The 72,089-nt window shown below is 39.9% G+C and overlaps 1 non-coding gene across 1 annotated transcript; it reads left to right on the forward strand.

The window, feature by feature from the left end:
• The first annotated feature begins 15,359 nt into the window (after positions 1-15,359).
• Positions 15,360-15,434, forward strand: Trnal-caa (transfer RNA leucine (anticodon CAA)). Its single transcript has one exon. It is a non-coding gene; the product is annotated as a tRNA-Leu (tRNA).
• Positions 15,435-72,089: the final 56,655 nt, after the last annotated feature.

Consider the following 72,089-nt stretch of genomic DNA (forward strand, 5'->3'; position numbering starts at 1 on the left):
ATACTGTCAAAGTCACAGTTTGGTTTCTAAAAGGTTCTGATATTGAGAAGGCTATCTACACTTACAGTGAAAATGTGCTTAATTCATTAAACAAAAAATTGCAGGCAACTGGTATATTTTGTGATCTGTCAAAGGCATTTGACTGTGTAAATCACAATATCCTTTTAAGTAAACTAGAATATTATAGTGTAACAGGAAATGCTGCAAAATGGTTCAAATCTTATATCTCTGGCAGGAAACAAAGGGTATTATTAGGAAAGAGACATGTATCAAGCTATCAGGCATCATCCAACTGGGAACTAATTACATGTGGGGTCCCACAAGGTTCCATTTTGGGGCCCTTACTTTTTCTTGTGTATATCAATGACCTTTCATCAGTAACATTACCAGATGCCAAGTTTGTTTTGTTTGCCGATGATACAAACATTGCAATAAATAGCAAATCAAGTGTAGTCTTAGAAAGATCAGTCAATAAAATATTTGTGGACATTAATCACTGGTTCCTAGCCAATTCTTTGTCACTAAACTTTGAAAAAACACACTACATGCAGTTCAGAACTTGTAAGGGGCGTCCCAAGAGTATATGTCTAACATACGATGACAAGAAGATAGAAGAAGTGGACAGTGTTAAATTCTTGGGATTACAGCTTGATAATAAATTCAACTGGGAGGAGCACACCACAGAAATGCTGAAGCATCTTAACAAATCTCTGTTTGCAATGCGAATTTTGTCAGACATAGGGGATATAAAATTGAAAAAGCTGGCATACAATGCTTACTTTCATTCCATAATGTCATATGGGATTATTTTTTGGGGTAATTCATCAAGCCAAGCTAAAGTTTTCCGGGCACAAAAACGTGCAGTAAGAGTTATATGTGGTGTGAACTCAAGAACATCCTGCAGAAGCCTGTTTAGGGAACTAGGGATACTAACTACTGCTTCCCAATATATTTATTCCTTAATGAAATTTGTCATTAAAAATATATCACTTTTTCAAACCAACAGTTCAATTCATGGAATCAATACTAGAAGTAAGAATAATCTTCACAGGGATTTAAAGTCACTTAGTCTTGTACAAAAAGGTGTGCATTATTCAGGAACACACATTTTCAATAACTTGCCAGCAGCCATAAAAAGCTTAAATTCAGTTTAAGAGAAGCCTAAAAGATTTATTGGTGGCCAACTCCTTCTACTCCATTGATGAATTTCTTAGTAAAACCAACTGATTTGTATATATGTACAACATAACTTCTGCACAATTTCAGTGCAGTAATGTGTTCATTAAAAATTTGTGTGTGTGTGTGTGTGTGTAAGTATAATATAACTTCTGCACCATTTCAGTGCAGTAATGTGTTCATTGTGAATAAGTATTACAGTAGTTGTATTACATGTTTATTACCTTATAAATAAATAAAAAACTTTTTTATTTTAAATTCAGTGCATTAGTATTTGTAAAATGACTCTTAGTGTTCATTAAAAAATGACGATCATTCCACTTGGGACCTGTGGAATGGTACATTAGCTTATTTGTTTTAGTTGTAAATATTTGTCATGTATTGTTGTTTTTCTTACATGTTCCACATCCTGGAGGACCTCCTCACTACGGATCAATTGGAATGAAAGTAAATCTAATCTAATCTAATCTACATCCTCTTCCATTTCCACAACATTGCCCTCAAGTACAATGACCTCGTACAAACCCTCTATATATTCCTTTCAACTTCCTGCTTTCCCTCCTTTGCTTAGAACTGGTTTTACATCTGAGCTCTTGATATTCATACAGGTGGTTCTCTTTCCTCCAAAGGATAAAAGGGCTAAAAATGTTTTCATACAAAATGACACTCACTCAGTCACTAACTCCGACCTTACTCACACTGACCCCCACAATCTCTCCATGTTACAAAACTTGAGAAAGCAGAGAAAGCATGAAAGGTGCTATGCCTGGGGTACAAAGAACACAATGACAAAGGAGCTAAAATAAATGCAAAGGAAATGTGACTGACTGACCACTTACCAAAAAACTAGGGTGAGCCACTCTGTAAAAACAAGCAATGACTGCATTAACCATGTGGCTAATATGGCTTAGACAATGCACATGTGAGTGTGTGAAGTGTGCCTGCTTGTGTGAAGGTGTGTGTGTTTTCCTCTCTTTTCTGAAAAAGGCTTTGGCGAAAAGATTAGTGTGTAACAGTCATTTTCATTGTGCCTGTCTGCAACTCAATGTGTCATCTATGTTGCGAGAGGCAATCTAACCTTTTGTAGTAATCTGTCTGAACTCTAGCCCCTTCAGACACCCCATTAAACTTGGAATATAAATTTTGAAATTTAGGATCCCCAGAACTATGTGGGACAGAATTATCTCACATATTTAAATCATTTCTTACTGGGGCATTGATGAAAGATTTTTATTTTTTTTATTTTATAAACAAGGTAAATACTACACTTCATACATATCGTTATTGAACCCTTATAGCAATTAGTTTGCCTGTAGCAATGAAAAGAGTGCAAATCATCAACAATATGATTGTGCTGACACCTGTGTAGCTCCTTCTCATAACATGGTATATTTGATAGTTTATATATTTTCTTTGATGGCCTTTCATCAGATCATCTTACATGTTCTCCACTAGAAGATGAAAAAATCAGCACTTCTCCAATCACCTGTTGAAAACCCACCAAAGTCTTCCACTCTGGATTCATCTAATAAAGCTAGTATTTCCCCATAATTCCAACATGCACAACTGTAAATAAAAAGAAGTTTGGTCATAGTAGCAAGAAAATATCTTGCATATGTAACAAATCTGTTATATACAAGGGTTGACTAAAAAATAATGCCTCCACCTTCATAACTCTTCAACAGTTGGCAGCATTGGTATGGGGCAGGTACTGGCTTGTTCCATGGCCCCTTCTCTACAGCTCCAGTTGGTGGGAAGCCTTAGCATTGAAGGGTTGTGATGTTACAGTGTAATGTATGGAACCCTGTGCAGACAGTCGATCAATGCAATTTAAGCAATGTGCAGACATTGAATTCTTGACAGCAGAAGGTGTCACCCCAAAGGAGATTCATCGGAGAATTTCCACTTTATGGTGATTTTGTTGATGCGAGTACTGTGCATCGTTGGGTGAGTAAGTTTATAGATTTTAAGGCAGGAACATTTGACCTGCATGACAAACAAAGAGTTGGACGTCCTGGACAGCAACCAGCGAGTTTCACAAGCAAAATGTTGACAGGACAATCGTCGTATCATTCAGAGAGAAATTGCAAGCACAATTGGCATTTCACCAGAACGTGTGGGTTACATTATTGCTTTGCGTGGAAGATCTGTGCATGATGGGTACCCCGGATGCTGACTACAGAAATGAAAGTGCACATACTTGAAATTTGCCAGGAACTCCTCTCGAGAATGAAGGTGAAGCCTTTCTCCATTAAATTGTGAAAGGAGATGAAATGTGGGTACACCATTATGACCTGGAGATGAAATGTCAGCCTATGGAATATTGACACAAAGACTCACCCCAGAAAAAGAAATTCAAGATGCAGCCCTCAGCTGGAAAAATCATGGCCACAGTGTTCTGGAATGCAGATGGTGTTATCCATGTTGTTTTCCTTGATCGTGTAACAACAATAAATTCAGTGTGTTACACCACAACACAGTGAACTCCGAAACAACAGCTAGCAAGGGTCCAAAAGAAAATGGAAATGTTTTCCTGCAGCATGGCAATACCAAACCACACACTTCACATGCCACCACAGCAGAACTTAAGAGACTGAATCTCACCACCATACGGCATCCTCAATACAGTCCAGATTTAGCACCAACTGACTTCAATCTGATCTCTATAATGAAAGATGATCTGCGGGGACATCATTATGATTCTGATGAAGACATTGAGAGAACTGTGAGACTGTGGTTGTGGAAACAGAGTGTCGATTTCTTCCATGACGGCTTCAGAAAACGTGTTCATCATTGGCAGAAATGTATTCAATTGGCTGTTGATTATGTGGAAAAGTAAATATCGGTAGTTACAGATCACATTCTAAGGATTATTTCTGCATTTGATTTATTAAAATATTCCCTTCCTAAACTAATTAACAAAGGTGGACGTAGCACAGAAATAGCAATCCTCCTGAGCATCTGCAATGTGGGGTTTATAACATTTTATGTCCAGTAGGAGTGGAGATTCAAGCAAAAACGTGTTTTTTTTTTCACCCCTAGCGTATAGGTGGCCCTGCACAACAGGCATGCTGCAAGGGCTTGCCAAATCAACAAGCTTTGCAGGGCAGCATACATATCAGGGGCACGAAAAGGATTTACTGGCCCCAACATTTAGCCTACCCTGCATTAAAGTTTGATGTTAGTTCTGTTACAGTTCGCTGCCTGTTCTGTCTCACCAGTCTGCCCATCCTACAATGTCTGACATCCGTAATGAGGAGTGGCTACCCTCCATGATATCTGGACATGGTTTCATCTTGGTTTTGTCACATGTTGAAGACACTCACCACAGCACTGCTCGAATGCCCAACAAGTCATGCAGCTTCCAAAATGCTCGTGCTGAGCCTCTGAGCCATCACAGTCGACCCTGGGTCAAACTTGAACAGATCACATGCCTTCCTATTCCACACACAGACAGCACACTCACTGATACTACCTGCCCCATGAATGTGTTTGATAAGCAGTCATTCCTCACCAGGTGACACTGCTGTTGCCTGGATGGGTTTGTATCAGTAGTATGTCAGTGTATGTGAAGCACCAATTCCTACACAATCATTTCACTCAGGGCTCAATAACATAGCACACTCATAAGATGCTACAATGCAAATAAACTACTTCCACACAATTGTGTGTGCCAGGTCCAAGCAGGCTAGATCAGAACAGGAACCATTCAAGGAAAGTAGTTGATAGTAATCACTGGTTACCCGAAGTTAAATCCGAATGAAATGTTGTGGACTATCACAAGTTCTATGTCACTTACTAATTCAAATTTTGAAGCAAATAATTTCGGAGTAAGGAGACCACTCTTTGAAAAGTATAAGTGTCGAGTCATTGGGGTGGAGGGAGGGGGGAAGGGGGAGGAGGGGGGGGGGGGAATACAGTAAAATAAAAATTTAAAAAATTGTTGTTAATGGTCTCCTTAACTCTTAAATTATTTCATTTACATTTTACCAAAACTTTCCATAATACATTTTGAAGCATATTAGTCCTCCTTTGATAACAGGGATATAATCAAGTCTGATACACATTTTGAACCCTTCAGTACCAATGTGAAATGGTAATTTCATTTATAAATAGAAAATTAACTGAAATCCATTATTTCATGCATAATTTTATGCTGTATGCGATTAGAAAAGTTTTGAAGTTTTAATATGAAAAGTAAATTTATTTCTACTAAGTTTTGCTAAACATGAATCAGTTGATTGAAACAATGTCTCTGATAATGATGTAAATCATTTAAACCTCTTTGCCTCAAATGAAATCTTTGCCCTCATTGTTCACACTTGTTGGGAAGTGTTATCTGTAACCAAGTCAAGTCATCTTTGTGATGCTGTAGAAAAGCGACACATTAAATTGAATTTATGGCTCAAGAGAGCCAATGGATATTAAAGTTTGTTGACCTGATATCTGAAGAGTTGAAAACACAAAATATTAAACCTGTAGACATTTTTTATTTCATTTTGCAGTCAGTGATGCATCAAACAGTAATAATCCATGAAGCAGTTCACTATCGTTGCACACTCAAGACCTATGACAATAGTCATATTCCTGATACAAAGACAATGAGACTAAATTCAAGGCAATCATCTAAATAAAATGTTATATTTTACTAAAGTGAATATTCCCTTTAATGATGCTCCCTTCAGAATAATGATGAAAGTCTGTTCAGCGGTCACATCATTGCATAGACATTATTGAAGTGGTGTGTTACATAATGCACTACTGTTCTCTTAACTTTTCCTTTTTTCTGTTTTCCTCTTTCTTCTGAGAATGACAATGATTATAAAAGTTCTATAAGCTAGAGGTTTGTTTTTATTTTATTTTATTTTATTGCTGATTAAATGACTGTTAATATTGTACTCATATTTCTTCACAAGTAATGTTAATGATAAATATGCAGGAACAGCATTTATCAGTGAAGGTTTACAATATAGTAATATAAATATTTTAGTAACTTACGCCACTTGCCTTGTATTTCACTGATCTGTTAATTTGTTTAAATGAGCACTGCTCATCCTGATGAGATACTGCAAAAATGACTCCTTTATTGTTAAATTTATATGAAAAAATGTTGCCATCTTCTCCACAAGAGAAAAGTAATAAATGGTCATTGCTGAAACACAGTCCTGTAACAGTCCCCTTGAAATTGTCATGCACAGGAAGAAACCATTTGCTTGAAGAGTCAGCAGTATAATTTTCTATGGATCTGACACAGAGCTTTCCATCAAATGTTCCAAATATCAGGTACCTCTCATCCACACTGAAATGCAAATTAATAATTGTGTTGTGTATAAAGTTCAAGAAAGTGAAATCAGACAAAAATACTAACAAACATACATAAAACAAAGGCGTAGGGAATAAGATATATTTGAGACACAATTGTTTTTGTTTCAAAGTATCTGAAGCAGACAAGCAATACCCACTTATCAGCATTAAGACTGACAGACACTTAGATAAAATAAAATAGAAGCTGAAATAGTTTTAGCATAATAAAAATGGAAATTCATGTGTGGAGCTGATGAGGTCGACACCAGCATCGATCTGAGTATCGTCTTTGAACTAAACTAAGATTATCTTTGGGTGAAACCACCATGTTAGTTCTTTGTAAGCCTTGCTTGTCTGAAGAGGTGAATAAACCAACTACTGCAAAATGGGAGTGTTGTTTGGTGTAACTGACCCAAACTTCCACCTCACTGGTGACCCTGAGTTGTAACGTCTTCCGTTTTTGCCGTTTTACTGTGTCCGCGGCCTCCGCGTCAGTTATTTTCGCGTGTATTAAATCGACACAGCATTCGAACAATGACTTTGGCGCAACACCTAATGCTGGATTTTGTGATCGACATGCATCGAGTTGCAGGCAATGTACACCCACCAGGACTGCAACACAATGCCTCTCACTCGACGATTACGCCGATTTCGCCGGACGTTTTCGAACCTGCAACAATAAGTGAAGTTAGGAGAGTGCATGGCTCCGGCTATGAAACGCCTTTGTTCCCACCACATGTGCCCTCCCTCATCAACTGTGCAGTGCGGAACCAATGCTGATTTCTGCAGATGCTTCGTTGGACAACCTACCACCACCAGGACAACGATTTGCTACGTCGCAATCCATGCAGTGCCACGTGGCCGAAACTGCTTTATTCACAGGTCAACCTCCTCAGCATCCGACCACGCCAGCACCTGCTTCGGTTCAGCATCAGCACATGCCTTGCTACTATGATACCTTGGCCTGCAACAGGAACAATAACTTGTTATCTGTGCCTGACCTCCACCTCCATCCCACTGCTACCACTCAGTGTTTTGTGCTACGACATTCACCTTATCTGCACAACATTTTGAGTGGAGTCACTATCAACAGTGAACATTCATACATTCCGTCCCACGTTCGACATCATTTCCCACACTATGCTTCCGGACAGCCCGCACCTCTGCAGCCTTCCTGCAACACAGGTGGTCCCGGCTCTGATCATACGTCGAGCTTTCCAAGGACTAACACGTGTTCTCAAACTTTGAACTTTTTCTCACCTGTCGCCCCGCGCTGGCTCCAGTCGAGCTTCCGCTACCATTCTCGGCACATCTCGGTGCCTGTTCCGTGTCGGTCTTCCGCGGTGCATCAATGCGGACACGCCCACAATGTGTTGAGCTCCCAAAACCGCAATCAACACATTATGGTGTCTCACCCGCCTCAGCCTTCGGCATCACGATGGATCGCACTCAACCACAATGTGTCACCTTCACGCTGCCACCCGAACAGCCGTCGTTGCCACATCCTCTGGAGGCACACTCTCCTGGAATACTACAGTAACAACAGCTCAATTCAGGCAGTGCCCCGACGAACTCAACTCAACCTGTTCTTCCAAACATTCTACAACGCTTACCGACACTGCCACCGTTTAATCCCAACAGAGCAATAACCTGGTTCAAAATTGTGGACAAAGTGTTCGACCATTACAAACTTGATGAGTCAATCAGGTTTCTGTGCCTCATCACCCACCTGCACGACCAGAAGGACTTGATTGCTGACCTGGTCGACGGCTCATCTACCCGGTACACTCTAGCCAAAGAGACAGTTCTACGTTGGCTTGCACGCTCAACTGAGGCAGCAATACGGCAAGTGCTCCACGTCGAGCAACTAGGCAACAACAAACCTTCCCAGCTCTGGAGACGGCTACATGCCCTGGTCAGCGCCGATCTATTCTCTGACACAGCTCTCCTCGCCATCTGGTCAGATAAACTATCTCCTCACATTCACTTTGTTCTGGCTCAAAGGCCTCCTGAACCCGTCGAGCAAAGAACTATGATTGCTGACAAGCTACATGATGCATCACTGCTCCATTTCGCTAGCCACTGCATACCTGTCAAGTCCAAGGTTCAGGCTCATCGCCCTGCGGCCGGACATGGCCGGGGCCGTACTGTGCTGACTGTTCCGCTCGCCCCGGGAAGCAGTAAACAAGCAACTGGGACATCACCAGCTCTTCCCGCGGTCACACCCCCTCCTGCAACTGAACCTGCTGTGGCCACCGAACCTTGGCCACCGCCACTGGCAACAAACTTTTCGCAGGAAATGCAACCGCACTACCAATACTGTTACTTCCACACACGGTTTGCTGAGGCGGCACGGAACTGCAGACCACCCTGCTACTTCCGAAATGCCAATCGCAGGTAGGTTCGAGTGCCACCTCCTGCACACAACGTGACAGGCATCCCCCAGTGCTCCATTCTGTCCGGGAACGACCAGATAATTGTGGATGACTTTACATTAAAGACATTTTGTTGGGATACCTTTTCCTAGTGGACACAGGCGCCAATGGTTCACTGCTGCCCACGTCCTTAGCGTTGTCGAACATCTGCCCTCATCATACTTCACTGCAAGCCGTGAATTCAACTAAACTGTAATGCTCGGGTTCAACCTCACTTCCCTTGTGCTCCGTCGAGCAACCTCCCCGTGACACATCGGTCCGGGCTCACCTCATCCGTACATGCTTGTCTCTGTCAACAATGTTACAAGAAACCATGCTTAAGTGCCTTGTCGAGCTTGAACACGTCGCTCGCCTATGCAAGGAAAACTTCGAGCTCTCCCTCCGGCTCCACGAAACACAGCTCCAGCTCTCCGATATAGCAAAGGAATTACAGACACTACAGCAAGGACAAAGCAAGGTTAGTAAGTGCACCGAATCTGCTTGCAATCACAGCAATCGAGCTTCTGTGTGTTTACCTACCGCTACCCCTCACAACTGTGCTATCAAGACTGCCATAACATGTACTGACAGTTCCGCAGGGCCACACCCTCCTAACATGGCACCGTTTGACACTCGACCGGACACATGTGTTGAAAACAGTTTGCAAACTAATTTTAATGTTTTGGATCAAAAAATTATAGCAGTTCAGGAAAATTATATTCACAAAAATCTGTATTCAAATAATCATATTGTGTGGTCCACCATTTCTATCAAAAGCTTTCCATCAGACAATTTACATCCAGTGGATATTCTACACCAGTGTTAATATAGTTTTGTGTCAGGCATGAGTGACAGTCAAAAAATTAAAATTGTTAAAAGATTTGTTGTGGGTGAAGTTCTGGCTTGGGTAAATCTAAATTTAGCTCAGTGGGAAACATATCAAAATTTAAAAAAAAGTTTTTCAAATAAATTTTGGTTGGATGCCGAACAGAGGAGAATTAAAAGTGAATTGCTGAATGGCCCTAATTATAGGAAGAGTTTTGTAAGAATCAGCTTAAGAAATTAACACACCTCGACAAACCATTTGAAGAAATGACATTAATTGATGCAGTCAAAAGGAGATTACCAGAAAAGTTGCAATGGGATTAAGTGCATTGACCTGATGATTGTCTTGAACAATTTTTATGATATGTTGACAGGCTGGATAGAGCAGTAGAAAGAAGCATGTACTATAATAATCAAAATTATAGAGATTACAATGCTAATAACTACAGAAAAAGAGATAATGTAATTTATATCAGGGTCAAAATGTTAATAGAGATAGAAATTTTGAATATCACCAGAATAGGAATAATGGGGATACCCATGGGCAATTTAATAGGAGAAACAATCATAGAGCTAACTACTCAAGAAACGGCAGCCCGCCTCAATGACGGTCCACAGTTTTGGGGCAAGGAAACACAACAAGTACAGGACCCCCAATTTACAGATGCAGTTAGACAATATTAACAATGTTAATGATGTGGCACAGGTATCTGAAGTTGAACAGAAGGAACATCAGATTTCTCTTTTTTCTTTTTTTGATCAGAAGTGATGTAGGTGCTAATCACAAGCCAGAATGTGAGTGCTAATGATTTCTTCTCTTGGTCAGAAAACAGTGTTATTGATGTATGTAAAACAAGTGATCACTATAATGGATCTGAATTAGATGGTATTTTTTATGTAGATATGAATGAGAGCTGTGAAATAACTGAAGTTAGTATGTCTGAGACTGGTAGCTTATTGCAAATGAATGTAGGTGAACTGTGTGACTTTGATGGTGATGAGACTTGTATTGTATATGATGTTGATGAGGAAATAATTTTGGAAGAATATGATAATGATCTGAGTATCAGGATTTTGTTGAGTTTAAGAATAACGAAGTTTCAGAGTTATTTGTGAATACAGATAAGATAAATGGTGTATGTGATGATGTAAGCGAGAGTCATGGAATACCAGTCCAGACAATGAAGTTTTTCATTAGCATCATACAGAGTAAAGATCCAAACAGTAAAGGTGAGTTATCTATAAGCCTAGAGGTAAAGGTGAAAACTTTTTGAAATTTGTTTGGGACCAGATTGATGATAACATAGATAAACGTGCATTCTAGAATGAGTTATCTGTGGTTGGTCAAAATTTGTATCCAAATCGGTGGAATGAAGTGAAAGAAGATCTAAGTAGGAAGTGTAATTTTAACAATAATATGTTCTCTGTTCCTTCTGTAATAAGTGATGTTCGTTCTGCTACAATATCCAGTCATCGTGTTCAATCTTTACCTGACCACATGAGTAACCAAAGTAATGCTATGATACCAGTACAGTTGATAGAACCCCAAGAACAGGGTGGATGTAGCATTTGATGAAATTGAAAGTGATCTTTTAAATGAAGTATCTAAACCAGAGACAATGATTCAGATTTTGGATGTCCTTACATTATGATTAAGATTGATCAGTGGGAAGGGAACTGTTTAATTGATACAGGGAGCCCGATTTGTGGTATAAGTGAACAATTTAGAGACATAATCCAGTATAGTAAGAATTTTGTGGAAATGTCCATTGTTTGTGTAAAGATAAGAGGAGCTGCAGGTAAGCAAAGAAAATTGGTAAAATCTCATGTACTTTTAAAGTTTAGTATAGATGGCAAAATCTTTGAACATGGGTGCTTAGTGATCCCAAGTATGGAAGAAAATATAATCCTTAGTATGTACTGGATAGTGAAAGTTGAGGCTTGTTTTGGATGGAATGCTAGAGAATTGTTTATTTTGGAACCTAAAGGTAATACTTATGTCAAAACTAATTTCTGTATTTAAACTGTGAAAAAAGTTGTAACTATTTGTGAAACATTGTGAACCAAGGTGAGTACGGCATGTTTGATAATGATATAGATTTTGATGAGTCTGAGGACCAGGATTTTGAAAGTGTAGTAAATTCTAAAGTAAGGGAAGCTACGACTCTTAATGCTCTACAAAAGGAACAACTTAGGAATTTGTTATTGGTATTTACAAATGTACTTAGTGAAAAACCAGGGAAAGTGAAAGGCTATCAGTGCATACTTTATCTTAGAGATCATCAACCTTTCCTTCTCATACCATATAATAGACCATTTTCAAAAAGGAAAGATGTAGATAAAGAAATTCAGAAAATGGAAACATGGGGTGTAATTGAGAGAAGTAGGAGTGCGTACAATAATTCTTTAGTTGTGGTAAGTAAGAGAAATGGTGGAGTGAGAATTGTTTTGGACTCTAGACTTCCTAATAAATTTCTTATCACAGAGAATGACCATCCTGAGAACATGGATGAGCTGTTACACAAATTTGATTATGTAAAATACATGTGTAGTTTGTATTTGACCTCTGGATTTCACCAGATCCCACTCACAATTAATTCTAGAAAGTATACACCATTTTTGTATGGAGGTTAGTGTTTTCAGTGCTGTGTGGTGCCATTTGGGCTAAATGTATCTGTAGCTGAATTCATAAGAGCTCTGGATTCTGTCTTGAGAAGTGAAGTGCATTCAAAATTAATTGTGTATGTTGATGACATTCTGGTTACAGAAAAGACTGAGAACAAGATTTGGATGTGAAACTTCCTGGCAGATTAAAACTGTGTGCCTGACCGAGACTCGAACTCGGGACCATTGCCTTTCGCGGGCAAGTGCTCTACCAACTGAGCTACTGAAGCACGACTCACGCCCGGTACTCACAGCTTTACTTCTGCCAGTACCTCGTCTCCTACCTTCCAAACTTTACAGAAGCTCTCCTGCGAATCGTGCAGAACTAGCACTCCTGAAAGAAAGGATATTGTGGAGACATGGCTTTGCCACAGCCTGGGGGATGTTTCCAGAATGAGATTTCCACTCTGCAGTGGAGTGGGTGCTGTTATGAAACTTCCTGGCAGATTAAAACTGTGTGCCCGACCGAAACTCGAACTCGGGACCTTTGCCTTTCGCGGGCAAGTGCTCTACCAACTGAGCTACCGAAGCACGACTCACGCACGGTACTCACAGCTTTACTTCTGCCAGTACCTCGTCTCCTACCTTCCAAACTTTACAGAAGCTCTCCTGCGAATCATGCAGAACTAGCACTCCTGAAAGAAAGGATATTGTGGAGACATGGCTTAGCCACAGCCTGGGGGATGTTTCCAGAATGAGATTTTCACTCTGCAGCGGAGTGGTCGCTGATATGAAACTTCCTGGCAGATTAAAACTGTGTGCCCGACTGAGACTCGAACTCGGGACCTTTGCCTCTCGCGGGCAAGTGCTCTACCAACTGAGCTACCGAAGCACGACTCACGCCCGGTACTCACAGCTTTAGTTCTGCCAGTACCTCGTCTCCTACCTTCCAAACTTTACAGAAGCTCTCCTGCGAATCATGCAGAACTAGCACTCCTGAAAGAAAGGATATTGCGGAGACATGGCTTAGCCACAGCCTGGGGGATGTTTCCAGAATGAGATTTTCACTCTGCAGCGGAGTGTGCGCTGATATGAAACTTCCTGGCAGATTAAAACTGTGTGCCAGACCGAGACTCGAACTCGGGACCTTTGCCTTTCACGGGCAAGTGCTCTACCAACTGAGCTACCGAAGCACGACTCACGCCCAGTACTCACAGCTTTACTTCTGCCAGTACCTCGTCTCCTACCTTCCAAACTTTACAGAAGCTCTCCTGCGAATCATGCAGAACTAGCACTCCTGAAAGAAAGGATATTGTGGAGACATGGCTTAGCCACAGCCTGGGGGATGTTTCCAGAGTGAAAATCTCATTCTGGAAACATCCCCCAGGCTGTGGCTAAGCCATGTCTCCGCAATATCCTTTCTTTCAGGAGTGCTAGTTCTGCATGATTCGCAGGAGAGCTTCTGTAAACTTTGGAAGGTAGGAGACGAGGTACTGGCAGAAGTAAAGCTGTGAGTACTGGGTGTGAGTCGTGCTTCGGTAGCTCAGTTGGTAGAGCACTTGCCCGCGAAAGGCAAAGGTCCCGAGTTCGAGTCTCGGTCGGGCACACAGTTTTAATCTGCCAGGAAGTTTCATATCAGCGCACACTCCGCTGCAGAGTGAAAATATCATTCTGGAAACATCCCCCAGGCTGTGGCTAAGCCATGTCTCCGCAATATCCTTTCTTTCAGGAGTGCTAGTTCTGCATGATTCGCAGGAGAGCTTCTGTAAAGTTTGGAAGGTAGGAGACGAGGTACCGGCAGAAGTAAAGCTGTGAGTACCGGGCCTGAGTTGTGCTTCGGTAGCTCAGTTGGTAGAGCACTTGCCCGCGAAAGGCAAAGGTCCAGAGTTCGAGTCTCGGTCGGGCACACAGTTTTAATCTGCCAGGAAGTTTCATATCAGCGCACACTCCGCTGCAGACTGAAAATCTCGTTCTGGAAACATCCCCCAGGCTGTGGCTAAGCCATGTCTCCGCAATATCCTTTCTTTCAGGAGTGCTAGTTCTGCATGATTCGCAGGAGAGCTTCTGTAAAGTTTGGAAGGTAGGAGACGAGGTACTGGCAGAAGTAAAGCTGTGAGTACTGGGTGTGAGTCGTGCTTCGGTAGCTCAGTTGGTAGAGCACTTGCCCGCGAAAGGCAAAGGTCCCGAGTTCGAGTCTCGGTCGGGCACACAGTTTTAATCTGCCAGGAAGTTTCATATCAGCGCACACTCCGCTGCAGAGTGAAAATATCATTCTGGAAACATCCCCCAGGCTGTGGCTAAGCCATGTCTCCACAATATCCTTTCTTTCAGGAGTGCTAGTTCTGCATGATTTGCAGGAGAGCTTCTGTAAAGTTTGGAAGGTAGGAGACGAGGTACTGGCAGAAGTAAAGCTGTGAGTACCGTACGTGAGTCGTGCTTCGGTAGCTCAGTTGGTAGAGCACTTGCCCGCGAAAGGCAAAGGTCCCGAGTTCGAGTCTCGGTCGGGCACACAGTTTTAATCTGCCAGGAAGTTTCATAACAGCACCCACTCCACTGCAGAGTGGAAATCTCATTCTGGCAACATCCCCCAGGCTGTGGCAAAGCCATGTCTCCACAATATCCTTTCTTTCAGGAGTGCTAGTTCTGCACGATTCGCAGGAGAGCTTCTGTAAAGTTTGGAAGGTAGGAGACGAGGTACTGGCAGAAGTAAAGCTGTGAGTACTGGGCGTGAGTCGTGCTTCAGTAGCTCAGTTGGTAGAGCACTTGCCCGCGAAAGGCAAAGGTCCCGATTTCGAGTCTCGGTCGGGCACACAGTTTTAATATGCCAGGAAGTTTCATATCCGCGCACACTCCGCTGCAGAGTGGAAATCTCATTCTGGAAACATCCCCCAGGCTGTGGCTAAGCCATGTCTCTGCAATATCCTTTCTTTCAGGAGTGCTAGTTCTGCATGATTTGCAGGAGAGCTTCTGTAAAGTTTGGAAGGTAGGAGACGATGTACTGGCAGAAGTAAAGCTGTGAGTACCGGGCGTGAGTTGTGCTTCGGTAGCTCAGTTGGTAGAGCACTTGCCCGCAAAAGGCAAAGGTCCCGAGTTCGAGTCTCGGTCGGGCACACAGTTTTAATCTGCCAGGAAGTTTCATATCAGCGCACACTCCGCTGCAGAGTGAAAATTTCATTCTGAAGATTTGGATGTGTTAAGAGGTGTGTTTTCAAAATTAGCATTAGGAGGTAGGACTCTGAAAATAGGTAGGTGTAAATTTGGTGTGGAAGAAGTTAAATTTTTAGGGCATGTTACATCTGAAAACCCTGATAAAGAGAAATTTGACGCTACTGCTAATTTTCCTACTCCTCACAACAAAAAACAGCTTAATACATTTTTCAGGTTAACTAGATTTTATAGAAAATTTTTCAGCAGTCAAGCTTTGAATGCTCCATGCTTTTGTAAACTTTTGAAGAAGAATACCATTTGGAATAGGAATCGGGAGTGTCATGATGCTTTTGATTAGATGAAAGGACAGTTGTGTCAAAGTCAGATATTGTTCAAGTCAGATTTTGCCTCTTCCTTTTTGTATTATGACAGACAGCAGGGATGTTGGTTTGGATTTCAGGAAGTTGAAGTTGATGGTGTTATTGAACATAGATCTCTTGTGTTTGTTAGTAGAGTATTGCAGAAATGTGAAAAGACATACACTGTAACTGAGAAAGAACTTTTGGCTGTACATAGGGCATTCAAGAAATTAAGAAATTATTTACTGGGCCACAAAGTCATCATCTATGCTGATCACAAAGCATTATGTTATCTTCACGTGTGTAAGCTGTACTGTAACAGAATTACTTGTTGGGCCTTGTTTTTACAGCACTTCAATTATGAACTCAGTTACATTAAGAGGACAGACAATGTAGGTACTGATGCTTTGTTTAGGATACATTTAGAGAGTGAATCATCTAACAGCTTTGGAGAAAAAGAGAAAGAGTTTAAAATTATTTGCTTGAGAGATGTGAATGAGGAAAAAGACATGTTGAAAATTTGCAGCAACATCTGCAGGTATCAAAATCATGAGGAGGAGAAAAGACAAAACAGTATTATAAGGTACACAAGGGTATTTTATTCAGGAGACATAAGACTGACTCAGAGGATTGGAACCTATGTTGGCCAGAACAATGTGCTGATACTTTAATCACTCTTACACATGAGAGTTTTGGTCATTTGGATCAACCAAATGCACACAAAATATTCAAGAAAAAACCTATTTTTATAACACAGGAATAAGAGTCAAGAAGAAGATTGCCAGCTCTGACAGATGTCAAAGAGTGAAGGTAAGTAACCAAACAAGCAGAGGTCAAATGCAAAACATACTGCCTAATAGTACCCTAGATCTTGTGTCTGTGGACGTTTATGGATCTTTACCTAAGTCTAAGACAGGATTTTGTTATGTTTTTGTGGTGGTTGATGTATTTTTGAAGTTCATAAAGCTGTTTGCTCCTAAGAAACCTACCAGTAAGCAAATCATCTCTACGTTAGAAAACATATATTTTCATCAGGTAGGTATCCCTTAAATAATTTTATCTGATAATGGTTCTCAGTTTACATTGCAAGCTTGAAAAATTTTGTTGATTGCACAAAAATAAGGCATATTTTAACTTCGGTGTACCACCCTTCAAGTAACCCTGCAGAAGACATATGAGAGAAATTGGAAGTCTGTTTAGAGCATATTGTAATAAGAATCATACCAGTTGGATAGATTATGTCAGTGATTCTGAGGATATTATGAACAGCTTACAACATTCTTCAACAGGCTTTTCACGTTTTGAAAGAATGTTTAATTGAAGACCAGCTACCTTTATTTCTGAAAATGTTGAGTTTCCACTAAGTAAAATTCTGTCACCACAAGAGAGGGAAGAGTATGTAAGGGAGATGACAAAAAAATAGGGGGATAGGAGAAACCAGAGATATGATGGTAAGGTAGATTTTCTAAGTTTGAGGTAGGAGATCTCGTGTTGGTGAAAGCCAAAGATAAATCTAAGTGTTGACATCTGAGATAAAGAAATGTTTTGATATTTTTATTGAACCATTCAAAATTCTTGAAAATCTACATCCTAATGCATAAAGACCTGTGTCTCCTAAATCTAAGAAGTTATTTGGATTACTCAGTATCGCTGAACTGAAAGCATGTAGACATGATCCATAAGTATGTAAATTTTGTTTGTTTGTTCTTTTTCCACTGTCATGAATTTAGTGTCTTATCCATTGACTGGGTATATGATATTCACTATATAAATATGTTCTGTAATAGCTTTGTGCTTTAGAATTTGAAACATATACTGTAAAAATTAGGAATAGTATCTTAGTATATCTGTGTGTATCACCTTGTTATTTCATTCTTTTTTTTTTCATTGCATTTAACTCTGTTTATCAATGTTTCATTTGTGAACACTTTCTAATCGCACCTCACGTAGGTCCCACATAATTGACTTTCAAAAATGAATAGGGAGAGCAAATCTCATGTGATGTGAAGAAGGTATTGAACAGCATATTTAGTGCACAAAGCAGTGTTTCAAGATTTGATGTGAATGCTAGGCAGGAAGTTACCTATCCGTTGGAATGTGTGATGAGAACTCCAGGGAGGAAGCTGAGAGATGTGGGTGGATCCATTCCCCACACTGCTGTATGGCTGTACCCCACTGGACCAGTCAATTTACAAGAGATCATAGGAGCTGGGTAATGTACTCAAGCATCTGTCAATTACATCAGTGTTCTGACTGATATTTATGAATTGTTAGCTAAGACTGCTAAAGACAAGCTACTCCATTATGTACTCATTAAAAGCTGTTTATGAATCTGTTTACCTGTATTTATCATGAGTACTGCAATATTGTATCTGATTGGAACTTGAGTTGTGGACAGATTCATGCCTAACTCTGTTTTGTGTACCCCTAGTCATTGAGATTCTGTGCTTGTATTCAAGGAGACCGTACCACTATTGATTGAGGCTAGATGCTTCTCACAATATTGAGAATATTCTTCTGATCTGTACCCATCAATGGAAGTTTTTCGAGTCAGCTCACTCGTCGTATACTTAGGCTCTGAAATTTGTCTATTCTTTTTTGAAGATTTTGAAGGTTTGATTGTATGGGTGTAAACTTACAATTAGTAATTGTAGTACTTTACATTGTATTTGTATTTATTTCTACACTTTAGTGGTGTAATGTTGTAGTTTTGACTTCATATTATTTGTCTTGTGACAGTATGCTTCACATATATGAAAATCTGAATGCCATATCCTGAGATATGTATAGATTATGACTTTTATAGTAGTTATTTTTCTTATGTTTTCTGTAATATGTTATGTATCAGATACTTCTATACATCCGTATTCTAACTTGGCACCATTTGGGAAACCATATAGTCTGTCAAAAAATATTGTAAACACAACACTTCCAAATTTAGTGCGGGGGGCGGGGAGGTATTGTAACAGGACACCAGACACCATTCTCTAACATTTCCTTTCCTTATAGAAACAGCCGATAACAGGAATATTTTCAAATCTTGTATAGGTTAAAATTATCTCAACTGTTTAACTAAATTAATTTCATCTGATTTTGTATACGATGTATTATATTTCAGGCTAAAATGTATAAAAAGAAACTAATTTATTACAATTTATACATACTAACTCCGTATGTACAGTTAAAATTAGTCAACTTTTAGAAATATTTGAAATTACAAAATATCTGGCATACTTAAAATTCGTATTATTAATTACACAATCTGATGATATTTATTAAATTTATTTCTGGATTTGTTTACAGAATAATAATATAACTTGGTGAGGATTCTTCTTTTATCAAGAAAGTTTGTAAACTCTTTTGTTTTGTAAGCTCTTTGGAATGTAGTGAGTACTGTAGAATGTAGGGTAGTGGGCATGCCTCTGATAGAATCAGACATGTTTTTAATTTTGGCCATATCAATGTAATTACTGTTTTTACAGAAGTGGAGATTGTAAAGACAGTGTGACTTAAGAGGAATGGAATAAAACAAAAAAGTCACAGAAACAGAAATTACTTCATCAGTTATCACATCAACTGGAACCCAAAAAGTCAAAATTTCAGCCCCAAGAATCTTCCCCTAGATGGGACAAACTGCAGCCAACAATGAGAAAATGAAGATAAGTAAAAAAGATTTTTTGTATATCTTACACCTCTCAAAGCTTTTGAAACTAATGAAGAGACTGAAAATTTATTAGTGATGTGTGGGAGGGTAAGATTACAAGGTCTTCATCAGAGATAGAACTTACACAAACACACTCACACTCATGCAAACGCAACTCACACAGACATGATCATATTGCTGTTAAGTGCGTATGCCTGTGGCTCAGCAGGCAGAGACTGCGGTCATGTGTGTATGATTTGCATATGTGTCAGTGTGTGTGTGTGTGTGTGTGTGTGTGTGTGTGTGTGTGCTATCTCTGAGGAAGGCCTTGTTGATTGAAAGCTCATTTTCTGACAGTCTTTTTTGTTGTGCCTATCTGTGACTCAGCATCTCCACTAAATGGTTAGTGGTAACTATCCCTTTCATAATGTTGTTGTTGTGGTCTTCAGTCCTGAGACTGGTTTGATGCAGCTCTCCATGCTAATCTATCCTGTGCAAGCTCCTTCATCTCCCAGTACCTACTGCAACCTACATCCTTCTGAATCTGCTTAGTGTATTCATCTCTTGGTCTCCCTCTACGATTTTTACCCTCCACGCTGCCCTCCAATGCTAAATTTGTGATCCCCTGATGCCTCAGGACATGTCCTTCCAACCGATCCCTTCTTCTAGTCAAGTTGTGCCGCAAACTCCTCTTCTCCCCAATCCTATTCAATACCTCGTCATTAGTTACGTGATCTACCCACCTAATCTTCAACATTTTTCTGTAGCACCACATTTCAAAAGCTTCTATTCTCTTCTTGTCCAAACTATTTAATGTCCATGTTTCACTTCCATACATATTGTAATAATATTGTAATATTTCAGATAATTCTCTGCAGTGTGCTTGAGTTAATTCACTGCTGTTTGTTATGATTTTCCCTGCTCTGTTCTGTAATTTGAAAACTGTAAATTCTGAATACTATTTCACCAAAAAATTATGCTAAAGAGTATAACAGAAGTAACTTCCACATCTTGAACTAATCACCTCCACATTCCTAAAAGCAATAAAAATCATAAACAACAATCAACATTAAAATTGTGAAATTCAATTCTTGTCAGTCATTCAAAAATTACTTATTCCTGAATGGCACATTTCCAAAATCTCAAAGCTGCAATGGTCATTATGAAACACAAAACGGGAATTAAAGAAAATAATTAACCACAAGCCAACTGCAGTACTCTCAATATCCAGCAAAATATTTGGATCACCATGACTATCAGCCTAAATTCATACTCCAGGAAAAAATTATTTGTCTACTCAATCTGGCTTCCAAGAAAAGAAAACTATGCTGATGTATACAGAACTCATATATTTTACTCTAATTTGTATTGACAAGAAGCCAGTCACACACATTTTTCTTGATATCAAAAGGACCTTTGATATCCATCACACCATCTAGCTGCAAATATCTATTGCTATGGAATGAGAACAAGTGACCATTACTGGTTTAAGAGTTATCTCAGAGACCAACAACAAATATGTGCAAATATATTATATGACTTTAGGGTGATCGGTGGCTGAAAGCAAGGGGAAACTACAGCCGTAAATTTTCCCGAGGACATGCAGCTTTACTGTATGATTAAATGATGATGGTGTCCTCTTGGGTAAAATATTCCGGAGGTAAAATAGTCCCCCATTCGGATCTCCAGGCAGGGACTACTCAAGAGGACGTCGTTATCAGGAGAAAGAAAACTGGCGTTCTACGGATTGGAGCGTGGAATGTCAGATCCCTTAATCGGACAGGTAGGTTAGAAAATTTAAAAAGGGAAATGGATAGGTTAAAGTTAGATATAGTGGGAATTAGTGAAGTTCGGTGGCAGGAGGAACAAGACTTTTGGTCAGGTGATTACAGCGTTATAAATACAAAATCAAATAGGGGTAATGCAGGAGTAGGTTTCATAATGAATAAAAAAATAGGAGTGCGGGTACGCTACTACAAACAGCATAGTGAACGCATTATTGTGGCCAAGATAGACACAAAGCCCATGCCTACTATAGTAGTACAAGTTTATATGCCAACTAGCTCTGCAGATGATGAAGAAATTGATGAAATGTATGACGAGATAAAAGAAATTATTCAGGTAGTGAAGGGAGACGAAAATTTAATAGTCATGGCTGACTGGAATTCGTCAATAGGAAAAGGGAGAGAAGGAAACATAGTAGGTGAATATGGATTGGGGGGAAGAAATGAAAGAGGAAGCCGCCTTGTAGAATTTTGCACAGAGCATAACTTAATCATAGCTAACACTTGGTTCAAGAATCATAAAAGAAGGTTGTATACCTGGAAGAATCCTGGAGATACTAAAAGGTATCAGATAGATTATATAATGGTAAGACAGAGATTTAGGAACCAGGTTTTAAATTGTAAGACATTTCCAGGGGCAGATGTAGATTCTGAACACAATCTATTGGTTATGAACTGCAGATTGAAACTGAAGAAACTCCAAAAAGGTGGGAATTTAAGGAGATGGGACCTGGATAAACTGAAAGAACCAGAGGTTGTAGAGAGTTTCAGGGAGAGCGTAAGGGAACAATTGACAGGAATGGGGGAAAGAAATACAGTAGAAGAAGAATGGGTAGCTCTGAGGGATGAAGTAGTGAAGGCAGCAGAGGATCAAGTAGGTAAAAGGGCTAGTAGAAATCCTTGGGTAACAGAAGAAATATTGAATTTAATTGATGAAAGGAGAAAATATAAAAATGCAGTAAATGAAGCAGGCAAAAAGGAATACAAACGTCTCAAAAATGAAATCAACAGGAAGTGCAAAATGGCTAAGCAGGGATGGCTAGAGGACAAATGTAAGGATGTAGAGGCTTGTCTCACTAGGGGTAAGATAGATACTGCCTACAGGAAAATTAAAGAGACCTTTGGAGAGAAGAGAACCACTTGTATGAATATCAAGAGCTCAGATGGCAACCCAGTTCTAAGCAAAGAAGAGAAGGCAGAAAGGTGGAAGGAGTATATAGAGGGTTTATACAAGGGCAATGTACTTGAGGACAATATTATGGAAATGGAAGAGGATGTAGATGAAGATGAAATGGGAGATAAGATACTGCGTGAAGAGTTTGACAGAGCACTGAAAGACCTGAGTCGAAACAAGGCCCCGGGAGTAGACAACATTCCATTAGAACTACTGATGGCCTTGGGAGAACCAGTCATGACAAAACTCTACCATCTGGTGAGCAAGATGTATGAGACAGGCGAAATACCCACAGACTTCAAGAAGAATATAATAATTCCAATCCCAAAGAAAGCAGGTGTTGACAGATGTGCAAAATTACCAAACTATCAGTTTAATAAGTCACAGCTGCAAAATACTAACGCGAATTCTTTACAGACGAATGGAAAAACTGGTAGAAGCAGACATCGGGGAAGATCAGTTTGGATTCCGTAGAAATGTTGGAACACGTGAGGCAATACTAACCTTACGACTTATCTTAGAAGAAAGATTAAGAAAAGGCAAACCTACATTTCTAGCATTTGTAGACTTAGAGAAAGCTTTTGACAACGTTAACTGGAATACTCTCTTTCAAATTCTGAAGGTGGCAGGGGTAAAATACAGGGAGCGAAAGGCTATTTACAATTTGTACAGAAACCAGATGGCAGTTACAAGATTCGAGGGGCATGAAAGGGGGGCAGTGGTTGGGAAAGGAGTGAGACAGGGTTGTAGCCTCTCCCCGATGTTATTCAATCTGTATATTGAGCAAGCATAAAGCAAATAAAAGAAAAATTCGGAGTAGGTATTAAAATTCATGGAGAAGAAGTGAAAACTTTGAGGTTCGCCGATGACATTGTAATTCTGTCAGAGACAGCAAAGGACTTGGAAGAGCAGTTGAACGGAATGGACAGTGTCTTGAAAGGAGGATATAAGATGAACATCAACAAAAGCAAAACGAGGATAATGGAATGTAGTCAAATTAAATCAGGTGATTCTGAGGGGATTAGATTAGGAAATGAGACACTTAAAGTAGTAAAGGAGTTTTGCTATTTAGGGAGCAAAATAACTGATGATGGTGTAAGTAGAGAGGATATAAAATGTAGACTGGCAATGGCAAGGAAATCGTTTCTGAAGAAGAGAAATTTGTTAACATCGAGTATAGATTTAAGTGTCAGGAAGTCGTTTCTGAAAGTATTTGTATGGAGTGTAGCCGTGTATGGAAGTGAAACATGGACGATAACCAGTTTGGACAAGAAGAGAATAGAAGCTTTCGAAATGTGGTGCTACAGAAGAATGCTGAAGATAAGGTGGGTAGACCACGTAACTAATGAGGAGGTATTGAATAGGATTGGGGAGAAGAGAAATTTGTGGCACGACTTGACTAGAAGAAGGGATCGGTTGGTAGGACATGTTTTGAGGCATCAAGGGATCACAAATTTAGCATTGGAGGGCAGCGTGGAGGGTAAAAATCGTAGAGGAAGACCAAGAGATCAATACACTAAGCAGATTCAGAAGGATGTAGGTTGCAGTAGGTACTGGGAGATGAAGAAGCTTGCACAGGATAGAGTAGCATGGAGAGCTGCATCAAACCAGTCTCAGGACTGAAGACCACAACAACAACAACAACAACAACAACAACATGGTGATCAGTACTGTGTGTTATACCATTGCACACCAAATTTACTAAAGTGAATACATTCACAATAACAAAGGACCGAACTAGCCTCACTATGGATGTGAATGGAACTACACTGCTTGGTCAAGAAAACACGATAACTATCAAGGATGTCAACAGCTGGCACATTAAGTCCAAATCAAGTCTTTAACCACAGTCTGGCAACACCAAAGACTGATGGTTGAAGTTAGGCATGCAGGCACGACCATAAAACACCATTTTCAGCATTTCAAGTAGCTTCACCCTAGCAGTAATGCTTTATATTTTTATTCTGATCTATTCTATCTTTAATGTTTCTTACATAAGTGGAGGTCATGACCCATCCCAGTGTCTTACCCTTCACCGGAATTTGAGATTTACTGATGACTTATTTTGCTAAGAAATTGCATTTAGCCATTGTCAGATTAGAGTTCCTTCAGTGCTGTAAGATTCAAAATTGGTCTTACAGGGTGCATATGGCAGATTTAAGAGGATTAATTTATCATTGTCAATCTGAGTATGATAACCCCCAACACAAGCAGTCCTGTGTGTACCCACTAATGAAATGTGTGGAAATTTGTTTGGCTCCAGATGAGTAGCTCTATCTGACCCAAATTTCAATGAAGACATAGCTTTGGCTCAGGTTGATGATATATACATAGCAGATGAACAGAACCTTCAAGTCAGCTCACAAACAGCTGCATTGAACTCAGTGCAAAGTGCTTCCACTCAGTCCCTTCTGCTTAGCAGTCAACAGAAAGAACTGGCCACACAGCATCCAGACAAAACAGCACAAAAGTTTCACAGTTTCTGTAAACAAAGGACTGACCACCAAGTTGAGGTAAAACAAGCACACTATCCACCCTCAGCATTGATTTCTTCTTCAAGAAGCTTCAGGTCCCACCAGAAACTGGCTTCATGCAGCGATCACTCTCAAACATATTCTTGGCATAGTACCCTTTTAAAAGAGCAGAGTGTTGCTACTCTCATAGGAGAGGACTTTGCATAATGTGTGCCTGCATGCTGCTAGAAACAGATCAATGGCTCAAGTTCACTCCATTGCATTTACTTGGAACATTGTATCTGGAACATCACAGAAGCTAATGACTGAACTTTTGCTTGATTTGAATCCTGTAACCATCCGGGTCAATACTGGTTCTTCAGTGTGAATTATTCATAATTGGGTCCACAGCTAATAAACACTCATTAAATAAAGACATGTTTCCACTGAAGTTTATAATCAATATCTACCACAAGAAGTCCTGTTCAGCAGTTGATTTTGGTACATATTGTGATTAATGACATCTACAATTCATTCCATTTTACAACTACAAATTTTTGAAAATCGCAAATTTGATGTTCAAAAATGGAGCCTTAGGGATCAATATATTGTGTGGGAACATTTATTTGAAATTTGACAATTTTTTCTATTTTCTGTAATATCTTAAAGATTTATTTTTATTTTTTTACTTTTAAGGTCATTAATTATCTTATAAATTTCATTCATTTTGTTTTACTGTAACTGACAGACAATTTAACATTTCACATTTTTCTTTCTAGTTACAACAGTTCACGTTGAAAAATTATTTCCAAAAACATATAATTATTTTGCATCTATAAATTTCATTTATATACTAAATATTTTCTTGATAAATGATAATGAAGGAAGAATGGAAAGAGGGGAGTCATAAAAAGACAGATGTTGGACTAACTTTCATGTAAGATGGAGTAAGGTTCTATTTTGTGAACTGTTAACTCTGATGCCAATTTTTATAAATTATTCATCTTGAAAAGGAATACAATGTCAGGAGTTACATAACCAGTGCCTATCAGAAATTGACACTATGTAATATGGCTCAAATTATTGATGGACACATTGAACTTGGAGATAACCCACTTTAATTTATTATCCACAAAACAATATCTTCTCCGAAATTTCTAAACTCTGGGGCTCCTCAAGAACAACACACTCAGAATATATTGGACGAATGAATTTCACTAAATAATACAGATCAGTATTGTTATTACCTTCTAGTTTATGCAACAAGATGGCAGCTAGTGTTGATGTACATAGTGCTCATGTGAAGAAAAGTGAAAAATTTTACAAATAAAAACAGTGTGTCTGCAAATTGTAGTGATGAAATCAGAAAGTTAAATAATTGTGTAAGTAGTCAGCAACTAACCATTAATGTCCTGATTAGTGAACTACAAAACCTAACATCTGAAAAGTGTGAACCGACAGCAAACTTGCCTCACAGTAACCTTGAAATTCCAGGCAAAGTGAAAAACAAAGTAGCACATTTTCAACAAAGCTTATTAAATGAACCTAATATTGTCTCCATAAGCAGATTCAGTACGCAATCAACTGTGCAAGAAAAGACACATTGTGCATGTGATAAAACTCATTTGCAAGCTGAATGTGAAACTGCAAATACGCAGAGTGATACATCCAAAAGAATGCATAACAACTCAGTGACTATTATGAAAGAAAAAGTGTCTGTAAGACCTGAACACTTGCATGACTTAAATATCAGGTGTTTGTCCAACGCTGATACCAAATATTTTGGCTGTAATGCTGGCAGCCCTTCTAAACATGCAAAGAAACCTGAATGAAAAATAGTAGTTGTTATGGCAGACAGTCACGGTCGCAGATTTGCTCGCCTTCTGAACAGTCAATCCATTGCAAAAACAATCACTTACATAAAGCCTGGTGCTTCTATGTTGGAAGTTTGTAAGCATGTACAATCCGCAGACATTGGTGACGTATCGTCTGAAGACTTTGTTAAGTTATTTGGTGAGTTGAATAACGTGTATAAAAACAAAATTCACAAAGCATAACAAGAACTAAAAAGGTCCTTAGGACAGTTAACACACACAAATGTTTTAGTGCTGAACATCCCACATCAGTATGACTTACCATCTTGGTCTTGGATAAATAAAGAAATAATCAATGCTACCCAACAAATTTCATTCCTTTGCAACCATTTGAGAAATGTACAACTTGTAAATATTAATAATACTGGGTGAAGATTCCACACATTACATGAATTGCACATTAACAACAAGGGGAAAAACTACTTGTAAAAAAATCAAGGAAATTATCAACAAGAGGCATCAAACACTCAAAAGCAAAATAATCTTGGGTTGCAACCCCCTGCCCCCAATATTCAAATGAAACAATGCAATGAGACCTCAGTCACCAACATCAACAACAACAAACGAAGAAACAAGATGCCTCCGATATTCAGTCACAGCAACAACAATTAATGCAAGTAACAGCTCCACCAATTGCAGACCCAGCTCTAACACCAGCAGCAAAATCATCAACAGTCGCATCAGCACCAGGATCAACAACTGGAGCAGCTGAACAACTAACAGGGAAGCCACACACAGAAGAAAATTCTGCAGCAGATGATAATAGAAGAATAAGTGCAGTAGGGAAAAGTAAAGCAGTACACCTGAACGAATTTTTATTGACAAGATAAAGGTAAATAATCAAACAAATATGCAAAAGCTAAAAAATCTTTTAATTTCATACTGATTCATCAAAATCTCCACTCACTGCAAAACAAATTAAGTGAACTTGAAAATATATTTATTGATGAGTTAAAAAATGATTCTGTAATGTGTATAACTGAACACTGGCTGCATAAAGATGAAATGTCAGTCACAAAACCTGCAGATTTCAATCTTTCATCATCATTCTCTAGAACATGTTGTTCTAGGTCATGCTGTTGTTGTGGTCTTCAGTCCAGAGACTGGTTTGATGCAGCACACCATGCTATCCTATCCTGTGCAAGCTTCTTCATCTCGAAGTACCTACTGCAACCTACATCCTTCTGAAACTGCTTAGTGTATTCATCTCTTGGCCTCCCTCTATGATTTTTACCCTCCACACTGCCCTCCATGTCCTACCAACCAATCCCCTCTTATAGTCAAGTTGTGCCACAAATTCCTCTACACCCCAATTCTATTCAGTATCTCCTCATAAGTTATGTGATCTATCCATCTAATCTTCAGCATTCTTCTGTAGCACCACATTTCGAAAGCCTCTATTCTCTTCTTGTCTAAACTATTTATCATCTATGTTTCACATTCATATATGGCTACACTCCATACAAATACTTTCAGAAAAGACTTTCTGATGTTTAAATCTATACTCAATGTTAACAAGTTTCTCGTCTTCAGAAACACTTTCCTTGCCACTGCCAGTCTACATTTTATATCTTCTCTACTTCAACCATTATGAGTTATTTTGCTCCCCAAATAGCAAAACTCATCTACTACTTTAAGTGTCTCATTTCCTACTCTAATTCCCTCAGCATCACCTGATTTAATTCAACTACATTCCATTGTCCTCATTTTGCTTTTGTAGATGTTCCATCTTATATCCTCCTTTCAAGGCACTGTCCATTCCGTTCAACTGCTCTTCCAGGTCCTTTGCTGTCTCTGACAGAATTACAACGTCATCAGCAAATATCAAAGTTTTTATTTCTTCTCCGTGGATTTTAATTTCTACTCCAAATTTTTCTTTTGTTTGCTTTACTGCTTGCTCAATATACACATTGAACAGTATCAAGGATAAGCTACAACCTTGTCTCATTCCCTTCCCAACCACTGCTTCTCTTTCATACCCCTCGAGTCTTATAATTGTCACCAGGTTTCTGTATAAATTGTAAATAGCCTTTTGTTCCCTGTATTTGAACCCTGCCACCTTCAGAATTTGAAAGAGAATATTCCAGTCAACATTCTCAAAAGCTTTCTCTACGTCTACAAATGCTAGAAATGTAGGTTTGCCTTTCCTTAATCCATCTTCTAAGATAAGTTGTAGGGTCAGTTTTGCCTCACATGTTCCAACATTTATACAGAATCTGAACTGACCTTCCCCAAAGACTGCTTCTACCAGTCTTTCCATTCATCAATAAAGAATTTGTGTTAGTATTTTGCAGCCTTGACTTATTAAACTGATAGTTTGGTAATTTTCACACCTGTCAACATCTGCTTTCTTTGGGATTGGAATATTATATTCTTCTTGAAGTTGGAGGGTATTTCGCCTGTCTCATACATCTTGCTCACCAGATGGGAGAGTTTTATCAGGGCTGGCACTCCCAAGGCTATCAGTAGCTCTAATGGAATGTTGTCTATTCCTGGGGACTTGTTTCGACTTAGGTCTTTCAGTGCTCTGTCAAATTCGTCATGCAGTATCATATCTCCCATTTCATCTTCATCTACATCCTCTTCCATTTCCATAATATCACCTTCAAATACATCACCCTCGTGTAGACTCTCTATATAGTCCTTCCACCTTCTGCTTTCCCTTCTTTGCTTAGAACTGGTTCTCCATCTGAGCTCTTGATATTCGTTCTGGTGGTTCTGTTTTCCCCATAGGACTCTCTAATTTTCTTGTAGGCGGTATCCCTAGTGATATTTGCCTCTACATCATTACATTTGTCCTCTAGACATCCCTGTTTAGCCATTGTGCACTTCCTGTCGATCTCCTTTTTCAGACGTTTGTATTCTTTTTCACCTGCTTCACTTATTGCATATTTATATTTTCTCCTTACATCAATTAAATTCAATATCTCTTCTGTTATCCAAGGGTCATGGCTATTTGTTAAAACTGATAATGATTATTCTAACATAAAACCCACTGACCTTTTAGCTGAAGAAAAAATTTTTGAAGTATCTGCAGTTGAACTCCCTGCATTAAAATTAATAATCATCTGTGTTTACTGGAGCCCTGAGGGAAACTTAAATGATTTCTGACATCAGCAAGAAGCAGCCTTAAATACTATTAAAAAATTCAACAAAACAATAATCATATGTGGAGATTTTAAAATTGATTTTCAAGAAATCTCAAAGGCCCAGCAAAGCTTAATGGCCCTACTGGAAACATACAACTTAAAAGCCACCATAGGTTCTCCTGCAAGAGTTACACCAACAAGAAGCTCAACAATTGATCAGATATTAATAAACACTAATGTAAATTACAAATCCTGTGCCAGAAATCTTAATACTGGCTTCAGTGATCACTACGAACAGTTTATTGTTTTTCACACCCCAAGTGAAACAAATGAGAAAGCAAGTGAAACCAAACAATATAAAAATATTAACTAATGTTATGAAAGACAAATGATTTCTTGCCCAATAAAAATTGCAGAGAGTTTCAACAAATATTTTACAAACATAAGTGAACAGTTGGTGAGTGGACTGGAAGAACACAATAAAATATCACCTCCATCATCCAGTAGCATAATAAATGTGTCTACATCATTGTTTCTTTCACCCACAAATACAGAAGAAATTTTATCAGTTGTAAAAACCTTGAAAACAGTGTACTCTTGTGGAATTGATGGAACACCAGACGTGATTATTAAAAAATGCTGTCTTGCCCTAGCTGAACCCTTGACACACTTGTGCAACAGCTCACTGGCAACAGAAACCTTCTCTTCATACTGAAAAACAGAAAAACTGAAACCACTCCTCAAAAAAGTAAATACAGAAGAAGTTTCACATTATGGGCCAATAGCCCTACTGCCCGTATTTTCAAAAATGTTAGAAAAAAATTTCATAAGAGATTGATTTCCTAAATAAACATAAAATTCTCTCTCCCTCACAGAATGGTTTCAGGAAAGGCTTTTCAACTGAGAGTGCAGGATTTGAATTTCTTAAAGAAATCTATGCTAAACTGGAGGCAAAGCTTTCGACATCATTGACCATATGCCGTACTTCAGAAGCCAGACCAATTAGGAATTAGAGATAAATCCAATGAGTGGCTCAGGACACACCTATGTGGCGCAAACAGTTCGTTGAAGTAAAGTATACTGACCATAACAAAATCAGCTACTGCTATTCAGGATATGAAAATCTGAAACACAGCATCCCTCAAGGATCGGTATTAGGACCCATTCTGTTTCTCATGTACGTCAATGACCTTATATACAACAAGTATTGCCAAACTACCCTGCAATTTGCAGACGATACAAGCTTCTTATTTGTGGGAAAACAAGAAAAACTAAAAGACTCTGCTATCTGAACAATGAACAGTGTAGAACAGTGGTTCAGCTGTAACTAGTTACTTACACTATGTGGTCAAAAGTATCTAGACACCCCAAAAAACATAAGTTTTTCGTATTAGGTGCATTGTGCTGCCACCTACTGCCAGGTACTCCATATCAGCTACCTCAGTAGTCATTAGACATTGTGAGAGAGAAGAATGGGGCACTCCACGGAACTCACAGACTTCGAACATGGTCAGGTGATTGGGTGTCACTTGTGTTTTATCTCTGTATGTGAGATTTCCACACTCCTAAACATCCCTAGGTCCACTGTTTCCAATGTGATAGTGAAGTGGAAACATGAAAGGGTATGTACAGGACAAAAGTGCACAGGCCGACCTCATCTGTTGACTGACAGAGACTGCCAACAGTTGAAGTGGTTTGTAATGAGTAATAGGCAGACATCTATCCAGACCATCACACAGGAATTCCAAACTGCATCAGGATCCATTGCAAGTACTATGACAGTTACGCAGGAGGTGAGAAAACTTGGATTTCATGGTCGAGCAGCTGCTCATAAGCCACACATCATGCCGGTAAATGCCAAATGATGCCTCACCTGGTGTGAGTGGCATAAACATTGGACAATTGAACAATGGAAAAACATTGTATGGAGTGACGAATCATGGTACACATTGTGGCAACCTGATGGCAGGGTGTGGGTATGGTGAATTCCCAGTAAATGTCATCTGCCATCATGTGTAGTGGCAACAGTAAAATTTGGAGGCTGTGGTGTTATAGTGTGGCCATTCTTTTCGTGGAGGGGGCTTGCACTCCTTGTTGCTTTGTGTGGTAGCATTACAGCACAGGCCTACATTGATGAAGTCAGCACCTTCTTGCTTCCCATTGTTGAGCAATTCGTGGATGGCGATTGCATCTTTCAACATGATCGAGCATCTGTTGATAATGTACGGCCTCTGGTGGAGTAGTTACATGGCAATAATGTACATGTAATGGACTGGCCTGCACAAAGTACTGACCTGAATCCTGTAGAACACCTTTGAGATGTTTTGGAATGTCAACTTCATGCCATACCTCACTGACCGACATTGATACCTCTCCTTAGTGCAGCACTCCATTAAGAATGTATTGTCATTCCTCAAGAAACCTTTCAGCACCTGATTGAACGTATGCCTGTGAGAGTGGAAGCTGTCATCAAGGGTAAGGGTGGGCCAGCACCATATTGAATTCCAGCATTACCGATGGAGGGACTTGTAAGTCATTTTCCGCCAGGTATCACGATACTTTTGATCACATAGTGCATAAAGAAAGAAAAGACAGTAGCACTGAACTTCTACAATCTAAAAGGAAGGCACCACCCAAACATACAAATAGAACTAAGGAACACATTTCTTGAAAATGTTGACAACACAAAATTTCTGGGACTCTGGCTCAAGAACAATACAAAATTGGAGGTACACATTGAATATCTGTAGAGAAAACTAAACAAAACCTGCCACATGACAAGGATCTTAAAAAGTTGTTGCAGCAAAGCCAGCCTTTTAAATGTATACTACTCTTATTTGCATTCTGCAATTAAATATGGTATAATCTTCTGGGGCAATGCAACAACAAATAATAAACTTGCCACGATGTAAAAGAGAATATTAAGAATTATTGAAGAGATAAAAAATAGGAAATTATGCAGACTCATAACCAAAAAAATGTAAATTCTTCGTCTTCCTTGCAATTTTTTCTACGAAAATGTCAATTTTCATAAAACAATATATTGATAGACACCCAGACATCTTATTAAAAATGAAGATATACATGCATACCATACAAGACAAAAATCTGATCTTCAGGAGAGGGAGACAGGAAAAGTAACCACTGAGGAAGGTAGTATTACTATTAAGGAGAATGAGACCATCCTAACCAACAGTACATAAGTAGCTAATGTATTTAACAACCATTTCTTAAGTGTAGGAGAAAAAATTGGTGAGAACAGTTCAAAAGAAAAAGCCATGGAAGAGACTGTTTTGAAAAAATTTAGTCAGATAAGTTTCACCTAACAACCTCTTGTGAAATAAGCAAAATTATTAAATCTTTGAAAAATAAATGTTCTGTTGGAGTAGATGACATCTCTAATGAGATATTAAAACAATGCAGAGCAAGTGATTTAAATAAGTTTGCCACTTCATCTAACTGGGGCGAAATTACATTAGGTGTTCCATAGGGTTCAATCATGGGTCCCCTTCTGCTCTTGATATATGTGAACGACCTCCCTTCCTATCAGCTGAACTGACACTGTTTGCTGATGATACAAGCACTGTTATTAATCCAGTAAAAGAAACTCCAATTGAATATGATACAAATAAGGTCTTTGGAAAAGTCATTAATTTGTTTTCTGCAAATGGGCTTGCTCCAAACTTAAAAAAAAAACATACATCATCCAATTTTCTGCTGCAAAAAGTACAGTTCCTTCAATAAATATAACACATCAACAGAAGTCAGCAACTTGGGAACTTGCCCTTCAGTATATCCTCTCCTCTCGTTATCCGCCAGGCATCAACCTCCGCTAATTTCAAGTTGCCGCCGCTCATACCTCACCTATCTTTCAACATCTTTGCCTCTGTACTTCCGCCTCGACTGACATCTCTGCCCGAACTCTTTGCCTTTACAAATGTCTGCTCGTGTCTGTGTATGTGCGGATGCATATGTGTGTGTGTGCGAGTGTATACCTGTCCTTTTTTCCTTTTTTCCCCCAAGGTAAGTCTTTCCGCTCCCAGGATTGGAATGACTCCTTACCCTCTCCCTCAAAACCCACATCCTTTCATCTTTCCCTCTCCTTCCCTCTTTCCTGATGAGGCAACAGTTTGTTGCGAAAGCTTGAATTTTGTGTGTATGTTTGTGTTTGTTTGTGTGTCTGTCGACCTGCCAGCACTTTCATTTGGTAAGTCACATCATCTTTGTTTTTAGATATATTTTTCCTACGTGGAATGTTTCCCTCTAATATAATCACTCCTTATTTTTTGTTAGAAATAACATTTAATTAAGATATAAAGTAGTATTCTTGCTTCACAGGAAACCAGTGTAGGCATAACCTCACCATCAATAGACTTATCTGTCGCAGAATACAGTGAAACTGCAGACTGTGCTACTGGGACAGATAGTAGTATCCTTGTTGTACAGAAAACCTGTGTGGACACAATTCTATAATCCAGGAATTCAACTAGAGTGGAACACTGTGAAATTTCAAACAATATTTACAAGGTTTCCACAATATTAACTACCTAATGGAGAAATCAGCTGTGATAAATGAACCTACAAAAATTGCAAATAAATTTAATTTCTACTTTACACAGATACATGAACATCTTATAAATCAAAATTTACAGCGTACTCCCAGAAATCAATCCAGATGTACTATAAATAATAAACCTATTTTTCTATAAACCACCAATGAAAAGGAAATACTTGTTATAATCAAAGACATGAAGCCCAAATTCTCTGTTGGTACTGACAATATCCCTGACTACATCTTGAAGAAATGTGCTCCCCTCATAGCCAGGCCACTTGGCGACATCCACTGGGGGCCGAATGGCACAATAACCCTGGGTTCGGTGTGAGGTAGCAGTGGGGTGGGTGGATTGCTGTGGCCTGTTGTGGGGCTGTGAGTCACTGAGGGCTACAGCGGGACAAAGTCTCTCCATCGTTTCTAGGTCCCCATTTTAATACACACAGACAATACACAATACCATGTCTATATATCTTACAAGTAATAATATTTGTTAGGAAAATCTTAGAAAATAGTAACAGTCTTGTATCCACTAATCAGAGTATCCATCTCTATAACACAAAGAGAAAGCAGAATATACATGTTCAACATGCGTACACGACACAAAAACAGAATGGAACACTGCAAACAAGAAACAGACTGTTCAATAACATTAAAACAATAAAAGACACTTCAAATTTTAAAACAGCTGTCCATAAATATTTATTGCAAATGTGTTGTTGTAGTGTAGATGAATATCTTGAAACATAAAAATTTGTTCTGTCCACGTTCTGTACTTTGTACATAAACTTGAACACCTTTATATAGAAGTGTGTCCTCTTTACTATTTTACTTTAGAAACAGATATTTAAATTTATATGGTACTTTTGAATTTCCACGTTATTTGCTTATATGTTTCTCCCACTTAATAATGTAAACTTATTTAGAAATAGCATGCAATTCTGAATTTTTCACAAGGTATCCACCTGTACACTTTTCTGTTTCTTGGCAATACATATGTATTATACGAACATTTGTATCATTATAAGATCACTGTCATTATCATTTTAACCATCTATCACCTCACCTCCATTTTTGACTTGTCCTATATCATCATGTGCCTCTCTGCACACAATGTACGATCTACAGGATAAATAAAATTACAAACTACAAGTTTAGTAAAGGAAGAGTAATCAGAAGCAAAAGTGAATTAAAAACAGTACTGCATATGGAAAATGTTTGTAGGACAATTGATGACTTTTCATTTATGATGATAAATAACCCACAGCAATAAGACTCCACCTACAGCAAGTTATGGTGACTATTTTGGGTTCAGTAATGTTTTGACAAACTAACAAGGCAGAATGTGGGAAGGTGTACACATCATCAGTGCTGCCATTAATATGATTTGGTGCAGATTTACAAAAAAAAACCAGGTGTTACTTTATGCAAAATGTGACAAAAGTATTGAACAGAGAAGTGTTAAAACTGGGTCTCGCCACTGAAACAGTGACAGTATTAGAAACAAATGGGGACCAGCAAATTAATAATGGATTATTGTAGCAATGATACCCTTGGGGATTCGCAACCCCTATTTGTGACATGGGCACAATGAACCCAGGGTCTCACTGCTTATTCAGTATCATTTCATTGATTCTGTTTTTCATACTGAATGTTTTCCTCCAACTCCCCTCTTTATCTTTTCACACTTACACCTATCGTCAATGCATTTTGTACACAGAAATTTATGTTGTGCATATAGAGGTCTTAGCATAAAAATAAATAATCTCACAGAGCCAGAAAAAATGTTTTGAAATGCATATGCTAAAATTATTAATTTTCTCGGATGTAAAGAAATAATATTTATTACTGGTGATGTTCAATTTTGATGCTCTTTTCAAACAGAATTTTCTTTTGATCAGCATTACTAAAACAAAGTTATAGTATGCTATATGCTTTCTGTGTTGAAATAATAAAAGGTAAACAGATAGGAGGTATACTTTCCACTGGAATCTTGTCACCCCAGAGGATATTGTAAAAGCTGTGGCAAGGTTCACCAACTCCAAAAGTATGGACTTTTAATGGTTTTCTAACTATGTAATGAAAAACAATAATACACCTTATCTGTCAACCTCTTTCTTTCATTTTTAATATGTGTTTAGAATCTGGAGTTTTCCCAGATGCACTCAAAACTGCTAAAGTGATACCAGTCTTTAAAAAGGGAGACAAGCATCTGCCCCAAAACTACTGACCAGTTTCTATTGTCCCAATTTTCTCTAAAGTTTTTGAATATCTAATGTACAGTCAACTAAATAACTATTTTGAAAAGCATGATCTCCTCTCCAACAGACAGTTTGCATATCAACACGGTAAAAATACCACTACTGCTGTCACTGAAGTTGTTAACCAGGTGTTAACTGCATTCGAAAAGAAGGATCTAGTATCAGTTGTACTTTGTGATCTTAGCAAAGCCTTCGACTACATACCATCTAACACCTTGCTTGCAAAACTGGAATTTTATGGCATACACAAACCATCTTTACATGTAATCGAATCATACATAAGTAACAGGAGACAGTTTGTATCAATTAAAAATAGGTGCTCCTCACTGAAGGAAGTTCAGAGCGGAGTGCCTCAGGGCTCGGCCCTAGGTCCTTTTCTGTTCATCATTGCAATTAATGACTTACCTTACCATGTAGGAGCAAATTCAATTGTGTGTTATGCAGATGACACAACATTGCTCAGTACACACCATGACACAACAGAACTGCATCAGGCAACACAGGAAAAACTAGAACTAGTAATGAATTGGGTTTCTTCTACTGGACTCCTATGTAATTCTGATAAAACACAAGAACTAATTCTGGGTTTAACTACAGCTGTTGAAAGCAAATCAGTAAAATTGTTAGGATTCCACATTGATTCAAAATTAAACTGGGAGGAACACATTAGCCATATCTGCAAGAGAATAGCAAGAGTGTGTTATCTCATCTGGAGACTGACAGAAGTAGTCCCTGATGAGTATCTAAAGGTGGTATATTTTGGTCTGTTTCAATCACACATTTCCTACAGCATATTGTTATGGGGACATTCTTGCTTTGTCAGTGAAATTCTGAAAAAAAAAAAAAAAAAAAAAGTAATCAGAGTAATGAGCAAAGTTAAGCCCAAGGAACACTGCCACCCCCTCTTTATCAAGCACATGATATTAACTGTTGTGAATCTACACAGCACTGCTTTAGGTCAAAACCAATTTAAATGAGTTCGAGACCAGAGAGAACATACATCCCCACAACACCAGAGGCAAACTGGACTTTGACATACCAAGACACAGACTCACAAAGACTGCAAACTCACAGAAAATAATGAGTTTAAAACTCTTCAATAAACTTCCAGCATCTGCTCGGTCACTGACCAGTAATATTTTCAAATGTAAGATTTATGACTGGTTACTCAAACACCCATTTTATAAGGTAACAGAATATTTTGAAATAATCGTTGACATTAGTATATAAGAATATTCCTAAAAGAAAAGGAATTAAATTGTAAAAACTTTACTGTAAAGTTATTGTTAATAGTATATTTAATGTTCAGACCTATTTTGCTGTAAGTGGTCAATGGTGAATAAACTGAACACTGAATACGAAATACTGATATTTTGAAAAACTACAGTGCAATTTGGAAAAGAAATTTGGTCTCACATAATGGAAGGTCAGACTGAAATTTTTTATTGTTTTTATTGCAATTATAAACAGCAGCTGTTCTTAACAATATTAAAATATCTTAAGTTCTAGTGAGTGAAAATGATAGTGAGAAATGAAAATAGTAAATCTACTTTTGCAAACTCTGTCTACTGAGTGTCTATACCAGTCATTAAGAGGGAAACAGTTTACTAGAGAAGAAGGCTTGTTATATCATAACCGTGAAATGAATTATGAAGTCTGAAAGTTATATGAATATAATATGATGCTTGAAAGATCACTTCCTATGTATATTGTGTCTCTTGGTTCAGAACATATGCTGTATTGTCATGGGTGAGGTCTATCAATTATATTCAGAGCACATTTTTTTTTTTATTAAGGGTAATATAAAGATGTTGTGGTGGCTCCCTTGTCACAGGATTTGCGACCGCTACAGTCTGCTAGCAGATGACACTGTCCAATGTGCTTGTGCTACTATGCACCCTATGTGATAGGAATGACTTTTCCCTCCTCCACCATAACCAGCGGCCACAAGTTCCTGTAGAGGAATTTCCACCCACATGTGGAGTGGTTATTCTTTCCATTGAGCTAATGATGTGCTGTTTGAATGCAAAAGACCTTACAGCTAGTCTGGATATAAGTGCTACAATACAGTTCCCAAGCACCGCAGCACCGATGATCTAGGGCAAACTTTCCGGTAAGTCAGCCTCATGTTGCTTTGTGGAAAATAGTGCTGCAGATGCTCAGCTCACCTACAGAGAAGCAGGTGCTTTTCGCACATTTAACAGCTCTTGTGCCGCAGTCAACATTGTCCCTTTTAGTCCCTTTGGAAAATCTGCCTTTTAGCTCTCTGATGGACCATTAAATATTAAACATGCAGCACCATGGTACAGTGATTAATTAATATAGTTTTTCATGCTGAAACCCTCACCATTTCCCAATGAGATCAGATGACTTTGCACTGTGCAATTCTGTAGACATTAACTAGCAGTAGTAACCACTACACGGCAATATTTCATAGGTTGCTTTATTTTGCCTTAAGCCAACATGGCCACTGAAGTTGTGACCCTCTTTGCTTTACACATGTGACACTTGTTGAGTGGATATATGCGTTAATATTGCAAGCACCCATGCAGAACAACCAGTTGAATGCAAAACATTTTGTCAAACTGTTGTTGTGCACAGTGTGAGTTGTTTTGTGTATTCACACTAGGTTTATTGTGTGTTCTATATACAACATCCACTGGTTTTGATGTTATTTCTGAGAATTATGTTGTCTCCATGGGGGTGCCCCATGAGGTTCTGTTTAAATACACAACACCACCAAATTCTTCTAATTCACATTAATATCTACAAGTTCCTGCAAAGACTAGACAATTGCATCTCTAGTTTCATTTAATTGTCCTCTTTGTATTTTTAATGCTGAATTGGACTTGTCCTCTTTGTGTTTCTCACATTGCACTGGACTTGTTCATTTTTTATTACCCAAGAAATGTTGGATTTCTGTTATGTTTAATGTTGCTTATTGTACTTTATTGCATTTAGTTGCTTGTAGCAAAACTGGTTGTACTTCTTTGTTGAACTTAAGGAGAAATTCTCATAATTCCATAGTGGAACATATACCTCATCTTCCCTTCCCATCATCACATTCTATGATTCATATTTTGTGTTTCCCCGGGCTGCATCTCAGCCATGAGGTATTTATCTTCTCATTTAATTATCCAGAGCTTGTAACATTATGGCGATGGTATCAGTAGTGTTGTAGTGGCCCCTTATCATTTAGAGGGCCCGCAGAACTGACAAGCAAGGTGGGCCGCCAACCTCCTTTCAAGAGCTCAGATCAAAGCATCGCCATTGGATGTAAACAGCAACAGATTTTCCAAATAAACACGAAACTACTTTGTGAAAAGCCATGTGACAGAGATCCACCAATTGGAACTATTGTGACTATGTGTAGCTCTCTGCTGAATCGGCATTATAAGCACACCAGTTGAGTCAGACCGGCAGTGCAGCTAGGACAGCTCCGGCCAACACCTATGCCAACTCTAGCACAGTAGACACTCACCATAGCATTCAGTAGAATGTTGTATCTATGCAATTGGTAGAGTAGTATTTTGTTTATTATTTTCTTTTCATTGTCTTGTACTATTACCTGGTTTTTGCCACCACAAGAATTGTTGTGCTTCTTGTTGTTCTTGCATTTGGAAGTTAGTGCACGCCAAGAAGGCATTTTAGTTATAATAAAGTGTGTTCAAACTTGATCATTAGTTCTTTCCTACTGACCGCAGGACACTACAGTTATTGGTGATGAGTATAAAACTTTCATTTTCAAACAAAATGGCCCCCTCAGAGGAACTTCTTCAATCCTTGGTGGAAACTCTACAGCAGATTCAGGCAGCACTCACATCATCTACATGGGTACTCTGCAAATCACATTTAAGTGCCTGGCAGAGGGTTCATCGAACCACCTTCACAATTCTCTATTATTCCAATCTTGTATAGCGCGCGGAAAGAATGAACACCTATATCTTTCCGTACGAGCTCTGATTTCCCTTATTTTATAGTGGTGATCATTCCACCCTATGTAGGTCAGTGTCAACAAAATATTTTTGCATTTGGAGGAGAAAGTTGGTGATTGGAATTTCGTGAGAAGATTCCATCACAATGAAAAACGCCTTTCTTTTAATGGTTTCCAGCCCAAATCCTGTATCATTTCTGTGACACTCTCTCCTATATTTTGCGATAATACAAAATGTGCTGCCCTTCTTTGAACTTTTTTGATGCACTCCATCAGTCCTACCTGGTAAGGATCCCACACCATGCAGCAGTATTCTAAAAGAGGATGGACAAGTGTAGTGTAGGCAGTCTCCTTAGTAGGTCTGTTACATTTTCTAAGTGTCTGCCAATAAAACGCAGCCTTTGGTTAGCCTTCCCAACAACATTTTCTACGTGTTCTTTCCAATTTAAGTTGTTCGTAATTGTAATACCTAGGTATTTAGTTGAATTTACGGCTTTTAGATTAGACTAATTTATCATGTAACCGAAGTTTAACGAGTTCCTTTTAGCACTCATGTGGATGACCTCACACTTTTCGTTATTTACAGTCAACAGCCACTTTTCGCACCATTCAGATATTTTTTCTAAATTGTTTTGCAGTTTGTTTTGATCTTCTGATGACTTTATTAGTCGATAAATGACAACACCATCTGCAAACAACCAAAGATGACTGCTCAGATTGTCTCCCAAATCATGTATATAGATAAAGAACAGCAAAGGACCTATAACACTACCTTGGGGAATGCCTGAAATCACTTCTGTTTTACTTGATGACTTTCCGTCAATTACTATGAACTGTGACCTCTCTGACAGGAAATCACAAATCCAGCCACATAACTGAGATGATATTCCATAAGCATGCAATTTCACTACGAGCCGCTTGTGTGGTACAGCGTCAATAGCCTTCTGGAAATCCAGAAATATGGAATCAATCTGAAATCCCTTGTCAATAGCACTCAACACTTCATGTGAATAAAGAGCTAGTTGTTTCACAGGAACAATGTTTTCTAAACCCATGTTGACTGTGTGTCAATAGACCATTTTCTTTGAGGTAATTCATAATGTTCAAACATAATATATGTTCCAAAATCTTGCTGCATATTGACTTTAACGATATGTGCCTGTCATTTAGTGGATTACTCCTACTACCTTTCTCAAATATTGGTGTGACCTGTGCTTCTCTCCAGTCTTTGGGTACAGATCTTTTGTTGAGCGATCGGTTGTATATGATTGTTAAGTATGGAGCTAATGCATCAGCATACTCCAAAAGGAACCTAATTGGTATACAGTCTGGACCAGAAGACATGCTTTTATTAAGTGATTTAAGTTGCTTCACTACTCCGAGGATATTTACTGCTACATTACTCATGTTAGCAGTTGTTCTCGATTCAAATTCTGGAATATTTACTTCGTCTTCTTTTGTGAAGGCATTTCGGAAGGCTGTGGTTAGTAACTCTGCTTTGGCAGCACTGTCTTCGACAGTATCTCCATTACTATTGCGCAGAGAAGGCATTGATTGTTTCTTGCCGCTAACATACTTCACATATGACCAAACTCTCTTTGGATTTTCTGTCAGGTTTCAAGACAAAATTTTGTTGTGGAAACTGTTATAAGCATCTCGCATTGAAGTCCGTGCTAAATTTTGAGGTTCTGTAAAAGATCACCAATCTGCAGGATTTTGCATCTGTTTAAATTTGGCATGTTTGTTTTGTTTGTTTCTGCAACAGTGTTCTGACCCGTTCTCTGTACCAAGAAGGATCAGCTCCACCATTTGTTAATTTATTTGGTATAAATCTCTCATTTGCTGCCAATACCATTTCTTGAATTTAAGCCACATTTGGTCGACACATATATTATTAATTTGGAATGAGTGGAGATCGTTTCTCAGGAAGGCATCAAGTGAATTTTTATCTGCTTTTTTGAATAGGTATATTTTTCGCTTATTTTTCGACAATTTGGGGATTACAATATTCAATCTCGCTATGACAACCCTGTGTTCACTAATACCTGAATCAGTTTTGATGCTCATTATTAACTCAGGATTATTTGTTGCTAAGAGGTCAAGTGTGTTTTCACAACAGTTTACTATTCACGTGGGCTCATGAACTAACTGCTCAAAATAATTTTCAAAGATGCGTTCAGCACAATTTTGGATGATATTTTATGCATACCTCCAGAATTAAACATCTATTTTTGCCAACATATCGAGGGTAAATTAAAGTCACCAACAACTATTATTGTGTGAGTCAGGTACGTGTTTGAAATCAAATTCAAGTTTTCTTTGAACCTTGCAGCAACTGTATCATCTGAATTGAGACGTTGGTAAAAGGATCCAATTATTATTTTATTCCAGTTGCCGACAATGACCTCTGACCATACTAACTCACAGAAAGTACCTACTTCAATTTTGCGACAAGTTAAACCACTTCTAACAGCAACAAACATGCCACCGCCAACCATGTTTAGCCTATCCTTTCGGAACACCATTAGATTCCTCGCAAAAATTTCGGCTGAGCTTATATCCAGCTTTCAGTGCCTATAACGATTTGAGCATCAGTGCTTTCTGTTAGTGCTTGGAGCTCTGGTCTTTCCCAACACAGCCACGACAATTTACAACTGTTATACCAGTAGTTCCTGTATCTACACTCTTCGTGTGTTCAGCCCGCATCCTTTGTGAATGAAGCCCTTCTTGTGTTTTCCCGAGGCCCTCTAACCTAAAAACTGCCCAGTCCATGTCACACAGACCCAGCTACCCGTGTAGCTGCCTCCTGAGTAGCGGAACCCGAAACCCAACCACCCTTTGGTGTAAGTTGAGGAATCTGCAGCCTACATGGTCACAGAACCATCTGAGCCTCTGATTCAGACCCTCCACTCAGCTCTGTACCAGAGGTCCACAATCGGTCCTGTCGATTATGCTGCAAATGGTCAGTTCTGCTTTCATCTTGCAAGCAAGACTGGGCAGCCTTTACCACTTCTGTTAGCCACTCAAAACCAGGGAGAATCTCTTCTGATCCAAAGTGACACACATCATGGCATCCAGGAGGACCCTTTCCACATTTGGAATGACTCCACCCGGTAAGCACACGGAGTGCACATTACCCTTCTTGCCAGCCAAGTCCCTAAGGGGCCCCATAACATGCCTAACATTGGAGCTCCCAACTACATCTGTTCTGCAGCAGCATTCAGTAGGCCATTCTAGTATGCCGTATGCCATCAGTCTCACCTGCCATCAACAATAGGTCTTGGACATTTCCATGTTGTGACTATGGACTTCTGATTTGGATTTGTTTTGCCAGCTGTTGATCTCCTGGATTGATACTGTGTGTTATTGGCCAAACAGTGTATTTTGTTTCACTGCCCTGATCCAATGCCTTGTTATTACAGATCTATTGAGTTCAACAAATTTAGCCTGCACTATATACCAGTCCAAATTCATCCCTAAAAAAACCACAAGACAAGGGTTTTTCAAGGCACAACCTACGCCCATTTATTATCTTGCTTTACATAAATGACCTTCCATTAAGATGAAACACTAATGCAACCTTTATTTTTGCTCATGATGCCACAATTTCATATCTGGCACAAAAAAAACTGTCTAGACTGCAGTGAATAATAGCACAGCCCAACCACATTCATGACTTAAATCAAGTAGACTACTCGTTAATGTAAAGAAGACTGTTGGCTTAACTTTGTCTCCTACTCATAATAATACTCCAGTGGTCCCAGTTGTATCACTGAATGCTAAACTTGTTGAGTTTGACAATGAAACCAAATTCCTAGCGGTTTCCATCACTGACACACTCACATGGTAAAAACACATTGACGTAACCAGCACCAAACTGAGTAAAGTAGTTTGTGATGGAAGAGAAATACCAACGTCAGTAGCATAATACCACTGAAATAATTCAATGCCGACAAATGAAAATTTGTGCTGGACTGGGACTTGAACCTGGATTTTCTGCTTTATGTGACCAGTCCCCTTGACCACCTTGGCTAACCAAGCACGCTTCAAGTCTAACCCTAAATCCCAAGTTATCACACACTACTGCTTTAGCTGTATAATAGTAATAAAGTATGTTTCATGATTATATTAATAAGAAATGTAATACAAATCACTATCCAGACATAAACATATTATTCACTCTTTCACTTGATACTCAGTTATTAAATTATTTTTTGGGGACTGTGTTGTAAAATAAATGATATACACACATATGAGAAACATTTAAAAGGATAATACAATTGTGTTATTAGAAATGTTCTGTGCTTGTACGAATTTTTAGGCTATTGGACTTCTTCTCCTACATTTCAATTGTAGATGCAGGCAGCGGATTCCAAGTACACCAGTGCATGTCATAAATATGAAAATCCTCCTTACTTGGTTTCACTTCATTTGAATAAAAAATGCTTAATACTGGTATCAAATGTTTTTCTTATTTTGAAACATGTATGATACAAAACACTCGTGGCCCGTCATATTCCGAACAGCACTTCTTAACAAAACTTCTACTTACAAGAGATTGTGAGAAACAAAATCATGAACAAAAAATGAATGAATGTTTTTTCAGTTGTCTGCACCTTAGAAATAATTAACGTCTTTGCCAACACTTATGGTCGATCAGTGAATCATTTTTTGTTTTTAATAAATTTTAACTTTACGATATCCTGGGGATATCCATTTAATGGAATGGATATGTCAGCTTATCATATGTATGTTAGAGTTCTACAAGAAATTAAAAGATTATGTACATAATATGATAGTCCATTACATATTTTAATTTAGCACGCTGACAATAATGTTCCGTTTACATCATCCTCGCTGCCGGGTTTCGCTCTTGCACACTGGCCAATTTGGCAGCTAAGAGCTAGTTGGCATCAGTCAACATGTACCTATACAATTGCCCCCACACTGTACGTTGACATGGTATGGAGACAAACAGTGTTTTTTTGCTTGTACATGTTTACATTTGCCGATAGGGGTTAATGCCCTTTATTTGTCAGTTTTTTTTTATTATTTAATGGAATGGATATGTCAGCTTATCATATGTATGTTAGAGTTCTACAAGAAATTAAAAGATTATGTACATAATATGATAGTCCATTACATATTTTAATTTAGCACGCTGACAATAATGTTCCGTTTACATCATCCTCGCTGCCGGGTTTCGCTCTTGCACACTGGCCAATTTGGCAGCTAAGAGCTAGTTGGCATCAGTCAACATGTCAGCTGCTACCATTGCACGTGCATGCACTCATTTTCTTAGTGTTGATTTCACATTGAGTGTCATACTTTACCCTGAGTGTCACATATTGAAGAATTGTCATGGCATTTGTCTTCATTCTGGGTGCAGTGTGTTTGTGCTAATTGCTCCAAAATCTAAGGTTGTGGCAGACGATCTCCATCTTTATGGCCCAGGCATCATTATTACCCGTTGTACTCGCATTTTCGGCAGAGAGTCTGTCTCCGTTAGCTAAGTGGTCAGCACGATGGAATGCCACACCAAGGGGCCCAGGTTCAATTCCCAGCTGGGGCAGGAGATTTTCTCCACTCATGGACTGGGTGTTGTGTTGTCCTCATCATTATTTCATCCCCATCTCCAATGCGTGCAAGTCGCCCAATGTGGCATCGAATGCAATAAGTACTTGCTCTCGGTGGGCAAACTTCCCTGACTGGGGGACTCCCAGCCCACAATGCTGTACGTTCATTTCCATTTTAGCAGAGAGAGACCTGACCAACAGCATTTGTTGATGAGGTAAGTATCAGCTTGAGCAACTACAGTTCACTTGTTAATATGTCAAGCATGAGCCACGATACTCAGAAATTATTTCATTGCACACACATGTTCATGTCACCCCACTTGGCCATCCACTTGTTGAAAGGCACATATAGCCATCCAAAACATAGTATAAATTGCTTGTCTTTAAAGTTCATTTCTTCATATGGAGTTTGGTTTCCAATGAAAATTCATACAAATATTGAGTTACAGCAATATACATAACACTATAGCTTATACCTGTAGCTGACATTCCATCCCTCACTTACACTATAAACATAAATTTCTTAAGTTTAAAAACATTATTAATTTTTCATTAACTTGGTTCTGTTACTAGTTTGTTTGTTAACTTCAACTTATCTTTGCTCACACCACATATACAAATTAATTACATACACATTATCATGATACAATACAAGCATATGGCACATTTATGCTTCATTTTATAGATAAGCTTTCATCACTTATAGGAGCTCATTTCTTCCTTAGGGAGAGGAGGGAGAAAAACATTAGAAATGGGACTAAAACATTACACATTGCTGGCCTAATTATGCTTGGCACCACCTCCTTTGTTTGGGAGAGAAAAAAGGAAATATTCATCTACTGGTTCAAGGGTTAATGAGGAAATTTTACTCGTACTTTCATGTACTAGTTTCCAAGGAATTTTTGTTTCATGTCAATTCACACTAAGCTACATGTGAATTGAAGTAAATAGCACTAGCACATGAAGAAACGACATGATACTATATTTTGGTATGTTTTGAGAAAATATTGTATCTTACTCCTCCTTTACTTCTTGGATATGGGCCAGCTAGGTCCAGGGATACTCTATCTTGAGGGTTTTTTTTGTGAGTATTGGGTGTACCTCAGTATATTTTGAAACATTGGACTGTTTTGATTTTTGACATATTGCATGTAAGATATAATGATACAAAACACTCTTGGCCCATCATATTCTGAATGGCACTTCTTAACAGAACTTCTGCATACGAGAGAGTATGAGAAACAAAAAGATGTACAAAAAAATGAATGTATGTTTTTTCACTTGTCTGCACCTTACTGTACATTCATAATTAATTTATTTGCCAATGCTTCTGGTCGATCAGTGTTTCATTTTTTTGTTTTTAATAAATTTTAACTTTATGGTATCCTGGTGGTCCTTCATGTACTTACACAGGACCAAAGCGCTGCATCTGTGAAGTTGTTTAACTCAAAAAGCCAACAGGAACATGTAAACCACTGTTTAAGAAATTACATATATTACCACTCCCATGCCAATATATACTTGATCTACTATAGTTTACACTGAAAAACACTAGTAAACAATACAAGAACTCAGACTGACACAAGATCAGAAATTCACTAAGACTGGTTCCTCATTCAACCAACCTCTACAGTGAAAGTGTTAAATATACAGAAATAAAATTACACTCTCAATTACTGATACCAATGAAGAAAATCAAAGGACTAAAGGTCTTCAAAACAAATTTAAGCTCAGTTCTATAAAGTGCTGCTTTTACAGTGTACAGGAATTATTATAATCTGACCTGTCATAATAAGCTGCAGTGGGTCTGAACAACATGAGGCATGATCATCCAGAATTCATGACCACCAGTCTACTATTGATATAAACCCAGCCAGGTGATATCAGCATCACCTGCCTGGTGAGGAATGACTGCAAGTCAGAGACGTGCATGATCATGTAGTATCAGTGAGTGTGCTGTCCATGAGGAGAATGGGGAAGGTGCGTGATCAGTCTGAGTCTGACTGAGGGAATATTGTGATAGCTCAGAGGCTTGGCTCAAGCATTTCAGAAACTGCACGACTTACCGGGTGTTCGACAAGTGCTGTGGTGAGTGCCTTCAACACGTGATGGAACCAAGGTGAAACCATGTCTAGGTATTGTGGGGTTGGTCGGCCACCCCTCATTACAGATGTCAGACATCAAAGACTGGGCAGATTGCTAAAACAGTACAGGCAGCGAAATATGGGAGAACTAACATCACACTTTAAAGATGGGCAGAGTACAACATGCAGTGCACCAAACACTCCTAACTATGGGCCATTGCAGCTGATGACCCATGCATGTGCTAATGTTAACACCATGACACTGGCAGCTATGACTGAAATGGGCATGTGACCATCAGCACTGGATGTTGGCACAGTGGCAGAGAACTGCACGGTCTGATAAATCCCAATACCTTCTTCATCATGCCGAAGGGAGGGCATGAATTCATCATCTTCCAGGGGAAGAGGTCATTGACACCTATACTGTGGGACAGAGACAAGCTGGCAGCAGCTCCATTACGCTCTGGGGAGCATTCACATGGGCATCCATGGGTCCAGTGGAGCTCGTGCAATGTACCATGATGGCTAAGGAGTATTGTACACTGGTTGCAGACCATGTACACCCCTTCCTGATGATCACGTTTCCTGATGACATCAGCAAGACAGAGCGCAGTGTCACAAGGCAACGGCTGTGATGGAGTGGTTTGAGGAACACAGTGGTGAGTTCCAATTGATGCGCTGACCCTCCAGCTTGCCAGATCTGAGCCCAAATTGATTGATTGTGGCGTCCAGAGCTCATTGTTTCCTCCCTGGAATTTACTGGAATTCTTGACTTGTGTGTGCAGATGTGGTACCAACTCCCTCTAGTAACCTACCAAGGCCTCATTGCTTCCACACTGTGATGTGCTGCCGCTGTAATCCATGCGAAAGTTGGACACAATGACTATTACGTAGGTTGCCATAATTTTCTGGATGATCAGTGTATGTCTACAGCATTTTATCTGTTATGTTCCAGGGTACTGCACATACAGATAAAACAGCAGGAAAACAGAATGAGATTTTCACTCTGCAGCGGAATGTGTGCTGTTATGAAACTTTCCTGCCAGATGAAAACTGTGTGCCAAACCGAGACTTGAACTCGGGACCTTTGCCTTTCACGGGAAAGTGCTCTACCAACTGACCTACCCAAGCACGACTCATACCCCATCCTCACAGCTTTGGAAAGTAGGAGACAAGGTAGTGGCAGAAGTAAAGCTGTGTGGAGGGGGGTGTGAGTCATGCTTGGGTAGCTCAGATGGTAGAGCACTAGCCCGCGAAAGGCAAAAGTCCCGAGTTCAAGTCTCGGTTTGGCACACAGTTTTAATCTGCCAGGAAAGTTTCAGCAGGAAAGCAGATTGGGATCAATAACACATTTACTCAGGGTACAGTTACAGTAATAAATAACACTATCATGTAACTGTACAGTCTGTATTGGTTACAGGACCACATAGCACTTAGGAAATAACTGCCCAAGGAGATACTCAGAGAGATATCAGCAACTTGGTTAATTCCATTGAAGGTGTGTGATGGAGCTGTACCAATGAGGCACAGTCCAAGGCCAAGGTCTGTGAGTCAGTACCCACCAAGAAAAGGATCTGTGTGATCAGCAGAGCTTGGCGCTGATCAGAAGTCACTCAAATTATGACTGCAGATTGGTTGGAAAACCTGCCCGGAGTAACTCTGACAATAACTGATTGCTCAGGAGCCGTGTGCTGGCTTAAGTATTGCTGAGGCAATGGTATACAATGAGGACTATTTCCAGGCATGTGATTTGCAGAGGGACATAGTTCTGCCCTTGCTGTACTTCTTGCCCTCAATTCCAGACAGCGACAATAGCACCTACAATGGTGCCGTCATGAGTTCCCAGCAATAACAAGCGCATTGTTGTTGTTGTGCTTGCTACCCTGAATTATTGTCACAATAGCTGGCTTGCAGATGCCTCTGCCACAAACTAACGATGCCTGAGGCTAGGCCAGCAGCATGACATGGGGCACATGTAGTTGCCATCAAATCAGATAGTAGGTGTGGACACCACATCACTTCTTCCTGGGGGAGAAGATGATGGAGACATCTTGCCTATAACCAAAGAGCCTTAGTCACCTTATCGCTTGAGAAAAGAGGTGGTTAAGTTATTGAGTCATTGCAGTGGAGCCTTTGCCCCTCCCTCTCACAGAGAGAGAGATGATGATGCCGTACCACTGACACAAGGTGCAGTAGGCATGTCAGTGAACAATGGAATGGGTGAGAATAAGAGTGACTGAAAAAAGAAACCAATTTAGAATAGGATGTCACAGAAAGACCATTGGTGTAAAGCCATAGAAGGTATATAAAGGAAGGAATGTAGAAGGAGATAGGTGGAGCACTGGAGGAATCTGCTACATGTGAAACTGACAGGGCATCTGACATAAAGGAGCATGGCAGGAAAGGGTAGAGCTCTGGAAAGACTGATCCTTTGAGAGCCTGCTGCCAAAAGGGCATACTTAGGAGTATGGATGAGATGAGGGCAGACGAGCAGAAGAACTGTCCATTGAGTGTGCACTGTCATGATGTGCATGAAAGCATGGAAGTGATAAAGACAGAGTGCCAGAGGTGTGGGCAGTTGATCACTTACCTCCAGAGTGTTCAAAGGAGCATGGAAAAAGAAGTGAGGTAGGCTTTGGGTACAGGATGAGGAATGGAGGGTCACATAAAAGCCAAGAAGGACTGAGGAGTGGAAAGGCCAACGAAAAGAGGGTGGAGCACCAGAGGAGTCTGTTGGGTGTGAAACTGCTGCAGTCTGACGGAGCCCTGGAGGTGTTAGACCCTCAGAGCCCTGGAGGTGATTGATCCTTGGAGCACTGGAGGTGATAGACCCTCAGAGCCCTGGATATGGACGATTTTGCAGATGGATGATTCTGCAGGTAGGTGACCCAGGAGACAGATGACCCCAGAAACGGATGACCCAAGAGCCGGATGACCCCAGAGATGGATGACCTCAGAGACAGATTAGCCAGGAGACAGATGGAGGCCAGAAGGGCCAGTGCAGCAGAACTGAGCTGGAGCCCAATGGCCAACTGATGTACCATCACTGAGAAGAGGGTGTGCGATGACTGCAATGCGCAGATGCAACAGGAAGCAGCATCGGACAGTGGGAGGAGAATGGCAGCTGGGACATGGTGCTGCTGAGACGTACTGGAATGCAGTCTCCCAAAGGTCAGAAAATGTCAACAGTATTGGGTATGAAGGTCGTACAGAAAAGGCACAATACAATAGAGGTCATGCTCAGTCCAGGGCAGAAACAACAAGAGATGGAACCAGAGGTAAACAGAGGGCATCGTAGTAATGAGAGGACAAGAACCATAAAAGGAGCCGCTGGAGCCAAACAGGCAAAAATGGGAGATCTAAACAGAAAGTAGGACATTCACTGAACACAGTCAAGAGCAAAAATGTAGCCAAACCTTGTATGAGAGAAACCTGTGAGAAGTGGCACTGGAGCCAGCAAAAAATGGGTAATGTCATCACCACTTTCTTTGTCCAAAGCAGTGCCATCCTCAAGAAGTGGACCTGTCATGGCTGCAACTTGTGAATGCCATAGGGGGCATGACTGGGTGGCTGGAGACGGCAGCAGCCGGAAGACAGTTGAGACTGGAATAAGGTCTTCACCTATTCAAGCATTGGAACATGAACAGGGCAAAAAAATTGGTTACCCTAAGCACCAATGATGAAAATGGACAGAGCATCATGGAAAGCTCCATCACCAACAGTGGAAAGATACTTCATCAGGAAGAGTTTTATTCTCACTGTCAATCTGTTATGGACAAGGCTTTGAGAGGTGATCGAAACTTTATCCTCATAGCCAATCTGTAATGTATTAGGGCAGCACTTCTCAAGTAACCACCTAGGGAGCTACTAGAGGAGATATCACGGGGCTGAAGGTGCATGATGGAGCCCTAACATGAGGCATAGTTGAAGGCCCACATGTCGGAGAGAAGTATTCGTCAGATTGTCAGATGTCAGCATTGGTCAGCAGTTACTCCAAATGAGGAACCACAGAGTGGCCAGTGGAACTCATGAAGATTACCCTGATCAGAGGCTGTGTGCCAATCCGAGTACTGCTGAGGAGTAGGATACAGTGCAGACTATTTTCTATTTTCAGGAACATGACTTGTGGAATAAAATAGTCCAATCTGGCTGTGCTTCATGTCATCATTTCGACTGCTGCCATATGCTGAGAGCAGTACCTCCTGTGATGGCATCCAGAGTTCCCTGTGATAACAAGCCACATTGTTACTGTTGTTACTGTGCTGGTTTGCTACCTGGAACTGTTGACACAGTAGCTGGATTGCAAACATCCATGTCGATAGCTGACGATGCCGAATACTAGTCCACTGAGAGCTGCAGGTGTGCGTTCAATTGATGTCCAGTCAGAGAGTAGTCAGAGATACCACATTATCAACTTATGTCGCACATGAATATGTGAGTAAATTGACAAGTGAGTATGAATTTGATGCCTATTAATCTAAGAGCTTGCAATCAACTTTAATAATGTGAGAATCATACTGTCTGCAGAGCTCAAATTGCTTTAATTATTTTTTCTAGGTAATTATTTTCTGAACTTTAGTACACATTTCTTCTTAGATTGATATGTATTGTGTGAAGCATATGGTAAGAGATGGGAACACGTAATGCACCCAGAAATGCTGTTGAACATGACTGTTTCAGTGGCCCATGTGTTATTGTGTGGGGGAGGCATGATGTTGCATGGGCATACTCATTCCCAAATCTTTGAACTCAGTACACTCACTGGTCAACATTATTGTGACACTGTGCTCTTTCCCATGTGTGTTTTCAATGCTGCCTTTGGTTCCTGTTCCACTTCCAAATAGACTGAGAGAAAAACAATGGTCTATATGCCTCTGTATGGCAGCAGAATCGCTCTGCCATCAGCTTCAAATAGCAGTTCTCCAAATTTTCTCAATAGTCTCTCATGGACTGGATGTCAAACATCACCTTCCCTCCATGGATTCCCATTTGAGTTCACAAAACATCTCAATAATACTCAAATACTGAGTGAACCTACTGGTAATAAATATAGCAGCTTGTCTCTGAATTGCTTCAAAGTCTTTCTTCAATTTGACCTGGTGAGGATCTCAAACATTTGAGCAATAATCAAGAATGGGTTCAACTAGTTTTCTACATGTCATCTCCTTTATAGATGAGCTACACTTTCCTAAAATTCCCCAATAAACTAAAGTCAAACATTTGCCTTCTCTACTGCCGCCCTTACCTGAGGATTCCATTTCACATCACTCTGCAGCAATGTGCCTAGATATTTCATCAGCATGACTGTGTCAAGTAGCACACTGTCAATGCTATATTTGAACATTATGAGATTGTTTTCCTACTCATCTGATATTAACTTACATTTTTATATTCATCACACCAACTAGAAATTTTGTCTGATCATCTTGTACCCTCCTACAGTCAGCCAATGATGACACTTTCCTGTATACCATAGCATTATCAGAAAACAGCCACAGATTGTTGTCCATCCTGTCCATCAGATCATTTATGAATATAGGGATTAAGAGTGGTCCTATCACCAACCCTGGGGCACTCCTGATGATACCCTTGTCTTTGATGAGCACTCACCATTGAGGTAAATGTGCTGGGTTCTATTACATAAGAAGTCTCTGAGCCACTCACATGTCTGGGAATCTAGTCTGTATGCTCAGACCTTCATTAACAGTGTGGGATGCTTTGGGGAGATGTACTGGAACACATCCACATCCACCAATGACCATCCAGCAGTTGTCAACTGCACTGGTAGAGGAATGGAATGCTATACAACGAGAAATACTTATTCACCTTGTGGTATCAAACATCCTATTAAGAAATATTTCCCACCTTTTGTAATGTGCAGGAAATCATCGTGAATCACAGAGACTTCACAATAATTATTATCTTGCAATAAAAGTTTCATTGCGGTTTCAGTTACCTTCTTTACTATACAATAGTAGTTTTTCCTATGTGGTTAATTGAGATATATTACTTGGAAATGATAAATTATGCAAATGTCACTTTCGTCCTTACGTTTTAAACACCCATGTATTTTAAAAGGAATAGTGTCATTATATTGTTGGTACCATAAATAATGTTTCTTCACTTACGTGGGTATTACACGACGATCCGCCGCAAATGGTACTGGTCTACCGTGACAGCCATCTAGCGGTAGAATGGGCAAAACTACAAAAATTAGTGGACACATTATCTGCATGCCAGAATAGAGAGCACTTCTAAACTGCCATTAATCTGTGCATGCGCAGTGAGTAGGTTTTCATAATTTTTTTTAAATTAATTAATTAATTTTTTTTTTCCAGTAGACTTTCTTTTATACTAGCTGTTTGTGAAAGCATTATTTCTATTGATCACTTCATATTCAGGCATACAGCAAGGAAAGGTGTACATGTGACTCGCTGTATCATAATATGATATGTCGGCAATCGTATCTTTCTCTGAGTAATACGCATATAATGCGACAGTGATTTTCGATTTGTATCGTAATGCCTTAGCTTACAAAAGTTCATGTTTGTTTTGATTGCATCTCTTGTTTATTTCAGCATGCCAGAAAAGAGAAAATGGCAGTGATAGGCGACGAAGCCCATGCAGTTTCGCCCAGTGCGATAGACGAGGACTGAAAAACTCTGAGTAGCACTTATATACCATATATTCAAAACTTGGACAAATAACACAAGTGCACCTTTAAGTATTGGTCCTTTCAAGTGCTGCAAATTGCAGTGAATACATCCACAACAACTTTTGAAATGGTGAGCTGTGCTATTCTGTGGCTAAAAGCCAGACTCATAAAAGATTCCCCATTCACCAGGAAACATAATGTTGCAACCAGCCTGCAACATAACAGGGTGTTTATTGGTATTTTATCAGTGATCTAGGCTGGTATGCTCACAAAACATATAAACATATGATTTAATTCTTACTTTTGAGAATGTGAGATAGCCTCCCTCACGATTGTGTTGCACTTGCTAAATCCATCTTCTATCATAAACAGCACCTTCTCGAAACAGGCCATGTCCATCCTAACAAAGTTATGAAATTCTTGCGGATCTTCGGACCTCATTCTTTCATTAACAGTGAATATATTTCCCTGCCTTCATCCCTTCTTTTCAGCCAGGGTTGACCCGAACAACGTCTGACTTTTCATTTTTGTTGCCGTTCTACCATAATCCGAAGATTTACTGTCACTGCCAGGGTAATAGCTCCAAAAACAAGTGGATCCTCCATATGCAATATTCTGTATAAATGTACATTTTGATATACATATACCTGTGTAACCAAGTGCTGTAGTATAAAACTGTTTGAGTTTGTAATTCAGAACAGTACTAACCTACACAAGAGAAAAACAATTACTTAATAAAGAACAGTAAAAAACAATTTCTTATTAAATAGGAACCTTGAGCTCACAGAAATAATTTGAACGTATGACGCTCCAGTATATCATACAGTCACCCTTGAGTTGCACACAGTAGAATGAACGATTTTACAAGACATCAGACATTTCTAGTTTCTTTGCGTGCATATCGTCTGCTGCTCGTGCATATTGTCTGCTGCTGTGCATGCATGCTAGGTATATCTCACGTGGATGGTGTAGTAGGTCGGAAGTGACAAGCCTGTAGTTACAGGTATGCACATTAGGGGCACTGGTGCATAGGTGTATGATTTAAGCGCATCATAATATGGGCTTTATTCACCTATTATAAATGCAGATACTTTTTTTTACCTTTTATTACCACAAATCTATTTCTATTACATATGACATACATACCTACATAAACATGTGGAAATTCCCACAGCAGTTTTGTCAAGTAGTGGTACATAGTATTCTGGTTCAGTTTTTTCTGTTGTATATTTCCAAATATATCCTCTGTTTCTTCCTCCAGAGATTAACAAAATTCCATTGAGCTCTGTCTGGATGGTATATAACACAGGGCACACATACTCATGTATGTTATCTGTAAAGATACCTGATTTCCAAACAAAACACACACATAGATTAATGTGTCATTTTTAATAGATGACCTGAAGGTTTATTGTAACGTTATGCATGCACAGATATCAAACTCTAATGCTTTTTATGGAGACATGCACCATACATTGTTTTCTGCAGAACCAAACAATTAAAAATTTTAGAGATGTGAAACATGCGGTTACCATCAGATAAATTTATTGTGACAAACATTAATGCTACAGTAATTCTATTATAAAAGTCAAGTTTGACTATCCCCTTATTTACACTCACATGTAGCAGTACAGTAATGTAAATAATTTAGAAGTAAATATTATAACTTACAGAACAGTAGAGGTATTCAGTCATCCACAGACATATAAATAAGATTGGAAAGTTTCTTGAAAATTTCTTTTTCAAGCTAGAGTACACACACACACACACACACACACACACACACACACAGACGCACACATACAGCTCCATAGTGCCAGATGAAAACACTGTACTGGGACTGATGTTCCGCAGCTTGACTGGAGTGAGGAGTTGTGTGAGGTGGAGTGGTGAAGGGGGGAAAGGAGGCAGGAAGTGGGACGCAAGGTAGAGGAAGGGTAGTTGACAGCTGGGAGGAAGGCAGCAGGTGCATTAGATAGAATTTTGGGAGTTAAAGGCAGCAGGTTTACAGGACAGGAGTGCAACATGGGCACTGGCAACAGTGATTGGTGCACTACAGGATGATTATGATGTGAAGGACTGATCAGGGAGGGGGTAAACAGAGGAATGGGAGACTACACAAACAAAGTGTTGGTGCACGATGAGTGAAGTTAGGATCCTGGAGTAGAGTGGATGTGGGTGTGAGGCAGGGGAAGCAGGGACTGAGGGCAGAAGGATTATGAAAATGAAGGATGTGTTGCAAGGGTCATTCCCTTCTACGTAATTCTGAAACTGGTGTTAGGGGAAAGTATCCAGATTGCATGGGTTGCGAAGCAACCATTGCAATTGACCACTTTGTACTCAGCAGTGTGTTCCACCACTGGATGGTCGACTCTGCTCTTAGCCACAGTTTGGATGTTCCCTTTCATCTGGATGGACAGCTGGTGGCCATCCCCACAGAAAATGTTGTGCCAAGATTGCAGAGCCAATATATGACATACCTGTTGTCATGGGCAGCCCTGTCTCTGATGATATAGGATAAGGCTGTGAAAGGACAGGAGTATGCTGTGCCAGTTACTAGGTGCATTTGACAGGTGTTAGACCTGGGTCTTCCACAGGGATATGACCCATGAGTTGAGGGGTCTGGATTGGATGTAGCACAAGGAAAGACCAGGATATTGTATAGACTGGGTGAACAAAGGAATTTCACTTTGAGAGGGGTGGAAGGATTGTGGGTAGGATGTTCCTAATTTCCAGGCATGATGATAAATAGTCAAAGCCCTGGCAAAGGATACAGTTCATGTGTTCCAGTACAGGGTCATACTGAGTGCTCCTTTAGAGCTGTTTCTTGGAGGGAGAATTAAAGGTGTGTGAGGATATGGTACTTGTAATCAGTCTGTAGACTAGGTTTGTGGGATAATGTTTGTTTGTACAGGCCTTAGTGAGATCTTCAGCATACTGAGCAAGGGAATTATCATCACTGTCAATGCACCATTCATATGTGGCCAGACTATATGGGAGCACGTTTTTGGTGTGGAAGGGATAACAGCTATCAAAATGCAGTTACTATTGATGGTTGGTAGGCCTGATACAGATAGACCGGTCAGAGAGGTGGAGGTTAGTATCCAGGAAGGTTTCACGTTGTCTAGGGACAGACAGGTGAAGTGAATGAAACAGAAGGTGTTGAAGTTGTGGAGAAATGAGAATAGGTGCCTTGGCCCTGGATCCAGATCATGAAGATGCCATCAATGAATCTGAACCATAAGCAGTTTGCGGTTTTTGATGACCATAAAGATTTCCTCTAGACAGTCAACAAACAAGTTGGTGTAGGAGAGTGGTTTGTGAGTGTCCACATCTGTGTCATACATTTTTGTTTGTATATAAGGAGAATTATTTGCGTGTGAGGATGTAAGTAGTTAGTTGTATAAGTAATGAGGTGGTGGATTTGGAGTCAGAGTGATGTTGGAAGAGGCAATGTTCAATAGCTGCAAGGCCATGGGTATGGAGGATGTTGGTGTACATGGTGGTGGCATCAACACTGATGAATAGGAATGCAGGAAGAAATGGGGTGGAAATGACTGAGAGTTAGTGAAGAAAATTGTTTGTAACTTTAATGAGGGAGCCTAGGTTACAGGCAATTGGTTGGAGTTGTTGATCCACAAGACCAGAGATTATTTCAGTGGGAGTATAGAAACCAACTACAATGAAGAATCCAGGATAGGTAAGTTTACAAATTTTCGGAAGTATGTAGAATGTGTGCGTGAGGGACTCATTGGGCTGAGGGGGGAGATGGATAAGGGGTAAAAATTCTGGGATGGGCCTACAGATTGTAGTAGGTACTAAAGGTTCATTAATGTGATATTATATTATATAATAGTTGTTCAAAATGTATAGGATCTTCTAGGCTGATGACCAATATGACCTCACAAATGAAATCCAGAAAGAGCTAAACAAGAGGAATCATTGCATTGGTATTTGATCTGATTTGGTATATACATGACCTTGCATTTGATTGTGTGGACCACAATATTATACTTTCCAAACTATGATATTATTCTTACAGATGTAGGTAATTACTTTCTTTGAAAGCAAAAAGGCCATTGGCACTGGGGATGATAGTGTAGAGGGAGGTGGCATCAACAGTGATGAGCAGGATGCCAGATGATAAAGGAATGGGAACTGTGGAAAATTAGTGGAGGAAATGGTTGATGTCTTTTATGTAGGAGGGTAGGTTATGGATAATAGACTGTAAGTGTTAGTTCACAGAGGAGGAGATTATCTCCATGGGAGCACAGTAACCAGTCACAATGGGGCAACTCGGTGGTTGGGTTTATGAACTTTAGGAAACATGTAGAAGGTAGAAGAATGGAGAGTGGTGGGAGATGAGGAGAGAGATGACACAGGGGAGAGGTTCTAGGCTGGGTTTAGGGATTTCAGGAGGGACTGATGATTCTACTGGATTTCTGGAATGGTTTGTAAGTGGAAAGAAAGAACTGCAGAAATAACTGCAATCCACCACCCAAAAACTGATCCTGACCTTATACTCCTAACTATTGATGAGTGCTTCACCACTGTGATATGAACCACAGGGATTACCTGGTGGAAGATCTCCACCAGCTGTCAGATACATCCACCTACAAGCCCTGCATAGTGACCCCATGCCAGAAATCCGGAAGGATCTCCAGTTCCTCCCAGTTCTAGAACCCCTCCCCTGAGTCTTACCTCTTGCCTCACACTCACCACTCCCTGCACTCCTACATTCTACGTGCTTCCTAATGTTCATAAATCCAACAACCCATAGTGGTTGGTTACTGTGCCCCCATGGAGAGAATCTTCATTCTTGTGGACCAACACTTAACAGTCTACTATCCATAACCCACACTCCTATATGAAAGACATCAACCATTTCCTCCACTAACTCTCCACAGTTCCTATTTATTTACCACCTGGCACCCTGTTCATCACTGGTGATGCCACCTCCCTCCACACTAACACTCTCACTGCCCATGGCCATGCTGCTGATGAACACTACTTTTCTGAATGCCTGGCTGACTCCAGGCCTCTAACCACCTTCCTTATCATCATGACTAACTGTATCCTAACGCTCCTCTTCTCCTCTGAAGGCATTACCTACAAATCAATCTGTGGTACAGGAGTGGGAACCAACATGGCTCCATCCTATGCTAAACTACTCATGGGTCATCTATAGGAATCCTTCCTAACCACCCAGAATCCAAAACCCTTACCTGGTTCAGATTCATTGGTGACATCTTCATGACCTGGAGAGAGGACAAGCCCACTCTATCCCTATTGCTCCAGAACTCAACATCTTCTCCCCCATTAATTTCACCTGGTCCTCCTCAGTCCACGAATCCACCTTCTCTGATGTTGGGCTCTATCTCAAGGATGGCTACACCAATACCTCCATCTAACATCACATCTATCATCAAGAATGGCTACATCAATACCTCCATCCAACATCAAATCCATCACACACCAACAATATTTCCAATTTCAACAGTTGCCACCCATTTCATGCCAAAAAGTCCCTTCCATACAGCCTAGCCATCCAACATTGTCGAATCTGTAGTGATGAGCAGTTCCTCTCTGAATATAGTAAGGGTCTCGCTGAGGTCTACACAGACTAAAATTGCCCTCCAAGTCTTGTCCAGAAACATATTTCCCATGGCTTGTCTCAGCAGTCACTTACCATCCCCTACATACCCACAGTTTGGCCACAAAGGAACACTCCTCTCTTGACACTAGGATTGGAGCAACAGAATCACATTCTGTGCCAGGTTTTGACTATGTCTCAACCTGTCCTGAAATGAGAAATATCCTTCTCACTATCCTCCCCACCCCTATAACAGAGTTATTCTGCCATTCACCCAACCTAAGCGATATCCTTGTCAGACCCTATTCCACCCCTGCCCCCCAACCACTTGCCTTACAGCTAATATCCTTACAATTGTCCCGAGACGCAAGATCTGTCTCATACATCCTCCCATTACCACATATTCTAGTCTTGTCATTGAGATCTCTTACCCCATTAAAGGAAGGGCCACATGTGCAAGCAGCCAAGTGATCTACAGACTTAGCTGCAACTACTGTGCTGCATTCTACATGGACATGTCTACTAACAATTTGTTTGGAGGCATGAATGGCCATCACCAAACTGTGGCCAAGAGACAGATAGACCACTGAGTTCCTGAACATGCTGCCCATCACTAAGTGCTTCACTTTAATGACTGCTTCACAGCCTACGCCATCCGTATTCTGCTGACCAGCACTAGCTTTCATTTTTAAATACACAGAGACTACCCAGTTGTTGAATGTACTGCCCAACATAATATGCATCATTTTTATGATTGCTTCAAGCCTGTACCATAGGATTGTTCCTACCCCCACCAGATTTTCTGAACTGCATGGATGAGAACTCTCCATACAACATACCCTTTGTTATCGTCACCTTCCTAGGATCAGCATTCAGTAGTTCCTATCGTCCAACCATTTGTCCCATTTCCTGCCCACATTACAATATATACATGCCTTCTGTCATGCCAATGCACCCACAAAAGTCCTTTCCTCTAACTCTCTCATCTCCTTCCCGTCCTCTCTGCCTCCCTTCTGCCCCCAGCACAGCTTCCCAATGCTGCATCTAGCAGCCCTATTCTGTCCCCACCATGTCCTTGCATGCTCCCATAGGCAGCACTAGCATCTTCTCCCACTTCTAGCCTGCTATCCCTCTGCCTCCCCGCCCTATGTCTCCATACATGCACTACCCACCCATGCAAATTTCTGCTCACGTCAGATGCAGTCACAGCCAGTGCTCAGCTCCCGGAGACAGCAGACACTTATGTGTTAGTTGTTGTTGTTGTTGTTGTTGTTGTGTGAATGTGTGAGAGTTCCACTACTGAAGAAGGACTCTGTCCAAAAGCTTATATATTTCTAGTTTTATTTTCAATGTGACTCAACACCTCCTCTGTGTGGTGAGTAGCAATCTATCCTTTCCCTATTGTTGTTGGGTATGATGAATGAATGGGTATTAGATACTGTTGAATGGGAACCCTTAAAAGAGTAACTATTGCCAAGCTACCAACACCTTTACATTGGGCTCCAACTATGATTCCAAATGCCTGCAGGATGCACAGGAAAGAAATACTTCCATATCCATAAATGTTCAAATTTCTTATACAATTAACTGTTTGGTTATCACTAGCAAAATTTCAAAATAGGTAAAAAGCAGCCAAGCAATATGTGTGGGAAAGTAGCGTCTATTTGAAAGTGTCAACTACTGTGTGTATGAAGTTATAATGTTCATTTGCTGTGAAACAGGAAAGAAAGTTTTGTTGATGAGATAAAATACAAATTCTTGATACCATTATTGGTCAATAGTCAATGGAACATACAGAAGTACCCTCTGATGTTCAAACCACTTACAGGAATGAAGAAGCCTTTGACAACCACTAATATTTCTATGAGTGAACACCCCATCATTTTCAAGTCACAAATACCTGTATAAAATCTTACAACAATTTACATGAATGCAGCTAGCTAACATAATTAATAGCTGCCAATATGTTGACAAGTGAAAACAATGGAGTGTTCACCTGTCAAAATATCAGCAGTTGTCAAAGACGTCACCTGGTTCCATTCACATAAGTTCTTTGATCATTTTATATGCTTGGAGAAAGATATCTGATGATAGTGTTCCAATCCACAATTCTAGCACTTTAATCTGATCCACAGATCTAATAGTCTTCTTTATATTGTGACCTATAAAACACTATATATATTTATGACATGAATATAATAGAGGGAAACATTCCACGTGGGAAAAATATATGTAAAAACAAAGATCATGTGACTTACCAAACGAAAGTGCTGGCAGGTCAATAGACACACAAACAAACACAAACATACACACAAAATTCTAGCTTTCGCAACCAACGGTTGCCTTGTCAGGAAAGAGGGAAGGAGAGGGAAAGACGAAAGGATGTGGGTTTTAAGGGAGAGGGTAAGGAGTCATTCCAATCCCGGGAGTGGAAAGACTTACCTTAGGGGGAAAAAAGGACGGGTATACACTCGCACACACAGACATATCCATCCACACACATACAGACACAAGCAGACATATTCAAAGACAAAGAGTTTGGGCATAGATGTCAGTCGAGGCGGAAGTGCAGAGGCAAAGATGTTGTTGAATGACAGGTGAGGTATGAGTGGCGGCAACTTGAAATTAGCAGAGATTGAGGTCTGGTGGGTAACAGGAAGAGAGGATATATTGAAGAGCAAGTTCCCATCTCCGGAGTTCGGATAGGTTGGTGTTAGTGGGAAGTATCCAGATAACCCGGACAGTGTAACACTGTGCCAAGATGTGCTGGCTGTGCACCAAGGCATGTTTAGCCACAGGGTGATCCTCATTACCAACAAACACTGTCTGCCTGTGTCCATTCATGCGAATGGACAGTTTGTTGCTGGTCATTCCCACATGGAATGCGTCACAGTGTAGGCAGGTCAGTTGGTAAATCACGTGGGTGCTTTCACACATGGCTCTGCCTTTGATCGTGTACACCTTCCGGGTTACAGGACTGGAGTAGGTGGTGGTGGGAGGGTGCATGGGACAGGTTTTACACCGGGGGCGGTTACAAGGGTAGGAGCCAGAGGGTAGGGAAGGTGGTTTGGGGATTTCATAGGGATGAACTAACAGGTTACGAAGATTAGGTGGACGGCGGAAAGGCACTCTTGGTGGAGTGGGGAGGATTTCATGATGGATGGATCTCATTTCAGGGCAGGATTTGAGGAAGTCGTATCCCTGCTGGAGAGCCACATTCAGAGTCTGGTCCAGTCCCAGAAAGTATCCTGTCACAAGTGGGGCACTTTTGTGGTTCTTCTGTGGGAGGTTCTGGGTTTGAGGGGATGAGAAAGTGGCTCTGGTTATTTGCGTCTGTACCAGGTCGGGAGGGTAGTTGCGGGATGCGAAAGCTGTTGTCAGGTTGTTGGTGTAATGGTTCAGAGATTCCAGACTGGAGCAGATTCATTTGCCACGAAGACCTAGGCTGTAGGGAAGGGACCGTTTGATGTGGAATGGGTGGCAGCTGTCATAATGGAGGTACTGTGGGGGGAGTAGGACCAGGTGAATCTGATGGAACCAAAGGAGTTGAGGTTGGAGAGGAAATTCTGGAGTTCTTCTTCACTGTGAGTCCAGATCATGAAGATGTCATCAATAAATCTGTACGAAACTTTGGGTTGGCAGGCCTGGGTAACCAAGAAGGCTTCCTCTAAGCGACCCAGGAATAGGTTGGCGTATGAGGGGGGTCATCCTGGTACCCATGGCTGTTCCCTTTAATTGTTGGTATGTCTGGCCTTCAAAAGTGAAGAAGTTGTGGGTCAGGATATATATATTTATATATATGAAATTGTATTTTATAGGTCACAGTGTAAAGAATTTTGTTGAGTATATACTACTTTATCATGTTTCTTAGCTGAACTCAAATCTCACAACTCTTCCTTTTCCACATTTTTATATGTTGTTGTTCTTGTGGTCTTCAGTCCTGAGACTGGTTTGATGCAGCTCTCCATGCTACTCTATCCTGTGCAAGCCTCTTCATCTCCCAGAACCTACTGCAACCTACATCCTTCTGAATCTGCATAGTGTATTCATCTCTTGGTCTCCCTCTATGACTTTTACCCTCCACGCTGCCCTCCAATTCTAAATTGGTGATCCCTTGATGCCTCAGAACATGTCCTACCAACCGATCCCTTCTTCTAGTCAAGTTGTGCCACAAACTTCCCTTCTCCCCAATCCTATTCAATACTTCCTCATTAGTTATGTGATCTACCCATCTAATCTTCAGCATTCTTCTGTAGCACCACATTTCAAAACCTTCTATTCTCCTCTTGTCCAAACTATTTATCGTCCATATTTCACTTCTATACATGGCTACACCATACAAATACTTTCAGAAATGACTTCCTGACACTTAAATCTATACTCGATGTTAACAAATTTCTCTTGTTCAGAAACGCTTTCCTTGCCATTGCCAATCTACATTTTATATCCTCTCTACTTCAACCATCATCAGTTATTTTGCTCTCCAAATAGCAAAACTCCTTTACTACTTTAAGTGTATCATTTCCTAGTCTAATGCCCTCAGCATCACCCGACTTAATTCGACTACATTCCATTATCCTCGTTTTGATTTTGTTGATGTTCATCTTATATCCTCCTTTCAAGACACTATTCATTCCGTTCAACTGCTCTTCCAAGTCCTTTGCTGTCTCTGACAGAATTACAAATGTCATCGGCGAACCTCAAAGTTTTTATTTCTTCTCCATGGATTTTAATACCTACTCTGAATTTTTCTTTTGTTTCCTTCACAGCTTGCTCAATATACAGATTGAATAACATCAGGGATAGGCTACAGCCCTGTCTCACTCCCTTCCCAACCACTGCTTCCCTTTCATGCCCCTCGATTCTTATAACTGCCATCTGGTTTCTGTACAAATTGTAAATAGCCTTTCTCTCCCTGTATTTTACCCCTGTCACCTTCAGAATTTGAAAGAGAGTATTCCAGTCAAATATTTTTATAATACTTCTTGATTCCAAAATATATCATTTAATCATTACATTTGCTCACTTGCAGCTTTCTTAATTTTCGTTGCACTTAGCTTCACTATCAGTTGAATTCACTCCTTAATATGTATAAAAAGTATTCAGAAATAACATTAAATCAGTAATACATTTGGAACAATAGTGGGTCATCACTCACATTAGGAACAAAACAGCAAATTATATGCTTGTGTTTATATATGCAATTAAAAGGAATAGATCACAGGGTGACATGGTGCCCAGCAAATCCAAAAGCTATACATAAGATTAGTCAATGAAGTAATCTGAATTTGAAACTTTCTGGCATATTAAAACTGTGTGTCGGACCAATACTCAAACTCAGGAACTTTGCCTTTCACAGGCAAGTGCTCTACCATCTGAGCCACCTAAGCACGACTCATGACCCATCATCCTCACAGCTTCACTTCTGCCAGTACCTCATCTCCTACCTTTCAAACATCACAGAAGCTCTTCTGTGAAACTTGCAGAAATAGCACCCCTGGAAGAAAGGATATTGTGGAGACATGGCTTAGCCACAGCCTGGGGGTGGGGGCTGTTTCCAGAATGAAATTTTCACTCTGCAGTGGAATGTACGCTGATATGAAACTTCCTGGCAGATTAAAACTGTGTGCCGGACCAAGACTTGAACTCAGGACCTTTGCCTTTTGTGGGCAAGTGCTCTACCACCTGAGCTACCTAAGCATGACTCACGACCCGTCCTCACAGCTTCACTTCCACCAGTACCTCATCTCCTACCTTCCAAACTTCACAGAAGTTTTTCTGCTAACCTTGCAGAACAAGGGCCCCTGGAAGAAAGGATATTGTGGATACATGGCTTAGCTACAGCCTGGAGGTTGTTTCCAGAATGAAATCTTCACTCTGCAGCAGAGCGTGTGCTGATATGAAACTTCCTGGCAGATTAAAACAGTGTGCTGGACCGAGACTCAAACTCCACTGTAGACTGAAAATTTCATTCTGGAAATACCCCACAGGCTGTGGCTAAGTCATCTCTCCTCAGTATCCTTTCTTCCAAGGGTGCTAGTTGTGCAAAGTTCGCAGAAGAGCTTCTGTGAAGTTTGGAAGATAGGGAGACGATGTACTGGTGGAAGTAAAGCTGTGAGGGAGGGTCGTGAGTCATGCTTGGGTAGTTCAGATGGTAGAGCACTTGCCCGTGAAAGGCAAAGGTTCCGAGTCCAAGTATCACTCTGGCACACAGTTTTAATCTGCCAGGAAGTTTCATACCAGTGTACACTCTGCTGCAGAGTGAATGTTTCATTCTGTAATCGGAATTTGTCTGGAAAATGAGCATAGCTTTATTTCAGAATTTGAAGATTATAGTTCAAGAAAAGTAGAATTGATTTTGGTGCACATCAGTTGACTGTACATACATCTGACTGGTTCCTAATGTCCAATGCTGCCAAGAGAAAAACATAAGCATTTGAGATTTAAAAATGTATTACTGCTCAATCTGTAATATAATTGCACTATAAACTATGTTCAAATTATTGGCTTTAATAAAAGAAACTACAATATACCAACAAGTGATACCTTGATCACGTATCTGATTTTGTGTTTGACAATCACCATTGTTCAGGTCACTACTTCTTGCCTCCTTGCTGCTGTTTACATTCAAGTCCAGTTTTCCACAGGCCTTCAGTTCCAAATGTATCTCTTTTATGATAACATATTTCAACAATAGAGATTCATCAGAGCACAGTTCTAAGTTTGGGCTTAACTCTATTTCCATATAATATCCAGTGACACAGCCTACCTTCAGAATGAACCTCTGAAATGAAACACCTTTAATAATATATAGTAAAACCAACTAATTGTAACTTTACTTAAGAATTTCTCTCATTACAGTTGTTTCAATTCTTCACTATTAATACTGATGACAGTGATTAAATAACACTACATGTTAGAGTCTAGTAATACCTCATCCTGTTTCCAGGCTATGTATGACACGCTGCCACGTACTTTGCAAAATCCAATGGGAACTAGACTTATTTCTTCATTTTTCATGGACAGAGAGTACAAAAAAACTGATGAATCAGAACTCCCAGTTATCAGTAAATGGTCTTCCTCATGAGTGATAATTTTTGTTACTGAGCTGCAATGTGGTTTGAGAATCTGAGACACAATTACATCAACAAGATCTGTGCAATTATTATTTGATTCAGACTGTTGCAACAGCAATTTGAAAACACGTATTGTCCCATCATCAAACCCAGCAACCAAAGTACATCCACTCTCATCAACCTGCAACAAGTTTGGCGTAAGACAACAAATAATCAGTTACTGGATAGGTTTTCATTTATACAAATAATCAGTTATGTTACTCACAACTCTAAATGAACACACAACTTTGTTATTGGTTTGAAACTGGTATATCCAATAAACAAATGGCACCAGAAATTATGTATAAAATATAGTGGAACAAATTTTAACTTTTTGTCAGAATAGAGGTGCTTCGAGTTTGATGTATAGTCTTTGGTGAGCACATTATATCTCTGGATTGGTGAAGCTAACCTCCTGTTCTCTTTAGTACAAGTATGCAAGCAGTCTCTCTCTTTTTCCATGAGTTGATGACAAGTGTATATTTACAAGCTTATACAAATTCTGGTTTTCATTTGGCACTTTCATATGCATGTTTTTTATTGTAGTTGATATACCCACATTTTATTAGCTCTAAATTAACACAGTCATCCTCTGCAATTGTCAATTAAATTTACCAAAAATCAAAGTACTAACAAAATGCTATGGTACATGTTTTTAAGATATACTATTTGACAGGTACTGACATCTGCAAAGTTTTCCTCTATTGTACTAGATTTGGATATGCTCTTGAAAGTAGTCTCAGCAATACAAATGAATTTCTTTTAAGGAGTACTGGATACCTGACATGTCGTGATCCAAGTGTGAGAACACGAGGAAAGCTGGCAGTCTGCATGCCGTCTCTCCACGGTGTCCAGTGCAGCTATAGGTACCTACGAGTGCCTGCAGAGAATGCTAATTACCCACTAGTCAAGGTGCACCAGTACCATTACAAGTAGAATGTTGCACATTCTCTGTTAGTTCTGCAGTATTTCTCACACGTGTTTACAGAGACTATTCGGTAATTCTTTTTTTCTTTTTCTTTTTTCTCCAGCTTAATATGTAAGCTTCACTTGAAGTGCCCATTATTTCATTTATAGTCACAATTATTGTGATATTTTGCATTTAAATAACACACTGCATAAAATTTGAAAACTTTGCAATGAAAAATAGGGATCACTTAGATTTTTAGTTTGGTGGATATTAGACCACACATTCCTGCATATGAAATTCAGCTAATATATTGAATGTTTCTTTAAACTTGAGAGATGATCTATTCATTACTCCAGTCTCGAGAAAATGGATTTTATGTTGTGAGTTCACTAGTGCTCTCACATGTCAATGTTACAGCAAGAACGAAATATTTATAATATCCAATGTATCACCTAAATAGTTCAAGATATCAAAATGAGTACTGGTAAATGACAGCACGCATAGTTGAGAGTATCCTGCCATATGGTTAACATGTGTACCTTCCTTATCTACCATGATATACAAGTAACTAAAGATTTTTCCGTTACTGTGGCTTTGCAATGAAATAAGCAGAGAAATTACACCTAGGATGTGCTTTTTCGTAAGATGTTGACCCAATTTGTGCTCAGTTCCTCACTTAATAAACCACTCTTTCAGGATTCTATTCCAACTGCACTAGCGTGTTAGTGAGGTGACATTGTGTATATTCAACTGTGTTTTCGCAAAATAAGCAAATTTTAGCTCAGCAACAATAAAAATGTAGGTTTTTAGACAAAATTCATCACTGACAATGCTTCTCTGAAGAAGAAAATGAGTAAGAAGTCTGGGGCAATTAAATCACTCCTTATCTGCAATTTCAATGGATTCTTGTAAAGCCGTGTATTTTTAATAATGAACAACTGGGACTGAAACTTACCAAAGAATTCTCTTTCTACATTTCAATTATCTTTAAAATATGAAAAACTACAGCAAAAAGCATACCACCTTTCCATTCCTATCCCAGTACAAATGTCTTTTAATCCTTGGTGATATTGATTCTGGTGCATAGTTGGCAAGGTTCTGAAAATCATCAATATGTTCACTGCTTTAAAGTTACCAAAGAGTTTTGTTGCTTTAATTCTATTCTGCAGAAAACCTGCAGCATTATTCTATTACAAATAACAAATTTCTTGCCTGTTTCTCTGTGAATAACAAGGTTACAAAAATATGATGGTCATTATTTTATGAACCATGTAAGACTACTCATAAAGGTGAAAACAGATCTTAAATACACACATCACAAAAAGTTTTGCATCAACTCAGTTCTGAGGGTTCTCGAACCTGCACAGAAAATTGGAATAGAGATCAACATAAACATCATTTCTGCCCTTTTTATTGCTCATGAAAATCACACATTGCATGTTGTACCACCATACAGTCAGACCTTAAGAGGTGGTGGTCCAGATTGCTGTATGCACCGGTACCTCTAATACCCAGTAGCATGTACTCTTGCATTGATGCATGCCTGTATTCGTCATGGCATACTATCCACAAGTTCATCAAGGCACTGTTGGTCCAGATTCTTCCACTCCTCAATGACCATTCGGCATAGATCCCATAGAGTAGTTGGTGGACCACGTCATCCATAAACAGCCCTTTTCAACCTCTCCCAGGCACGTTTGATAAGGTTCATGTCTGGAGAACATGCTGACCACTCCAGTCGAGCAATGTCATTATCCTGAAGGAAGTCATTCACAAGATGTGCATGATGGGGGCATGAATGGTCGTCCATGAAGATGAATGCCTCGCCAATACGCTGCTGATATGGTTGCACTATCGGTCGAGGATGGCATTTGCATATTGTACAGCTGTTATGGTGCCTTCCATGACCACCAACGGTGTACGTCGGCCCCACATAATGCTATCCCAGAACAGCAGGGAACCTCCACCTTGCTGCACTTGCTGGACAGTGTGTCTAAGGCGTTCAGCCTGACCGGATTGCCTCCAAACATGTCTCCGGCAATTGTTTGGTTGAAGGCATATGCGACACTCATCAGTGAAGAGAACATGATGCCAATCCTGAGCAGTCCATTCAGCATGTTGTTGGGCCCATCTGTACCACACTGCATGATGTTGTGGTTGCAAAGATGGACCTCGCCATGGACGTCAGGAGTGAAGTTGTACATCATGCAGCCTAATGCACACAGTTTGAGTCGTAACATGACTTCCTGTGGCTGCATGAAAAGCATTATTCAACATGATGGCATTGCTGTCAGGGTTCCTTTGAGCCATAATCTGCAGGTAGCAGTCATTCACTGTAGTAGTAGCCCTTGGGTGACCTGAGTGAGGCATGTCATTGACAGTCCCTATCTCTCTGTATCTCCTCCACGTCCGAACAACATCACTTTGCTTCACTCCAAGACACCTGGACACTTCCCTTGTTGAGAGCCCTTCCTGGCACAAAGTAACAATGCGGATGAGACGGAATCATGGTATTGACCATCTACACATGATTGAACTACAGACAATATGAGCCATGTACCTCCTTCCCGGTGGAATGACTGGAACTGATCGGTTGTCGGATCCCCTCCATCTAATAGGCGCTGCTCATGCACGGTTGTCTACGTCTTTGGGCGGGTTTAGTGACATCTCTGAACAGTCAAAGAGACTTTGTCTGTGATACAGTATCCACAGGCAACGTCTGTCTTCAGGAGTTCTGAGCACCGGGGTGATGCAAAACTATTTTTGACGTGTTTATATATAATATATCTGGACCACCCCATTCCTGACCACATCGCCCAACATAACATTCTTCATTTCAATGAGTGCTTCACAGCCTGTGCCATCTGGATCTCCCCACCAACACCAGCTTTTCTCAACTGTGAAGGTGGGAACTCTCCCTGCAATATCTTACATTCCCATAACCTGGCCTCAACTTTCATGAGTCATTGTCCTTACCCATCTAGCCTCTTCCCTGTTCCCATCCTAGTACTACAAAGCCCTCTATTCCATCAACACACCCTCAGTCTTTTTACTTCACTTCCTTTCTGCTAACCCCCCTGCCATACCCTCCAAATAATCTCCCGACTGCACCTAGCTGCCCTACCCTCTCTCCACCTCGTCGCTGTATGCTCCCACAAGCAGCATTTTACCATCCCCCACCTCTACCCTGCTATTCCTCCACCTCCCCACTCCAGCCTTCTCCTTACCCCAACTACTCAGCTGCTTCTCCGATCATTCGCTGCTGTTCACAGTCTGGGCTCACCAGCCAGAGGCTGTGGTAACATGCGTGTGAGTTGGGTGGTTGTTGTCTATTTTTGACGAAGGCCTTGTTGGCCAAAAGCTCACTTATTGACAGTCTTTTTGTTGTGTCTATCTGTCACTCAGCATCTACACTATATGGTGAGAAGCAACTTAAGTTTTATGTATTAACTATAGGGCAAAATACTAACCTCTTTGCTTGTTATAATTTTCCAAAACCTCATTTCAATATCTTGAGCCATTTAGGAGATACAATGGATGTTATGAATACTTCATACTTGCTG

This window comes from Schistocerca nitens, chromosome 7, assembly GCF_023898315.1.
Source record: "Schistocerca nitens isolate TAMUIC-IGC-003100 chromosome 7, iqSchNite1.1, whole genome shotgun sequence".
NCBI classification, from domain to species: domain Eukaryota; kingdom Metazoa; phylum Arthropoda; class Insecta; order Orthoptera; family Acrididae; genus Schistocerca; species Schistocerca nitens.